At 38.6% G+C, this 69,478-nt stretch overlaps 9 protein-coding genes and 1 non-coding gene across 10 annotated transcripts; 5 read left to right on the forward strand and 5 right to left on the reverse strand.

The window, feature by feature from the left end:
- Window positions 1–567: 567 nt before the first annotated feature.
- On the reverse strand, window positions 568–4,124 carry LOC101308966 (cysteine--tRNA ligase-like). The gene is made up of 9 exons (XM_004299003.1): window positions 3,890–4,124; window positions 3,599–3,662; window positions 3,139–3,300; window positions 2,781–2,951; window positions 2,414–2,695; window positions 2,185–2,310; window positions 1,389–1,622; window positions 1,172–1,282; window positions 568–1,082 (listed from the first exon to the last, which is right to left on the reverse strand). Exons 1-9 carry the CDS (start codon window positions 4,048–4,050, stop codon window positions 873–875), a joined length of 1,521 nt encoding a protein of 506 aa, XP_004299051.1. The 5' UTR covers window positions 4,051–4,124; the 3' UTR covers window positions 568–872.
- Window positions 4,125–14,536: 10,412 nt separating this feature from the next.
- On the forward strand, window positions 14,537–16,330 carry LOC101293981. Its single transcript, XM_004300927.1, has 4 exons — window positions 14,537–14,953; window positions 15,006–15,389; window positions 15,525–15,602; window positions 15,935–16,330. The coding sequence occupies exons 1-4, from the start codon at window positions 14,537–14,539 to the stop codon at window positions 15,938–15,940; spliced, it is 885 nt and encodes a 294-aa protein (XP_004300975.1). The 3' UTR covers window positions 15,941–16,330.
- Window positions 16,331–17,981: 1,651 nt separating this feature from the next.
- Window positions 17,982–19,506, reverse strand: LOC101309253. Its single transcript, XM_004299004.1, has one exon. It carries the CDS (start codon window positions 19,236–19,238, stop codon window positions 18,399–18,401), a length of 840 nt encoding a protein of 279 aa, XP_004299052.1. The 5' UTR covers window positions 19,239–19,506; the 3' UTR covers window positions 17,982–18,398.
- A 2,759-nt stretch (window positions 19,507–22,265) lies between these two features.
- LOC101309543 (glutamine--tRNA ligase-like) lies at window positions 22,266–31,722 on the forward strand. Its single transcript, XM_004299005.1, has 26 exons — window positions 22,266–22,790; window positions 22,900–23,067; window positions 23,577–23,789; window positions 24,167–24,433; window positions 25,775–25,939; window positions 26,063–26,113; window positions 26,274–26,345; window positions 26,439–26,538; window positions 26,683–26,778; window positions 26,968–27,029; window positions 27,105–27,299; window positions 27,512–27,664; window positions 27,741–27,796; window positions 28,004–28,094; window positions 28,173–28,259; window positions 28,518–28,715; window positions 28,822–28,920; window positions 29,208–29,339; window positions 29,437–29,573; window positions 29,689–29,788; window positions 29,866–29,949; window positions 30,290–30,390; window positions 30,479–30,593; window positions 30,695–30,784; window positions 30,866–30,998; window positions 31,448–31,722. The coding sequence occupies exons 1-26, from the start codon at window positions 22,467–22,469 to the stop codon at window positions 31,537–31,539; spliced, it is 3,381 nt and encodes a 1,126-aa protein (XP_004299053.1). The 5' UTR covers window positions 22,266–22,466; the 3' UTR covers window positions 31,540–31,722.
- Window positions 31,723–33,262: 1,540 nt separating this feature from the next.
- LOC101309834 (transcription factor WER-like) lies at window positions 33,263–34,616 on the reverse strand. Its single transcript, XM_004299006.1, has 3 exons — window positions 34,375–34,616; window positions 34,152–34,281; window positions 33,263–34,064 (listed from the first exon to the last, which is right to left on the reverse strand). Exons 1-3 carry the CDS (start codon window positions 34,526–34,528, stop codon window positions 33,497–33,499), a joined length of 852 nt encoding a protein of 283 aa, XP_004299054.1. The 5' UTR covers window positions 34,529–34,616; the 3' UTR covers window positions 33,263–33,496.
- A 4,496-nt stretch (window positions 34,617–39,112) lies between these two features.
- LOC101310123 (transcription factor bHLH75-like) lies at window positions 39,113–40,900 on the forward strand. The gene is made up of 6 exons (XM_004299007.1): window positions 39,113–39,424; window positions 39,558–39,680; window positions 39,871–39,936; window positions 40,007–40,075; window positions 40,184–40,267; window positions 40,417–40,900. The coding sequence occupies exons 1-6, from the start codon at window positions 39,158–39,160 to the stop codon at window positions 40,513–40,515; spliced, it is 708 nt and encodes a 235-aa protein (XP_004299055.1). The 5' UTR covers window positions 39,113–39,157; the 3' UTR covers window positions 40,516–40,900.
- A 987-nt stretch (window positions 40,901–41,887) lies between these two features.
- LOC101310414 (MADS-box protein SVP-like) lies at window positions 41,888–47,523 on the reverse strand. Its single transcript, XM_004299008.1, has 9 exons — window positions 47,326–47,523; window positions 43,789–43,848; window positions 43,336–43,414; window positions 43,077–43,129; window positions 42,866–42,965; window positions 42,729–42,770; window positions 42,592–42,633; window positions 42,318–42,478; window positions 41,888–42,205 (listed from the first exon to the last, which is right to left on the reverse strand). The coding sequence occupies exons 1-9, from the start codon at window positions 47,511–47,513 to the stop codon at window positions 42,196–42,198; spliced, it is 735 nt and encodes a 244-aa protein (XP_004299056.1). The 5' UTR covers window positions 47,514–47,523; the 3' UTR covers window positions 41,888–42,195.
- A 4,630-nt stretch (window positions 47,524–52,153) lies between these two features.
- LOC101310701 lies at window positions 52,154–53,909 on the forward strand. Its single transcript, XM_004299009.1, has 5 exons — window positions 52,154–52,385; window positions 52,677–52,777; window positions 53,150–53,259; window positions 53,457–53,552; window positions 53,661–53,909. Exons 1-5 carry the CDS (start codon window positions 52,192–52,194, stop codon window positions 53,778–53,780), a joined length of 621 nt encoding a protein of 206 aa, XP_004299057.1. The 5' UTR covers window positions 52,154–52,191; the 3' UTR covers window positions 53,781–53,909.
- Window positions 53,910–55,051: 1,142 nt separating this feature from the next.
- LOC101310993 lies at window positions 55,052–56,875 on the forward strand. Its single transcript, XM_004299010.1, has 4 exons — window positions 55,052–55,601; window positions 55,904–56,004; window positions 56,273–56,382; window positions 56,516–56,875. The coding sequence occupies exons 1-4, from the start codon at window positions 55,408–55,410 to the stop codon at window positions 56,849–56,851; spliced, it is 741 nt and encodes a 246-aa protein (XP_004299058.1). The 5' UTR covers window positions 55,052–55,407; the 3' UTR covers window positions 56,852–56,875.
- Window positions 56,876–57,095: 220 nt separating this feature from the next.
- On the reverse strand, window positions 57,096–60,252 carry LOC101311280. The gene is made up of 4 exons (XR_184621.1): window positions 59,487–60,252; window positions 58,627–59,238; window positions 58,508–58,542; window positions 57,096–57,368 (listed from the first exon to the last, which is right to left on the reverse strand). It is a non-coding gene; the product is annotated as an uncharacterized LOC101311280 (transcript).
- Between the last annotated feature and the right edge of the window lie 9,226 nt (window positions 60,253–69,478).

Here is a 69,478-nt window from a genome sequence, read left to right on the forward strand (position 1 = left end):
AAACATAGGGCTTGTAGTCAACTGTGTACCAAGCGGTTTCAACCTGAAAGACTCAGATGGAAGTTGCTCGTGAAGTTCAGGCGAAGGTAGCTCAGTCAAGATGAGTGTCCGACATTCAGTTCTACCTAGCTGTTTCTTGTTGACTCAGAATCAATGAAACATGAACTTGAGAAGACCTCGAGGACTCGAGGTTCTGGTGTGGAGTTCATTTATTCAAGATTAACTGGTTTGTCCTTCATGTCAGAGTTTAACTATACATGGCCCTAGTCTTCAAGACTGGGTCAAAGGTAGTGAATGGATTGGTTGTATAGACCAACAGGCGCAGTGAGTCGTCGCATCAAGGCAAAGCCTGGTGAAGGAGTGTCAAGTTCACGATTGCTTCTTCTAAAGCCCATTTGTTTCGGCGTCCTGCAAAGATCAAGTGTTTATAGCATTGTGCTCCCTCCACTCTTGCACAAACAAATCCTGTTCTGACAATCTAATCTCAGATTCACCAAAGCAATTCTCAGTATACATCACGAGCAGACAATAAACTAGCACGTTCCGAATATGCACGCCAGATTCGACAGAAAGTAATCCAGAACTGGCAGAACTTCACTGCAAAGGATGAGATTCCTAATTCATAATCGATCTCACAGAAAAATGGATATCAAATCAACATTCTTACATCCAAATTGTATAATGCAGAACCTGTTCAGTATGTTGCTTGACAAGTCCTAGGGCAGTATTCCCATTTTGCTAGCAGGGAAAATCTATAAGATAAGAAAAAACAATATCCAAGGGACTTCAGAAACTGACAAGTGACGACTACAACTCAAAAGATTTTACATCAGTTATGTCTGATAAGATCTTAAAAAGAATTTCTAATGTTCTTATTCTTTTAAAGCTTTCGGTCTCCAGATACTCTCATTGCCCACATCCATGATTTGAATACCCTTTTCCTCCATTTCTTCTCTGATCTGATCGCTTTTTGCAAAATCTTTGTTCTTCCTTGCTAATGTCCTCTCTGCAATTGTTTGCAGCACATCATCTTCAGAAAGTCCAGCCCTAATCAATGCCTTGGCCTTCAATTGCTGCACTACCTGTCCATAACAAAACCATCATGTTCATAACTTGAACCAAAGAGCATTCATCTTCATACATATAGAAAACAGGGGACAGATCATATCACCTCAGAGTATGTAACGGAGGACAGCAAACCCAAAGTGTCCAGAACTTTTTCAACAGCTTTCTTTGTTTCAACAAGTGACTTGTATAATTGCTGCTGCTTCGGATTCTTTTTCTGGAAAGAAAATAAAGTACCAACTTACACACATACACACATAGAAGGGGTAAAGAGAGCATATAAAAGATAGCGAGGCATTCTGGAACTAGTACCAAAGTTTTACCTTGAGTGGTTTCATATTTATATTTATATATCTCAACGCATCTTGAAAAGCACCGGTCAATATGCTTGCAGTGTTCAAATCATCAGACATTTTAGTCTCAAATTCATTCTGTAGCTTACTGATCAATCCTTCTGCTTCTTGAGTAATTTTAACTGGTCTACCATTTTGTTCTGCACCTTCCTTCTGGGCCCCATCTTGAAATGGAGATAAAGCATCCTCGCATTCTTGTAAAGTCTAACAATTACAAAGAGGCCATAAGATACCAGACAATGTACACAAGATTCATTTGTAAATGTCAACCGAAATTCATTTTAAAGATTGTCTTTGCTTCTGTATTACCATTTACCAAATATGAAGCACAGTTCAGTAATTTAAGCAACGTGTAAATCTTTTGTTAAAAAAACAATAGACACATGAACAGCAATTGATACAGAATTGCTTACTCTGTCCACATCATTTAAGAAGCTAACTAAACCATAAACTTCATCTCTACTGCCAACAGACAACATAAGACTAATAGCAGTTTTCAGACATCAAAAACAAAACAAGCCTAATGATCTAGGGACTAACATCAACTCAGACAAAAAGGAATATAAACACGGAAAAGCAGTTTCATATTAAGTGTAGAGTAAGTTTTAGGCGTGTCTTTTGCATCATCCACTACAGTTGACATAACAGAGTTGTAACGAAACAATAACGATAAAAAGATTCTAAAAGGTGCATGCCCGCACATTGACTTGCTACAAACTAGAAGATAAAAGTTATTCAAATCTAGAAAAGGGTCATAAAGCCATACATTGTATATGTAATAAACTGCATCTGATGCACTTTCCAGCTGGGATACACTATAATTGAGAGGAGTTCTGTAGTGAGCGCTTAATAGGAAGTGTCTCAAAGACAGTGGATGATACCGTTCAGTAATCTGCAATATAATGGATACTTCATATAATTCTGGTACAAGATGGAAATATGTAGAAGCGCTAAAATACATTTACCAAGATAACGAAAAGAAAATATCAGTTTACCTGACGAATTGTGAAAAAGTTTCCCACTGATTTTGACATCTTCTCATTATTATTAGTGACATGACCATTATGCAGCCAATAACCGACACGACTCTCCTGGCATGCAGCACAACTTTGAGCAATCTCATTTTCATGATGTGGAAAGATCAAGTCAATACCACCACCATGAATATCAAACTTGAATGTAAGATAATGAGCACTCATGGCACTGCATTCAATGTGCCACCCCGGCCTTCCTTTTCCCCAAGGGCTGTCCCAGCTGGGCTCTCCAGGCTTTGCAGACTGGAAATATTTCAATATATCAGGAACTTTGAGAAAAGTATCAACAAGAACACTAAAAAAGAGGTAACTTGTGACGGTTACAGACCTTCCACAATGCAAAGTCTGCAGGATTGCGCTTTCTTGAATCAACAGAAACTCGTTCACCTGCCCTAATATGTTCCAGCTTTTGTCCAGATAACTGCCCATAATTTGGAAATTTCTCAACGGCAAAGAATACATCCCCGTCAACTACGTAGGCGTAGTCATTGTTGATGATCTACATGATAAAAGATACTGTTTAGAATGACGTTTATGTCAGAGAAGAAACAAAGCATAGAAACATCACACATGAAACAAAAACAAAACATTATATAGCATTATCACGGTCACACTCAAAATTGATGATGTATATTAACAGTAAGGAAAGCACAACAAAAATGGTTTGGAGTGATGCATTGGAGAACCTGAGTTATCATATCTATTATCTGTTCCATGTGATCAGAAACACGTGGCTCATGGGTTGGAGTGCGGCACTGGAGATCTCCCATGTCAATGGTATATTCTTGGCAAAAGCGATTACTTAAACTTATTGGATCTTCCCCAAGCTCATTTGCTTGACGAATTATCTGAAATGCCCATACATTAGCAACCACTGCGTCAGCATTTTTAGCATTAATCATATATTATGATTATAAACAATTTAAAGCATCAGCCAGCAAACTGATTTCCGACATACAAATATCATAAAGGAAAAGAACTAATAATGAATTCCAGCACAAGTTTAACTGGGATTCAGAGAGTTTTCGACTTCTTTTATAGTATCTTTCCATAAAAATCAATATAACTTGTTTCCCTTAACTACAACAAGTTTGAGCCCTAAGAATGTAGTACAGATCAGCATTCGACATAGTTGGCGAATCTCACCTTGTCGTCAACATCAGTGAAATTCCTCACATATGTGACCTTATAACCCCGCTGCTCTAAGTATCTGTACAATTTCGACAATTTCGATGACACTGTTAACTAGTGATCCAATTCATCACACATTTCAGTAAAAACAACCATCAAATTGCTCAGATAGATGTCGCATTGTCTGATAAAACCGCTAGACTAGTAACTCACAGTAAAACGTCAATAGATCAAAGCAGAGCCACTGTAAAAAGCTATCAACAATTTCCAATCGCGAATTGATGAGAGTGAGATAGTGAAGTTTACCGGTAGAGGACGTCAAAATTGACGGCGGCGCGGGCGTGGCCGATGTGGCTGAGAGCGTAGGCGGTGACGCCACAGACGTACATGCTGACCTGTTTGGGGACGAGGGGCTTGAAAACCTCCTTCTGCTGGGTCATGGAATTGTAGAGCCTGAACTCGGCCATCTTTGATCGGACAACTCGGCGCTGGCTCTCTGCTCAATTCAGAAGATACGTAACCCTAGAATGAGTCGATGCTTTCCTCTCGGGTATAATTTGGGGGTTTACCAAACCGATTGGAATAAAAGAATACAAGAGAAAAATACGAAACTAGAAAGTTTTACTACGCATTTACTTTACCGTAGTGGAACGAAGAAGACAGAGTAAAAAGAGAGGTAGTGGACTGCTGCTGGCCTGCTGCACAATTACCATTCAAAGGTGGGCCGAGCCCATTCACAAAATATTGAGTGCAAAGAGCCCTTTGCCCACTTCAAATTACATGAATGACTTTGCTCATTTTTTTTTATCATATAACAACTTAAATATTACAACTTGTTTATTGTGAGTCGAATCTATGTCATTAGACCAAATGGTATTAGGCGAATAGTTTTGCTCATTGGCTAACATATTTTAACCAAAAAAAAGGAGAGCAAGTTTAGTTTCTTAAAAGAAAAATGCTACAAGTAGAAGGAGTCCCAATGAAACCAAATTCTCAACTATAGCGCAAAAAAAATAAAAATAAAAGAGGGAGCGAGTGGCGCCACTCGCTTCGAAGGTAATCCACATAAATATATAGATAACATAGTTTCACATGAAGTAGTATTGATTTTTTTTTTTTTGGTTGTGAAGTACATAAATAAATATGACATTATATTAGAGATCTAGGTTCCAACTTCTAATCATAACCCACACGGTGCTACACTATACACACACACACACCATGTCTGAGACAAAACTAAGTAATTGTCCATCCACTTCTGAAGTGTAATTCTAGAACCTCATGATGACATTGTCGGGGGAAAACTATTTGATCTGTATTGAACTTAGGGACCAGTAAACCAGATCCAGCTAATGGTAACATTTAGGCAACTCGAAGGATTTCACCGCTGGTGTTAAACAGACAGATCATGGACACCAACACTATGTTTAGGGATCCATGATGATGAACTCATCAAATACAAGAAACACAGAATTTCAAATATTCACACAACCAATGAAAAAATGTATTATCCCAAAAAATAAAAAAATAAATTGCAAACCAATCATTCTCCACGTACGATGTCAAAAATATCTTGTGGAGAGAAAAAAAATTAAAAAATAAAAAAAAAATAAAAAAAAAACAACAAACGAATACAAATTTGCAACAGCATGCTATATATTGGATCAAACAATCTAACAAGCTTCAATAGACTCCTGCCTCTGCATCCTCATGTCCTCATAGAACCTCTCGATGAACATCTGAGCCCGCATATCAATCGAAGCTTCGTCACTTTCCCAATCCAACGACGGCTCCACCAAAGCTAACGCATTTGCATCTTCGGTGTCAGTAGTACTGGCCGGAAGAGCTTCCACGGCAAAGTCTCCGCGGTCCTCGCCTTCCAGCACTCTAAGGCTGCCCCAGCATTTGCATAGGAAGAACGGAGACTCCAAGTCTCGGGAGCCTCTGTTCTTCTTTGTGAACTGGTTTCTGGGGTAGCGAATGAGGGGAGTGTTGGAAGGCGAGAACTCGTATTCGCCGAGGAAGCCGTAGTTGTAATGCTCCATAAACCTCAGCTTCTTTCGGTTTCGAACTCTCTGCGACTTCCTGATGAGTGACGAGTAGTACTTCTCCAACGAGAGCTTCCTCACTTTGGCAATGAAGATGAAGACTCTGAGGAGCTTCGAGAAAATGGGCATGTGTTTCCTCGACATTTTTTAGGTGAAAAGAGAGATGATTGGGATCAGTTGCGCTCCCTCTCCTTTTGGAAAGGTTGAGGCTTTCACGGGGGTGATCGGGTCAAAGAGAAAGAGAAGCATTTATAGGGATGCAGAAAGGGAATGAAGAGAAGCGAATATTATTAGTGGTTGGGGAGCCTAGCTGTAAAAAGAGTGTGGGTATAATGGTCGGTTGCTTCGTATAAAAGAATAAGAAACTAGCCGTTGGGAAGTTGGACCTCGAGTGGGTTTCCTTCCCTCTCGATCTGTAATTCTATGATCAAAGTTTCGAATACTAAACGAAATTCTGTTCAAACCCTATGAACATGAACATGCATTCTGCGAAGTATTAGGGTCGTCTATAGTGTGTACGAAGTGCATTGAAGCATACACAATGTGTATATATACCGTAATGAGCTGGGTGTAGGTTTTCTTTGTCCTCACATATTCTCATGGATCCAATATCACGTTATATTTGCGATTGTTTGTTTGGTTTTGATTAGTAATGTTTGATGCATCAGTTTTCACTTATGTCTGCAACTCAATATGTTAACTTTGAAATAGGGTGAACATACTTCATTGAAATGAATGGTCTTACATTATTACGCAACATAGGCATAATGACCAATATCGATATTAGAAATGACCCCGGTCCTTCACCAAGTAAAACCAATCAACGACTATTATGATTATGAGCCCGTAGCTCACTCTAAGTTTTTTTTTTTAATTTATTCAAAAGAAAAAGAAAAAACTTGAACGGACGCGTTCTCCCGTATCCAACAATTTATATAAACAATATAAATAAACTAGCTCGTTAGTATAATCTGATGTCATTTACATCCTTGCTAAAGCATATTGTTGTTCTTAAAATTAAAAGGATTGATGGCAAGAAAAATGTTAGCATTGAATTTTTAAAATTCGTGAGTAGAAAATGAAATGTTCAGCAGATAGAAAATGAAATGTGCACCGATATTTTCCCATGTATCCATAAATGTATAGAAGATTAGAAACCATTAGTAACCCCATCGGCCTCCACCACGATCCAAATGACGTCGTAAGACACAAGCATCAACAGGTACATAACTCTAGTCAAATGCAGTGCCAGAAACGTTTGAGCATACGTCGGCGTGACAACAATGACTTTCCTTGGGTTGTTGACGCCGAGCTGCTGCCTTCGCTCCCTTTGAACCGTTGTTGATACCCAAAAATGTAAGCCTGTTTTTTTTATCAAAAGTCTTAGAGACCTAAGGTCAATGATCAGGCTTAGATCTGTATGAGGCATGTATCATCCACGTCCGTGTCATTTGGTCTGCCTCGAGCGAATTGGAGCTTGGTACAAAATCTTATCTAGGACGAGGGAGGCAAGCCACGCCATGACATGCCCAAATTATAGAAGGAGGTCACGAAAGCCATGCCAAGCCCCTCCCTAGATAAAGTTACACAAGGCTCATTTGGGAGTCAAGCCAGACCATGTCATGCTCGTTTATGCCCAAACCTACTCCCTTTATCTAGGACGAGGGAGGCAAGCCACGCCATGACATGCCCAAATTATAGAACGAGGTCACGAAAGCCATGCCAAGCCCTTCCCTGGATAAAGCTACACAAGGCCCATTTGGGAGTCAAGCCAGGCCATGCCATGCTAGTTCATGCTCAAGCCTACTCCCTTTATGACACATGGTTTTCTCACGGATACGCTTCAATGATCACATGCCTGCCCATTTCATACATATGCCAACACACGTCAAGCACAATTGCGCACAAGCATCTTGGATGGTATGCCCAAACCCATCTATCACAACATGCCACGCTGCCAACCAGTAACGTGGACCCAAGACACTAGGCCAAATGGAGCTTATTAATTAGTGGGTTGTGGTGTGGAAGGATACAAGATTTTGCAAGGCCTATGGAGGCCAAATGTCAAATGTCCGAGAAGTCTTAAGAGTCGAGGATCAAACTTGAATTTGAGTTCATCGCGCATAGGCATGTAACAGATACCTTATCTCATCACCCAATGCCTTTAGACATAGGATACTAGCATCACAAGTCACCTCAGACTCACCTGTTTTCACAACTTCCACCTTATAAGCTTAAGGCAAACTCAAGGCCATGTTTCACCCTAAACCCCTTAGCCAAAAGTAGATTGGTAAGAAATCAAGAGGGGGTACTTCTAAACCACTGCGACCTTTATGTTTTTTTAGTTTAAGGCTCGAACGATGACAGTGAAAAGGTGATAGATTTATATTTCATACATTTTTATACCCTTAGATGCATGATTATATGCTTAGTTATTGTCAATTGTGAGTTATTTACTTGGTTTTTAAATTTTGTAGGTCAAGTTGGAGAAAAAGAGAATTTGGAGCTAGGTGATCCAGAAATTGCTCTGCTGTGCGTCAACTTTGAGGATTAAATTGTATCTACTCACAAGGAATCTAGAGGCGAGCTATACACCATTGGAAAGCTACAAATGTTAGCTTTATGAGGAATTTTGCGGAAGTGGATTTGTATTTTTCTAGAGCAAGTTATGAAGGTTTGAGTGAATGCAGCACGTGGATGCAGATTCTGACGAATTTTATGTTTCTTCTCATGATTCCAATTCGTGAAGCCCAAGTCCATCAATCTTAATACTGAAAGGGAAGGGCTGAACGTGGCTAACATATTTGAAAGGCTATTTTTACATTGACAATAATAACCTTGTGTTATTTGGAGAGAAGATAACAATTCCATGTTGGACAAGGAGAGTCCGAAAAGCCTAAATCAATTGGGATTTCAAGAGGAATAAAAGCAAAACCTTTAGGACGTGAAAAACAGAGAGGAGACGCAGCAAAGAGAGGCAGCAAGAACGCAGAGAGAAGAAGAACATAGCCTCACCATCGCTCAACCCGAGTTCCTATCTCTTCCCTTGTTTCTTTCATGCTTTCTTTATTTCTAGTCATGTTTTCTTTATCTATGGATTTCTAAACTTCTAGCTAGAGCTGAGATGAAGCCCCTAGTATGATTACTCTATTTCTTTAGTTGATTGTTTTGGATTCAATGGATTGCTATGTTAAATTCTCAATCACCGTTTCAATTGTACTTTTATTCAAAATCTTTGCTCGGGATCAATAAGACCTAGATTTTGTTTATTGATTATTTGGTTTGAAAACATTAGGCTTGATCGAGAGTAGATGTTTTATAGGGTTCCAAAAGATTGTTTAATCTTGTGATTAGAGAGTTGTAAGTTAAGAATACAAGTGTTTGATCATAGTCGATATTCTTGTTTATATGATTTTTTAGTTCTTTTGTGCTTAATGGAGTTGAACATATTTACTTATAGCTTGAACTTGATCATAACGTGAAGTAGATTATAGTTTGACTACTGAGTTCTATACGGCATCAATAAGTTAGAATTCATTGCTTAGAAGAACTTTGGCATATGTCCGGGATCAATAAGGCTTATGTACGGAAATCTTTAACATGTAATCTAGGGAATTCAATTGCTCAACTAGAGAGGAGGGTAGGAGTATTAGGTGGTGGATTCAAAGCTTTAACATCTTCATAATCTATTTCATAAACTCTTACAAATCTGATTGTTTTCTTTTGTTTTAATTTTATTACTTTATTTTCTGTTTTCATTCATCAACATTACAAAAATCAATGTGTTTATCTCATTAGGTGTAGTATAATTGGCATAGTAAGTTGTTTTAATCAATCCATAGAGGGAACGACCTCGTGCTTACACTTCTATTCTATAAGTGGTTCGTGCACTTGCGAGTACTATATTAAAACATATAACAAAAGGAGGGTTCTAACCTTTGCTAAAATTAGAGAGTCACGAGTCATTTTTTTACCCTTAGTCTTCAACTACAGTTTTATTTAAAAGGGAACTACAATGGGCTTGAAAAACAACACCTACATGGAAAAAAACCACTACCAACCTCCTCATGCTCAACCGACCCTAGATCACCACCACCATACCCATCTTTCCAAACACCCTTAGACACCTCTAAACACCACCACCATACTTTACAATCCCTCACCTACATTAGACCATTTTCATGATGAGCATGCATTCTGTTACACTTGCAAGATCCTAGCTCCCACACCATGCACACTACTAAGTCCTCTCAGTATTGATATTACACGCTCGGAGCCTTTCCATCACAACAAAGTCTATCTTAGGAAGACTTTGGGCCTAGTCTTGCAACCCTAAAAGGGAAGATCAGATCATCAAGCCCAACAACGACAAGCTCCTAGATTCTCATTCAATTTCTACCCCAACAACTGTTTGAGCCCAGTGGATAATTTGGTCCAATACTCGCAATAAGTTTTGGATAACATTTGGGCAAATACCTATGGCCTTTTATAAAGATAAAGCCCGTTTAGAGTTGCGAGCTCCAGAAGCACGCGAGGTAGATTTTGATAAGGACTGTAGCACCTCGCGAGAGAAGAATTCCTAGTATTTGAGTTCGCATATGAGACTACAATGTGATAGCTCGGGGGCGGCATGTGAGGCGTAAGCGGAGTCTGTTCTGAACACGTGTCATTTGGATAACACAGTTTGTGACACGACCCACCCCTAATTTCACCCTGAAACCCAGAGTAAGTCGTGCGGGGACCATCTCCAAGGAAAATTTACTGAAAAGATTAAGAAAATCTCCCTTGCAGATGGACAACCCTAACTCGAAAATTTCAAATTACACTCTTAATTTATCACTTCTGAACATCGCATAAAATACAAAAATTCTAAAGTATTCAGAGCTACTAAACACAAGCGGAAGCAAGAAAACACGAGTAGGTTGAACAGGTAACCTACTGGCGAAAACTGGCAGAAAAGCAGGTGACTATGCCTCGTCTCCTACTAGATCCAACCCGAACTCTGCAGACTGGGCAATTTAAAACGAAGGGCCCAGGGGAAAACATTTAATAACGTTAGAGTGAGTGGACAAAAATAAAATAATAAATAAAATATTTATGTTTCCCCAAATTAATTTCTAAGGAAAAATCGAATGCATGCCGCAAGCGATAAAACTTTTATCCCATAAATATCGAGCCTCTCAGACTCTATAATATATGTATGTATTTACACTCGTCCATACTCCCTATATAAATTCATGGGTCTATATAGGGCTACTACGCTCGCGTCCAACGCTCACGTCACGCCTTAATGCGGTGCTACACTACGCCATCAAGGTGGACGGACGGGTGTATAAATATGTGTCCATACCCCCTATATGAATTAAACACTCAAATAGGGCTACTACGCTTACGTCCAACGCTCACGTCACACCATAATGCGGCTATATGCTACGTCATTAAGGTGGACAGACACATATGGCTAGCTAGCATTTTATATACATACTCTCTCATAAATACATATTTATATCCACCGAAAATCCCATTTTCGGTATCTCTCTCAGAGAAATAAAAGCGTCAAAATTAATTGACGGCAAAATACTCCAACGACAGGAAATGTTCAATCATGAACCATAGCATGCATATTATTTCAAATAAAAGTCCACTCACAAATTAGGCCTAAGCCTGATGTCGATCTGGGGTCTCGTCTGCTCGAGCCTCCTCACGTCCTGTTCTAAATAAAATATTAATTTCCCAACCAATAATCCAATATTTAATCAAAATAGGCAAAATTACCCGAGAGCCATAATTACGCTCATCATTGTCTAACTTCGATGTTCTTAAATCGGAACGATCCGAACTTAAATATCATACTCAACAGTCGTAAATACCACCTCCTCAAAATACGACTTAAATCCTACGGCCGGATTCTACATTAATTAACCGCCAAAAATACCAAACTTCGGAAATTCACAAACCTATCCAAATCTCATCCAAAAATTCCCTAAATCACCTCAATAATATCCTCTTAATATTCTACATCAAAAACCACAAAATTTCCCAAAACAGCGCCGGCGCCGGCGCCAGCTCCGCCGGCAGCGGCGGCCGGCGACCAACTCCGGCGACCTGCAAAAGCTACCAAATTTTAACAGAATCTTCCTCTCAATCTCCTCTACAACTTTCATGATCAACACATCACCCAATTCCAAGCCTAAGTAGGCTAATCGAACGAAAATAACTTAAAAGCCTAGAAATTTCAACTCCACATTTCTCCTTACCTAGCTCAAGAGGGAGGGAGCTGCTTGGAGGGGTTGTTGCACGGGAGGAGGGCTACAAAACCGAACCAAGCTTGCCCGGATTGGTGGCCGGAGGAGGAAGTTCCGGCGAAGGGAAGTTCAGGACAGCCTTTGCTTTCGGGCGGCACCGCTCTCTCACGGCGGCGCTAGGGGGGCTGCTACCGGCCTAGAATGGAAGCTGGGTTGGAGGCCGTTCGATTGGAACCGGTGCGGCGGCGGTTGGTGGCCGGACGGCGACGGGAGGGCGGCCGGAAACTCTTCTGGGTGTAGAGAGGGAAAAACCGGGTGAGAAGAGAGAAAAATCGGGAGGGAGAGAGAAAAAGAAAAGAAGAAGAAATGGGTTGGGCTCGGCCCAGCCGACCCAACACTCCTTTTATCCCAAAATTCCAAAATTCAACACCCCGAAAAATAATACCCGAATAAAAATTACCTTTTACTAGCTAAAATTTACTATTTTTACCGTCGTCGTATTTTCCCCATACGAATTATCCTCCGCACATAATCGTCCCCGAAACCCCTCTAGGGACCAATTAAACTATTTACTCAAAGATCGGGACGGTAAAATTCTTATTATAAACACGCTAGTAAATAAGGTAAAAATATAAGGGTCGGGATGTGACAGTTTGCGAGCAAGGCGTGTCCCTATGGTATTCTGTTTGTTGAGTCCGAATGGGTTTGTGATTGTACCTCTATCAGCTAATCGCAGGATGCTATATAAAAGAGCTCGAGGATTATTCAACACACAATCAAATCATACAAAACTTACAAACTCTCGAGCTTCTCGAAACCCTAGACACTAAAACACCCTTTGCTTTGGTCTACAGAGCCCGTTCGGACTCGTCCTTTCTTCCTGATTATTGTTCTGCTTGCTCTAACAGTGAGTATCGATTTACAGGTGAACAAGAGGTTTGCTCGTAATCCCTCATCCGCGAGGTGGCACCGAAAACCCTTTTCGCTTGATTAGAAGTCCAGCATAGCGCACTCATTCCGCGCCCGCGCTGTGGCACGCTCCGCACCCTTGTTTTTCTTACTTTTGGTACTGCTAGTTACCTCTCTGCCCTCGCTGAGGATCGTGGCCAAAACAACAACCGTTCAATTATCCAGTGCGCCTTCATCGTCTCTGTCAGGTTCGAGTGCAGCCATGTCAGGATTCAAATCTTGTATCGGCCGATGACAATGCGACTATTGGAGCTCTCGGAGGTCATGGTGGAGCTTCGATTGAGCTAGAAGTTAGGAATCACGAGATCGAAGTCGAAATGGGTGGAATAATTAGGGTTCCGATGAGCTCAAGTGGAAAATGGAATATCCAGCAACAAATTAGACCAATAGGTTCCCTCCATATCCAACAAAATATAGAAAACAACATAAATAATTCGCTAATATAGACCGACGTTATTTACATACTGTTAAAGCATATTGCCTAATTGTTCTTCGTAAAAGGATTTACATAATGGAAAATGCTCGCATTGAATTTTAAAATTTGTGAGTGGAAAATGTAATGTCAAGCAAATAAATCCAGCTGGACCTATGCATTCCCTTGTATCCATAAAGTATATATGAAAACAATATAAATAATTCGCTAATATAGAAGAAGTTATTTACATCCCCGTTAAAGCATATTACTTTCTTTTAATGGGTATTCGAAATGAGAAATGTACACGTTGATTTTAACAAATTACACATAAGTGAAATATGTAATATACAAGACAAATTTGGATCATGCGTTGCCCCGTATCCATCATTGTATAGAAATCATATAAATACTTTGCTAATATAAATGATGTTATTTACATCCCCGTTAAAGCATATTATTTTTCTCTAATGAGCTTTCAGAATGAAAAATTATGCACATTGAATTTGACAAATTAGACATGAGTTGGAAATGTAATATCCACAAACAGATTTCAACCGATGTATTCCTCTGTAACCAACAGAGCATAGAAACAATATAAATAATTCGTTAATATAGACCAATGTTATTTACATTCCCGTTAAAGCATATTACTCTCCTTTATTGGATCATCGGAATGTAAAATATTCACCTTGAATTTTTTTGGCCTTGAATGTAAACATTAAAAGTGTGGAAAATGTATTTCTCCACACATTAGGTTTTCAATTTTTATAATTCCAGTCCAGATAAAAGAAAATAAGATTGGAATCTTACCAAAAAAAAAAGAAAAAAAAAAGATTGGAATCAACGGCTATAACACGAGATCAAAGAGACCTTGCTCAAAAACGCGACGCATCACCCGGGAAAACCCCTCGGTGCACCAAAAACACCACAGCGCACTTTAGCAAAGGCCCAAAACCGGGAATTCAAACCCGAAAACAAAATATAAAAAAACAAGACATTGCCTTCTGGCAAGAGGAATAAGAAAATAAAAAAAATGAGGCCAATTTTGGGGCAAACCCGAACGTTAAAAGGCACCCACCCCTGAGTCCCCCCCACTCGTATATAAACTTACGTTTCCCGGCGATTTCACAAAAGAGGGCAAAATAGAGCCAGAGAGAAACAAGAGAGAGAAACTAGAGAGAGAAAGAAATTTTCCATTCGGAGAAAAAAATCAAAGAGAGAGAGGACTCTGTGAAATCAGAGTGGTGGGGAGGCTTGGGTTTGAGTTTTCCGATCAATGGTGTATACGGGAGCGTCGGAGGAGAGAACGAGAGTGACGGCGGCGGCGATGAATTCCGAGAGAGCGGCGAAGCCTCTGCACAATTTCAGTCTGCCGTGGGATTTGAAGTGGGGGAACCAGAGGCACCTGCGCTGTATGAAGGTGGAGGACTCCGATGCCGACGCGCCGCCGGCGGGGTTTGATCGGCGATCGGTGGTGGGGATGACTCGGCGGCGGGGAGGGGAATCGGAGGGGGTTTTCGAGAGGCGGAGCAGGGCGAGGAGGCCGAGGATCGACGACGGCGTAGAGGCGGAGGAGGAGGAGGAGGGGATCGAGGCGGTTAGGGAGAAGCTCATGTTTGAATTCAAGACGGCGGCGGATAAGATGAAAGACGCGATTTTGAGAGGCGAGGAGGACCTCGACGTCGACGTCGACGTCGGCTCCGGAAGCTGCTGTGGTTACTGACGTGGCGGCTCCGGTGGAGGAGGACGCCGAGGCTGCGGCGGTGGAGGATGGGGGATCTTCGCCTGCGGCGGCGGCGGCGGTGAGGCCGTGGAATCTGAGGACGAGGAGGGCGGCGTGCAAGGCTCCTATTGGCGGTGGCGGCGGCAGCAAGGGTTTGAGAATTGAGGAGAGGAAGGTGAATTCCTCGCCGTTGAGGAGTGAGGGCAACAATGGCGGCAAGTCGCCGAGGCTGGTCCGGGGGGCTTCCGGGTCGGGTTTGGAGAAGAAGGAGAGGCCCAAGGAGAGGCCCAAGTTCTCACTCACGCTCTCCAAGAAGGAGATCGATGAAGATTTTACGCAGATTCTCGGCCACCGCGCTCCCCGCCGCCCCAAGAAGCGGCCCAGAGCGGTGCAGAAGCAATTGGATGTAAGTCAATTTAAAATTTTTACTCTTTCTTCATAATTTCACTCACCAAATTAACTGTCTTTGCACTTCTTCTTCCTCCTCCTTTGGTTTCGTTCGAATCAAATAACAATAATGGTGGTGGTTTGGATTTTACAGGCGTTGTTTCCCGGTATGTGGTTGACGGAGGTCTCAGCTGATTCGTACAAGGTTCCCGAGTTCCCTGAAAATGTCAAGGTATTTCCTTTCTTCTGAGTTCTATCTGAAACTTTCAAAAGTTTCATGCTTTCGTCGAAATAGAATGATATGAGATGAGGGACCTGGTAGTTTAGGCCTCTAGCCTCTGAATTATGAAAATTTGGATTCAATGTAGTTGACTACTTGTCTTGTGGGTTCATAAATTAAGAAGACGAGCATGGAATTTAAAGTTCCCGCTCTTCTTCTCTGTTGGTCATCAATTTGTAAAATTTGTTTCAGCTGGTTCTTGGTTTTACTTACTTGTGCTCCTTTTTGATATCTGAGTCTTCAGAAGTATGGTTCCTTAATTTTGAACTTGATTCGTTTTGCAGAGGTAGCGAGTTGGAGCAAATGCTGGCTTGTGTTGATTGTTTCAAGGCTCTGTCTTCTGACTTCTGCTGCTGCTGGTAGCGCTAATTAGTGGTAGGCCACAGTACACATTGTGCAATGGGAATTTGATGAAAGGTCGAATCCCCTGCACTGCTTAATGTTCAGTTGCTTTGGAACAATGATTTTGTTTGTTAATTATAATTTATCTTCTTTCTTCTTTTCTTAATAATTGTAAATAAAGGTAAGCTGGGTGGCTACTATTATATGGAACTAGTTATATGGAATAGAATACTTGTTCTATGGTCTTGATTTTGTGACGGTCTAATGTTGAAGTTGCATTAATATCAGTGTACTCAGTGTTCATCTTTATTTGATGTGTTCTTTGGGTACTATTTGACAATTTGTCTTTTGAGTCTTTTAGTTGTTCTCTTCATTTACATGCATTGTCTTGTGAGAGAAGAGGATTAGCTTTGGGGGAGTGAGTTTTTGTATGAACATGGAACCTGAAGCCTTTCATTTCTGTATCCTGTAGTATTTTGCCGATGTTGGGAATGTACTCAAGTTTGATGCTAACTAGGGTCTTGGGTTCTTGCCTCTATGGACACTTGGCTGCTTTTATTTGTTGCTTGGCTTGGAAATCACACATTAGTGTTGATCAATTTTCACAAACCATAATTTAGTACTTGAAACGTCCTGGCTTAACCTGTAGACTGTAGTATATAATCATCATAATGTGCAATCTTTGATTCCTTCCTTGCTAAACCCTCATTTCCTTCCCTACTAACTGCCAGCAAATGCTTCAGTTAGTTCTACTACTTCCTTGTTCATTGATTACTGGTATTTCGCATGCTGTGAGATTCTGTGTGGTGAATATAGAGTTGGTCTGATAACATGGTAGTTCAGTGGAATCTTTCACCTTATATTGCTTGACTTTTTTCCCTGTCTTACTGGTTTGAGATGGATACTCTTTTATTCTCTTGTGAATCCCTATAGGGGAAGGCATGCCTTCCCAATTTATTTGAATTTTTTATTTTATTTTATTTTTTAAAAACCTAGTCATTTCTGCTTCCAAATTGGTATTTTGTCATTTTCTGTCTTATTCTCGTTTATGCTGAAAATTTCAAACCAGACATGATAATATAGACATGAAAGTTTGTGAGGATCACAGATATGGAGTTCCTCTGAGGTTAATGAGTACTAATCTCCAATGCTTAGTGATTAATGATGAGCCTTATGGATCATTAATCAATCAATTGTCTCCATAAATCATGACGATCTTTTCTTAGGTCAGAAAATCCTGATGATCTTACCAATTGCTTTTAGCTTATGCCGTGCCTGGCTTTGGCTTTGGCTTTGGCTTTCTGGTCTCTCTGCTGGACTCTTCTCCATCCTGGAAAATGGAAATTGGCTCCAAGCAACTCCCTTGTTTGACTTTGTGGGGTTTGGTTGGAACTGGCTGACATGTTATTCTCTTCGGCTCTTGAACTCCAAAACTCAGAGAACCAAGGTCCAAAGGCTGTTGTTTGACTCGGCATCCTTGACCTTTGAATACGCGTCAGAAGCTCTGTTCTGTTCCACCTCAACTATTCAGAGGCCCGTTTTAATCTACAGTCCACTAGTGGAACTTCAACTCCAGTTTGAAGCTTCTTTGTTATTTTGAGGAGTGCAATCTGTCGTTAACTAACACTATTTGGTTCTGTTTGTTATCTTCCTAGTGCAACCAGTCATCCCTCCTCAGATCATATCCATCCCTCCTCATCTCCATCTCTTTTTAAATTTTTTTTTTTATTAGATTCTCATCTCCATCTCAGTTTTCTATTTCCAGGCACTTCAAAACTTCATTCTAGATGAACAGCCTTGTTGTTCTCGTCCTATTTTATTTCCACTAATTCGTTATACTCATTTCCTGCTTTACTATAACCCAAGTCCTCGCAGGGGTTTGGATCTGTCATGACCCATTCTTAAACGAAATGATGATTGAGGACTAAAGAAATGGACTCTTTCCATTGATGATTGATTTGATACTTTTCCTTTCAGCTAACCTGTTTTTATGTCCTAATACTACAAAATTAAAGGATCTTAAGGAAAGCAAAGCAGAAAAGAACAAAAAGAAACCCTTAATCAATGTTTAAACGAAGAAAAAGAGTCGTATTTACTTGGTTTGTGCTATAGATAAAGAATCAAAAGCAGAAAAAAAAGAAAGAAAGGGATGTGAGGAGAGAGGCATGAGAGAAAGATACCTTGTTTATCTTGTCTCCTAAGCCAGTAACACATTGATATGAAATGCAGAGTTTACTGTCCCTACACTTCTATCCCCTGTAGTTCTCACAAGTAGTAAATCCAAACAGTCGATAAACTATTTCTATTTTTCCATACCAGCAAAGATTCCTAAACATTTCTTATTTTACAGAGTATGATCACATGGTTGGACAGCTAACTGCATCTGTAATTGGACATGAAGACATCTCATTTCTTCTTCTTTTTTAACTTACCATTACAGAAGAGAGATCCGAACCCGAAAAAACTCACGGTAACTTTCGAAATGTAAGGCGGTGGGAGATTCAGGACTGGACTGATTCTTACCCCATTGCCGTAAGATCCACTCCTCCTTAATGAAGGCTTGTGTGACCGCGGAGAAGTGTTGTAAGGATAATAAGTAGTGCTACTTGAACATGATGATGATGATGCTGAGGATGATCTTCTCCTTGAATTGGTAGATTGGTTTTTCCTCAAAGGCTGCTGCTTCTGATTTGGGGTAACTGTTTGTTTTGGATTTGGAGCTGATCCGGTTGAGTTGCTTCTCGAAAGAAAATGCAGTGATCGGATTAAGTTCATGCCTCGCGCAGTAGTAGTACTATCCAAATTGAGGCTGCTGCTTCTCCTGAACTGCCAAGAAGGCTTTGCAATCGGAGGCTTCTCTTCGTTTTCAGTAGCTTCATCTTCGGCATTGCTGTCGTCTAAGAACTCCTTCAGTCTCTTTTTCTCTGTGTTCTTTGTTGCGGATTGAGGAGGATGAAGAAGGGTTTCTTTGCTGTTGGTGGTGTTGGTGTTGGGATTTGGCTTGATTTGCACAGGAAGAATCTTGCCATTAGAGAAAAGCTCGTCGGCTGAAGACAGCTCTAGCTTGATATTATTGACTATGCAGAAGTCGAAATCGGAACTTGAATCCACTAGAGAGGAGTCTAACCGTTGTAGTTGCTGCTCTTCTTTTGGCACCGTTGCGTTTGCCTTGTCGAGATCATGAGAAAACGAAATCCTTGGACTAAATCCGGGGCTGGAAATCTCCGAGCACACCTCAATGCCCATAGTTGAAAGCAGTACACTTTCATAAAGAGAGAAAGAGTAATATAACGCTGAAAGAACTTGCTACAAGCCACTGCTTTGAATTCAAAGAAAACAAGGAGGGGTTTTTGAATCACCAGAGAGCCAAAAAATGACAACTGATTTGGAGTCAAAGGAAGAAGGAAAGCTGGCAGGGATTGGAACTATGGGAATGAGAAGGCAACATTTGCAGCTTTAGCTTTTCCATCTTGTCTGAGCTTGAGCATTAGATACAGAGAGTCAAATCAGTTATGCAGAACAAGAAATGAAACTACTGCTTATATTCCCCTCCAAGTGATCAGAAAAAAGAAAAAGAGAAGAGTAAAAAGAATGAAAGTGGTTGAATTTAAGCACCGAAAGGCTATAAAAGAATCCGTCCTCTCTATGAAGCTTTTACTTTTAGGGATGGAAATACCAGAGTGAAAGTGACTGAGGACTTATTAGGATTTTTTTGCCTCATTCTTGGATTTTTTTACCTATTAGGAGGCAAATGACCTTATTCTTGGATTTTTTTTGCCTTCTGGTCCAAAGAAGAAGCTATACAAATTTGGCAGCCATTTGATCAAAATGTGTTTCATGTTAATATGTTATAGCTTGGTGAGCTTCCTCTCTGAAATCAATCGACATAGTACCAATATCCATGTGCATATTTACACATTCAGCAGATTATTAAAACCCAAAATCTGATCTCTGCATGAAAAGGAACAAAAATTGCATGGGGGAACAACTGGTTGAGGGTGGATCTAGTTGCCATTATAATATAAACAGCTAGCTAATTTCCCCTATTTGGTACAAAAATTTGCAAAGTACCAGTCCATTCATTCAGATTTAAAAGGGTGTTCGAGCAAAAGTTATACAGTGCTCTAGAGTATTGAAATTTCAAAGCCTAATGCTATTATTAGTCATTGTTCTCCTCCGAATGTTTTTGGATATATAATTTCATTACTCGGGAGCACTATAATGTCTCGAAGATTTACAACAGGAGGCTTCAACCGGAAGTATGGATTATTATTCACAAGCAAGCAAAGGGTGTGAGTAGATGTAGTCTAACTGACTGACAGAAGGTTTTGATGATTGATGGCGACAAAATGTGGCATGCGATGTGGGGTTGTTCAATAATGTGCTGTTGATGGCATGTATTAAGGTGCATCTAATTTCAAAGTACTGCTTATAAAGCAATCACTTTGTTACCCCATTTAGGGGCAAAGACAGAGACGAGTTCTTATCAAAAAAAGAAGAAGACAGAGATGAGTTTAGTAAAAACTGTCAGGCCTCTGCATTTCTAAGTTATAAGTTCTAACCAACCAAATTGACAACCTTAACAATAGAGTGAAAAGAGGAAGGGTCTACTAGCCCCATATGTTTTGTTGTGATTCTTTCGTTTTATAGTATGGCACACGAATATATCAACTTTTATGGGATGAATGGTAATGAATGATAAAATCTCAAAAAGAAAAGGAACAAGGGATTTGATGGTTATGTCTATTTTATTAGTTTATAATCTTCAATTGTCTATTTTATTAGTTTATAATCTTCAAAGAAAATGATGTAATTACGAAGTGAAGCTTTGAGTTATCTTCATTAATCCAGCATTCAAACGTAAAATTAAAATATATTATTTGATGCATAACCGAGTGACGCATATTAAATCTCTCTCGTAAGTCCCACTTGATTGAGCAATACTCTTGAATACAATTTGAGAAAACCAGCATTGATGTGTACTCAAAATCCGATGGCAAGGACATGACAAGATACGAATAAATATCGTCATATCGCCGGACCGGTACTCGACGAGTGCTACAGTTCTAGGGCATCATCATCATCGTACGGTCCAACTCTAGGCTTGGTTTCATCCTCGTCCCATCCACCCACATTGTATAATGTCCTTGCAATGGCGGGAATCTAGTTACGATGCACTTGGCATATCCTAGACACTGATACTAGAGCAACTGGACTGATATAACTAATTCAACTAGATCTATAAAACGGTGTCGTTGTCACATATCGTCAGCAAAACCCAAACGACCACAGAGAGAGCAGGTAGAATTACCAAAACAGCCCCTAGGTACGACTTTTAAGCAGCAAGGGGAAACCTCAGATCTAAACCGGATCCGACATTCCGACCCAACTCAACCACAGCTTCCACGAGTGATATACGCGCGAACACGCACCTGGTTTATTTGGTAAGGACTTGACTATTTTGTCCCTATGGTGGGGAAGCTAACATGTGGAAGTTACGACTCTATCCTTTCTCCTTGTACAACGTGTGAAAACTGTATATGACCTTTTATTTCTTTCCATTGAAGAGGAAAGGTCCCCTAAATCACTGTTGTACATATGTGAAATTTTGTGATATAATTTTGGTGTCCACATCTTGATATGGAGATTTTCAAAATCTCATGTACTCCATATTCCTTATGATGCAAGTTGTAAGTGTTGTTTTCATGTTGAGATCTTTATGGTAAATTTGATTCTAAATGTGATTTTATGTAAAAAATGTCATTTAATGTCAATATTGAATTTATCCTGTGTTCAGCTGATTTATGTAACTTTCAGTTTGATCATATTTTGCATGTTTAACATACAACTATGTATAGATATATGATAAATTATGATTGTATTCGATCTAATGTAATCTCTAACATGAATATGTAAATCTTTAACTACAATCAGACTCAAACAAAAATTATATAAAAAAGTCAAAATGAATAACATACGAAATGTTTGTGTTCATGTTAGATACGTTGTGTTCTCACTAATTGAGAGGGGATGACCAAAATGTCTAGTATTAGTAGTATAGACAAATTTTTATAAAATATATTGAAATTATATTTTGATGTTACGATGTTGATACATTGTGTTGTGTTCAAATTAATACGGTCTGTCTTTTTCTCAATGCTATAAGATTTCCGCCTACAAGGACAAAGTTGTCACTTTGATTTAAAGAGCCTCGATGTAGGGCCGTGCGTCGCAGAAAATATATATAACCAAAACGAGTTAACGACCAAGCAAACAGCCAGAGACCCCATCGGAGCGACGTTGACAGTTTTGACCATCGGCTCTCGTACGCCTTACCGTCCACATTCCACCACCGACAGAATCCTCTTTCCCCTCCCTCCAATCCCTCTCTCTCCTCCTGCATTTCAGGGCCATCATTATATATACACACCCACCTCCCTTCTTCTTTCTTCGCCAATCGAAATGAGCTAGCTCATGGAGCCCTGGAAGAACGCCGCCATGAAGAAGAAGCGGAGGCCCGTCCGGCTCCGCTGCTCCGTCAAGAACTACGACTGGGGCATTCTCGGCCACCATTCCAAGGTCGCCCGCCTCTTCGCTCTCAATTCCGGCTCCGACATCGACCCCGCCAAGCCCTACGCCGAGTTCTGGATCGGCACTCATGAATCCGGCCCCTCCTTTGCCGAGTCCGGGTCCGAAGAGGACCCGGTCAGCCTCAAGTCGTGGATCGCCCGGGATCCGAGTGTTCTCGGCCAGAAGGTTCTCGACAAGTGGGGCCCCGATCTTCCGTTCTTGTGCAAGGTATATATGCTCCGGAAATTTGGATCGCATTGTTTGGGGAATTAGGATTCGCATTATTTGCGGAATTAGGTTATATTGAGTTTAATTGGATGTGTTGTGTGGTTTTTAGGTACTTTCGGTTCAGAAGGCTTTGTCGATACAGGCTCATCCGGATAAAGAGATGGCTAGAGTGCTGCACAAGTTGCACCCTGGTGTTTATAGAGATGATAATCACAAGCCTGAAGTGGCATTGGCGCTGACGGAGTTTGAGGCTCTTTGTGGCTTTATTAGTCTCAAGGTGAGATTAGTTTTGGAGCTCAATTGTTGTGTTACTTTCGAATTTTCCGTGGAGATGTTGGTTTTTTTTAGGTTGCTCGGAAGTGTAACTTGGTTACTGGTTTATAAGCTGTTAGGCGATATTGGTAATTATGAGTTCAATGGTCTTTCTTTTGGTTGAGGTTTCTTATGATTAGTGTGTTGACTAGTGGAATCTAGCTGCAGTGATTTGAGTTCTTTGGAGATGGAGCATTTGATTCTGCTATTGCTTTGGTTATTACTACCTGTCATGATACAGAGCATGTAGTTGTTAGTTTCATTTTAGCAATCTTTCCATTAAGAAGGAAATAAATGACTGAAGTTAAATCAATGAATGAAGGCGTTTTTGCTGCAGCGTAAAGACTTGGGATAGATGATGAATGAATCATGTTTGAACTTTATCAAGTATTTTCCCGATTATAGTAAAACCAATATGTCATTCTAGTTTGTATATCAATCTTTGTACTTATTCTATGCTTGTCTATATTTCAGGAGCTAAAAGAGATGCTTCGTACTATTCCTGAGATAGCCGAATTGGTTGGGGTGGCAGATGCAGAGAAAATTCTACTTGTTGGTGAGCGACATGAGAGTGGGAAAGTAAACACAGATTTAGAGGCCATGTTCAGTCGACTTATGTTGTCAAGCAAAGAGACAATTTCCAAGATGATATCCAAACTGAAAAGGCGTCTTAATCAAGAGAAAAAGGTAACTTCCACTAATGCAATCTTAGTGAAGTTTTATTGCTGACTATTGTTGTAGCCATTGAGGAATTTGCTTGATGCACCGTTACTTCAATTATGTTTATTGAGGCAACCCAATACTAAGAACAGATTAGATATAGTCTAGTTTTTGTACCAGCAGGAAAAAATAGTTGCTGATCCCATCTACTTTTGCTTAGTGGTTTAGCTTTCGTAGGAATAGTTAAAATGGTGCTTTCTTGAAGTAAGACTTGACAAAAGAAGTGGGAATGTTGTTTCAATGGTCAGTGGGACTGAGATGTTGTTTTGTCCCACTATGGTTATATTGATTGCATGATTGGGGTTTGATTTTTGCAATAACCATATTTTCCTTCATTGGACCAGAAAAGGCAATTGACGGTTAAAGAACAGCTGGTACTCAGATTAGAGAATCAATATCCAGCTGATGTGGGCGCTATAGCTGCATTTTTCCTAAACTATGTGAAGCTGAAACGTGGTGAAGCATTATATTGTGGACCAAATGAACCCCATGCATATATTTCTGGTGAATGTGTCGAATGTATGGCTACCTCTGACAATGTTGTTCGAGCCGGCCTTACCTCAAAACAAATTGATGTTCAGACACTTCTTTCTATGCTCAAATACAGACAGGTAATGGATCAAAATCTTTACTACAGATATGCACAAGTTTGATGGTAGATTTCCGGAGAGGGATATTCCATCATTTAAGTCCAATATTCATGCATTTTGTTTTGGTCATATGATGTATACCAGTATACCACGTCCTGCAGAGGATACAATATGGCAAACCCCTTGTTTGTTTAGTAGGACTTATCTTTTATGTTTCCTCTATTTGCAGGGAGCTCCTGAAATTATGCAAGGAGTTTCTCTGAACGCATACACAACAAGATTTATCCCACCATTTGAAGAATTTGAAGTCGACTCCTGTAATCTTCCTCATTCTGCTTCGGTAGTTTTTCCTTCCTTCATAGGACCATCCCTTTTTCTAGTCACTGCTGGGAAAGGCAGGTTTGATGCGGGCTTGGCTGGGGATGATGTAGTTACAGAAGATGATGATATAGTTGAGGAGGGCGAGGTTCTATTTGTGCCTGCCCACACCAAGATTAGCATTACTGCTAGATCAACAGAACTACATTTGTATAGGGTGGGGGCAAACAGCACATTTTTTAGGGACCTGTAGCCTGCACTTAAGAAATTACTATTACTGTTCACTTGGAATTTAGATAATATGCGGACAAAATGGATATTTTCTTGTCCGTAGGCATGTAGTAATGCTCTTTTATTCTTTGATTTTTTTTATTTATTCTTTATAAATACTTATAATTGAACAACATATGTGTTCTAAATCTATATTTATTCGGAATTACTAGTCGTTTCATCAGCATTTTTTTTTATTCAAACAGTGTCTCAATTTTGAAGTCATTTTCGGCAATTATAAAATTGTCGTATTACAAATGGTGACTTATTGGTTTTTTTTCTTGGTCAACAAAATTAAAATGGAAGGTTCTATGTCACCATGTAACAAAGAAGAAAAATATTTCTCTACACTGATTTCACATTTTTTAATTTTGAATGAAAGATGTGCTAATTTTCTTTCTGACTTGTCGTATGCTCTACCAAATGGATGTTATATAGTCTAATACTATTTGGTCTAGAGTGACATAAAATGTTGTGATTTTAACTGAAACCATTTAAATTGTTTAGCCGATAAAAATAATGTACAAGCTATATAAAATTATAAATAGGAAAGATTCTAAATTACAAGATTCTGAAAATATTGACAGATGAATCAAAAATATATTTTTACCCGATTCCTCTAGCTAAACGCGTGCGTGGTTTCCAAGTAAAGCCCACAGATATAAGAAAAAATCCAACCAAGTAAAGCGCCACGTATCACTCTGATTCCTTCACTGCACGCTTGTTTTAATTAGGGTTTCTTCACAGCAGCTCACCTTAACTGAAGCTTCACAGACCTCTCCTTCGCCGACGTTGGATATGCCGTCCAAGGAAGACGGCGCCTCCGATAAGGAGAAGATTCTCGAGCTTTTCTTGAAGGTCGGACTGGATGAGCGCACGGCCAAGAACACCATCGCTAACAACAAAGTCACGGCCAATCTAACCGCCGTCATTCACGAGGTACTGGATGATTCTTCTTCTGATTCTCCATGACCGATGAGCTCAGTTTCATCAGTTTTGGAGTTTAATTCTTCCATAGAGCTATGAGATTTATCCTCTTGTTTTGATTATGAATAATCTCAGGCTGCAGTTACTGATGGATGCAGTCGGAACGTCGGTAATCTTCTATACACGGTAAGTAGTTTTGACTTTTTAACTCACTTGTGCTTAAGATGTTGATTCGGTAAATGTTACTATAGATTCTAGTCCTGTGGAATTTTACTTTGGCTGCGTTTCGAGATTGTTCAGATTAAGAATTTGTGGATTTTGTTATTAATGTATAGTGGTGTGACAGGTTGCTACGAAATTTCCAGCAAATGCCCTTGTGCATCGGCCGGTATTGACACAGTACATTGTGTCCTCAAAGGTTTGTGAACATACCGTTTACTGTGTTTATGATTCATCGAATTGATTATCGCATTAGTTTTTCTGATTGCTCATGAAAGTTTTTGTTTTCCAGATTAAAATTCCGGCTCAGTTAGACGCGGCTTTGTCTTTTTTCGCAAATACGGGCCCTGAAAACTTCAAAACAAGTGAATTTGAAGAAGCATGTGGTGTTGGTAGGATTATGATCATATTTGGATTTGAATTTGACTATGCTGTTGGATTGTTAGATTGTGTTTTTTATTTATTGCATGTAGTGCACGGTTGTAGTGCTTTCTTGAATTTTAAAGATCTATAACCTTGATAAAATTTGCGAGCAGGGGTTGAAGTTTTAGAAGAAGAAATCAAGCAATCTGTTAATGAGGTTTTTGAAGAGAACAAGTCTGCAATTTTGGAGCAGCGCTATAAAACAAATGGTTAGTCTTTTTTAAGTGATTACTAAATAGGCGTCATGTGATAAAATATTGAGTTATGGTTGCAACATGCATTGAAAAACATATCTATGCATGATATGTTTTTATTTTTAGTAAAATTTCTTTTTTTTTATTATGCTGGATGATCACTCTGTTGGAAACTGAACTTCACGTTCTATTTTCTGACTTCAGTGGGTGACTTATTTGCACATCTTAGGAAGAGACATCCGTGGGCTGACCCAAAAATTGTAAAGGTATGTATTGTTGAATATATACAATATTATTGTTGTAAGTGATTGTTTGACTCAATATGCCTAATCCTGTTACAGGCATCGATTGATACAAAGCTGCGTGAATTACTTGGTGAAAGGACTGCAGAAGATGATGTAAAGGTTCCTAAAAAGAAGAAGGAGAAGCCGGCTAAAGTAGAGGAAAAAGCTATCGCTGTTTCTACCCCTGAACAACCAGCTGAAGAAATTCTCAATCCATATGCGATATTCCCTCAACCAGAGGAGAACTTTAAGGTAATAGCGATCACTATTTCTTGTGTTATAATGCACTCCAATTACTTCACAAAGCTATTATTGATATGGACAGAAAAAAAAAAGATTTGCTTCATGTAATTTCAGAAATAGCATTTTTTGGTTTCTTACCAACCAGCAACTGTTTAATTGATTTTCCAAATCATAATTTGGGGTTGTTTAAAGAGACTTTGCTATTGTACTGTTAATTTCAGGTTCATACTTCAGTTTTCTTTAGTGATGGTTCCATTCTGAGATGTTGCAATTCAAGAGAACTCCTTGAGAAACACTTGAGTGTGACTGGCGGGAAAGTTTTAACTCGCTTTCCTCCTGAACCGAATGGATATCTACATATAGGCCATGCCAAGGCAAGTAAATAAATGGTTTTTAGGCTAAATTCTGTGGTTCTTCAAGTTCCAACTTATAGCCATCTATGTTCATCAGGCAATGTTCATTGATTTTGGCCTGGCAAAAGAGAGAGGTGGTGGCTGCTATCTGAGGTTAGAGTCATTCCTTGATAAGTCATTCTGTGGTTCTTCAAGTTATCTTATTTTATTTAATATAATATAAAAAAGTAAATATAACTGTTTTCATGCATTAACAAATGACCATTGCAGAATATTATTATCGTCTTTCAAATTTTTATATTGGTTAGTTTGAAGAGAGAAAGGAGTCTTAATCTGAATTTTTGTTTCTCCTGCTTGTAGGTATGATGACACAAATCCAGAAGCTGAAAAGAAAGAATATATTGATCATATTCAGGAAATTGTCAGTTGGATGGGTTGGGAGCCCTACAAGGTAAAAGAGCTGGTGGTCAGATGTTTTGCTTCTGTTTATTTGATGTCATTGCAATGGCTGACATCTAACTTTATGCAGATCACTTACACTAGTGATTACTTCCAAGATCTGTATGATTTAGCAGTGGAGCTCATACGAAGGGGTCACGCTTACGTTGATCATCAGGTTTTGTTTTGTAGTATTTTGAATAAATGAATACTATGGAAATTGCTTTCCACTCTTACTGTAGAGTGCTTACATGGACAATATGTAGAATGTAGTTCCATTACCCGACCCCATCTTATCTTATATCTAGGTAGCTAATCTCTCCAACTGGAGGGATAGTATCAATTGATTGTTACTTCTTTGATTTAATGGCATTGGTGGTATTAACTAATTTTCATTGGTTTGAGAAGGATGCTTACTTTTGCTCATTGGTTTTAGACGGGGGATGAGATAAAGGAGTACAGGGAGAAAAAGATGAACAGCCCTTGGAGGGATAGGCCAATTGAAGAGTCGCTGAAACTTTTTGAGGATATGAGGCGAGGCCTGATTGAAGAAGGGAAAGCAACTCTAAGAATGAAACAAGATATGCAGAGTGATAATTTTAACATGTATGACCTAATTGCGTATCGGATCAAAGTAAGTTTCTACCTCAAATGATCTTTTTGATTTCTCAGGCTTATGGCTGCATTAAGATAATAGGCTGATTTTTAATTTTTATTGTCCTTTTCTTTTTCTTTTTCAGTTTACTCCTCATCCGCATGCTGGAGACAAGTGGTGTATTTATCCAAGTTACGATTATGCTCATTGCATTGTGGATTCTCTTGAGAATATCACACATTCAGTAAGTTCTCCACCTTCTATTGGTATTCTTTTGGGATGTACTGAATAATTTGTGATCTTTAGATTTATGAAAGCAACTTGTCTCTCCAGAACAAGCTTGGAATCATTGTGTTTTTTTTTGTCTATAATATTACCCTGAATGCTATACTTACATATCACTACTTGAAATTCTTATACCAACAGTAGTCCTTTGTGAAACTGGGTTTTTTTTTCTTCAACATAGTAGTGTTTCTTATAACTTGTAAAGAGTGATGATTTATTTATTCATCTTGTCTATGAATATGGCAGCTGTGCACTTTAGAATTTGAGACACGCCGTGCTTCATACTACTGGTTATTGCATTCTCTGGGCTTATATCAACCATATGTTTGGGAATATTCAAGACTGAATGTCAGTAACACTGTTATGTCGAAGCGTAAGGTGAGTCAACTATTGGACATACTTATGTCGTTCACAAATTCAATATGTGGTACCATGTATGAAAATTGACACTTAACAACTACTATTTATGTGGCAGTTAAATAGATTAGTGACTGAAAATTGGGTCGATGGTTGGGATGATCCGCGTCTTATGACATTGGCTGGTTTACGACGTAGGGGTGTGACATCAACTGCCATTAATACATTTGTTAGAGGAATCGGAATCACCAGAAGGTTTGAATATGTTTTTGCATGTATACCGTATATCACTATATTGAGCCTCTTCTAAAGACGATTAGATTTACGGTGCTCATAACCATTTATTAACTTCTGATTTCTTGTACTGCAGTGATTGTAGTATGATTCATCTGAGTCGCCTCGAGTACCACATCAGAGAAGAGCTCAATAAAACAGCTCCTCGCACAATGGTTGTGCTGGATCCTGTAAAGGTGTGAATCTTATGGCCTTTATTTTTGCTTTAATATGATTTTCCTTCTCTTTTATTGACCAGTCATTTCTGTTTAAGGTCGTCATTACCAACTGGAAAGATGACCTCATAAAGGAATGTGAAGCAAGAAAGTGGCCTGATTCTGAGGCGGAGTCCTACAAGGTAACCTTGGATTTCACAGATAAATTGTTTGCGCTAAAAGTGCTGAAATATGAAGTTTGGTCATCTTTGGTGAATAATATATATCTTTAATTTCTTTTTGTCCAACAGTATATGGGTCCAAATGATTCAGATATATAATTATAAGAAAAACCTATAGCTGGATTTCACAGTTTTAAAGAGGATTACTTCATTTTCTTTGGGCTAATAACACTTTGCTTCTTGTTTTGTCACCACCTTTATCAATTTTAAGTTTTTTACCAGTTGTATTGATTCTAATATTGCTTCAAGTTTGTGGTACTTATGATTGTCACTAGCTTATGTTTTCTGGTCTATACATCAGGTTCCATTTTCCAATGGGTTGTACATTGAGCGCTCTGATTTTCGCCTTAAAGACTCGAAGGACTACTTCGGACTTGCTCCTGGAAAATCTGCACTGCTCAGGTATATATGGGTTGCAGGTTCTATATTTCCCTCCACCCTTTAGAAGATGTAAGCTCCCCAGTAACAATCTTTATCTTCATGGTTGCAGATATGCATGTCCTATCAAGTGTGTGGATGCGAAGGATGTTGTTTTAGCAGAGGATAATGAGACTGTCCTTGAGATACGGGTCGAGTATGATCCAGAGAAGAAGACAAAGCCAAAGGTTTGTAATCTTTCTCCTTTACTGGAATTGAAAATGTGCTTTGAAATGCACGCTCCTGCTACTTACTCATTTCTGAATTCATCCGTTTATGTATTCCACAGGGGGTGCTGCATTGGGTCGCCGAACCTTCTCCAGGGGTCGATCCACTCAAAGTGGAAGTTCGATTGTTTGACAGACTATTTAACTCAGAGGTTGGCCATCATTTATTTTCTAAGACCCCTACCTCCCTCTATAATATTTAGTTTTCCTAACAAAAATTGTGCTTGTGCCAGAATCCTGCTGAGCTTGAGGACTGGCTTTCTGATCTGAATGGAAAATCGAAAGTGGTAATACCAAATGCATTTGCTGTTCCCACACTTGGGAAAGGTGTTGGTGTTGGCGACAAGTTTCAGTTTGAAAGACTTGGTATGTTCCTGCTTTGACACTTCTGATGAGGCATGAGTACATAGTGAAACTTTGTGTTGCATCCAGTGTATTCTACAAATATATTAATGACCAAACTTTTTTTTTTTCTTAAAAATGCTGATGCCATTGATATTATAAGTTTGGAAAAATGCAAATCACCTATTTTCAGACAACTGTTTGTTCCTCTTCACCATGTTTTTACTTTTTGGTCGGGATGTTTTTGGAAAATTTCTTTTGATAAACCTTTCATTTACTGTAAATCTAACTAATAAATCTATGTTATACCATATACATCAACTAATAGATCCTGAAATTTGTCAAGACTGCTGAGCTATAGAAGTAATGGGTTGATGTAGAGTAGCTTGATTCCATATAACTTTCTCAGATTTCATGAATTTGGAGATATCGCTAGATTTGTAGTCTGACTTTGTACCTATTTGCAATTCCAGGCTATTTTGTGGTCGACAAAGATTCGACTCCTGAGAAGCTTGTGTTCAATCGAACGGTCACGCTACGAGATAGCTACAAGAGTGGCAAGTAGGTCTTATCTTTTGGATCATCAGAATAGAAAGCAATGTGGGCAGTTTATAGCAAACCTTTGACATGTGTTTTGAATATGTTGTTTAGACAGTCTGATGTTATTTTGACCATGTTTGTTGTGTATATTTCAAACCAATTATACGACGAAGTTATATATACAGTTGGCATTGCATTGTTGTCATCCATGCCTGTTTTGCCACACTTACAGCTTTGTGCGTTGTTGCATGTCAACCATAGCGCTCTTCCTGGTTTTTACCGTCACTGAAATTAAGTGCCTTACGCTGGGGTGTTGGTCTCGTGTCCATGAAAAGAGAACTTAGGTTGGGTGGGGAAGTGGCTGCCGAAAATATCTGCTTGAGTTGCAGAGGAGCAATAACAGAGGTCAGGAACCCTCTTGAGTCTGTAGTCTTCTTCAAGTAAGAAAAGTAAAACCCTATCACCATCAGCCTCCCTGTGACTCTGAACAGAGTCCGGTCTCTTCACGCTTGCTTGTGAAAGTGAAAGGACGATTTGATTTGATTGAAAGGATTGATTTGAGGATAAAGTTACCATATTCTGCTTTCTCATCATGCATGCACTCTTAGGTTCCAGCCTCACATGAAAACTTAGCGCCATTTGGATCACATGTTCAGGCACGGCTTTTTCAAAGATATCATCTTTCACTCATTCACCAAAATCTGTACTATGATGATGACCAACATTTAAGAATAAGATACCCAATTTTACTATATATACCCACTGGAGAAACCTGTAGACTAGAATAAAGAATCTTACTGCCTTGGTTCCGAGCCAAATCATTGATCGTTGGACTAGTAAAGTATATGCTTTTCTTCCACCGGGTGACTTGTAATAGAAACCGGGCAACTTCAAATCCTAGTAAGAAAGGGAAAAAAAAAGGTTACGAGTACGAACAAAACGTGGTCTTTGTGTTGTATATATTTCCTTGATTTTGTGACATTGCTGCTTAGTCTATACAATCTTGACGGATTCATAGTGCAGACTCTTTGCCATGTAGTCTGTACAGGGCGGAACTACACTCCGGCATGGGAGGGTTCGGACTCATGTTAGGATTTTTTTAATAGTCTTAATTAGTCTTATTAACATGGCTTAACATTCCTTCAATTTTCATAATGAACCCCTTTAGCTAAACTACCCATAAAAGATTTCATTCAAACTTTGACATTTGTTAATCCTTAATTTTGTGTATTCTAATCATAATATCAAATATGTTTCCTTTACTTCAACGAAAAAAATTGTCTCCTCTTTTATATTCCTTAACGAGATTCATTGCATTTATCTTCTCTTGTATGATAAAATACAATGAGATACTTGTTTTTTTGTTCATATTTTAAAATTTTAGGTTTGTTCTTTACATGGGAGAAAAAAAATTGTTCTTGAGCATCCCCCACCTTAAAATCCGCTCTGCCACTGAGTCTGTAGATAAGTTTTTAGGAGCCTGAATATCCTTCACAAAGACAAAAACAATAAACGAGGTGATTGATTGATTTAGGAGTTATACTGTTGTACATGACAAAGGTGTCCCTGTAGAGTGGAAGTGATTGATCCATTGAGTACAAATTCTTCAACAGCATAAGCTTTAACATCAGAGATCAGGGTTTCAAATTGTTTTGAGTCATCACTCTACCTAGATCTCTATCCATTTCTTGAACTGACTGTGGATTTGAACTGACTCAATAACAAGGTCAGACAACATCAAGTAATTTGGCAATTTGCATATTACTAGTCTAGTAGAAATATAGTTACTGAACATTCCAACTTGAAGCATACAACTTCAGACACAGAATATCATCCACTAAAAACCTATGCTGCATGCAGCTATATAATTTCCTACAGATAAAGGGTCACTTTGTTTACATTAGTACATTACACCCTTTAGATTCCTACTATGAATTGTAGTCCTTGATACCCCGTCTGATCTTGTATCTCTCCCCAATTTGTCACATCCCCTGCATGTTCCATAAAGTGTCAGTCATGTAATTGTTCGACATCCAATCGCTTTCTGTCATTTGGCAATCAAACTGTGAAGCGTCGAAAGAGGCCATTTCTGAAACAGGGTCGAGGACAAGACCCCCCATGTCATAGTCCACATAATAACTGTCATTTAAAGCTTCAAAGGCATAGGATGAACTTGCTGGCTGTTCTGGAATTTGAGGCAGCTGTGAGATAAGAGACTCCGAAGGACTATTATGACTCGGGCATGAATTTCCAATTAGGGAATAATCAGATACGTGTGACACCATCTTGCTTGGTGGAGGAGGAGTAGGAGCTGCAGAGATGTGAGAAGTTAAGTAACTGGAAGGAGAAGGTGAAGGGTCTAAACTAAGTGAAGTTTGCTCCATCTTCTGACGCAAAGTCGGCATCCAGAAACATCGAACTGCATCAAGAAACCTCTGGCTATTAGACTCAATATTAAGTTGGCGTGCCTGTTTTTGCACCCTTGTTCTCCAGTAGTTCTTAATCTCATTGTCTGTTCTTCCTGGCAAATGTTGTGCTATTTTCGACCACCTTAAATTCCCAGAGTGAGTACAAGAGTCAGAAGAGTACAAAATTAACTATGTATGCTATAACTCTGACTAAGATTACGAACTTTACCTGTTACCCCACTTGGAATGGAGCTCAAGGATCAAGAGTTGTTCTTGTGGAGTAAGGTTCCCACGCTTGATGTCAGGTTTCAAGTAATTCAGCCATCTCAATCTGCAGCTTTTTCCTGTCCTCTTCAATCCTGATGAACAAGTTGATTGAGAATTTGAGAAACGAGTTCGTTGATAAAAAAAAGTTGTGCCATGTATGAGGACTCAAAACTGTTGTAGTTTACCTGCACATTTTGCTAAGGCATTCCAATGGCCTTCACCGTGGTTTTCAATGTAATGTATGAGCAGGGTGTCTTCGTCAAGCGTCCATGGCCCTTTTCTCAGCTCATTCTCTTCTTCATTAGGACTTATGCTCGCACTGTTTGCAACACCAGCCATGGCTGCTCCCCTAGAGTGTTAAGTGTTTTTGAGGAAGGGAGAGGAAAGAAAGAAAGAAAGAAAGAGGTGCCACAAAGTTGTTTGTCTTGAGGTAGAGAAGTAAAAGCCAAAGATTTATAGGCAGAATAGCGATCAATTCTAACAAAATAAAAACATAAATAAAAACGCAAAATAAAGGTTCTGCCTTTCTAAACTGACAAAGATGGAATTGTTCTGAGATGAGGTTTGGTTAGGTGGCTAAGCTAGAGAAGTTGAGGCCACTGCAAAAATGACCCTATGACCCTATTCAGTCCAAAAATAGAAAGAAGATGGCAAATTATGTGTTTGAACTTTCTACATTACCCTTAATAGCTTTATATTTGATCATATACTGTTGGATAGAGATTTGAAAAGGTCCTAAAGAAAGAGAAGGGATATTAGATAACTTAGTTCTAAACTGAGAATGAAAATGAAATATTAATTGTAGGTGTTTCTTCAGGGGAATTACTTCCTTTCCTTCCATTGTCAATCTGGATTCTGTGTACAGGAACCGTGATTGACTGGACAAAATATATTTGCTTTATTAGCAAGAAAAATACAAAACTAAGAGTGGAATTATGGGGTTCGTTTCTTGGTTGGAAACTTTATATATGATATTGACAATGTGATTACAATATAATGATGCCTGATGCAAGCACAGTAGTTTCAACGCTCTACTTATTTCAGCAATTTTTTCTTCCAAAGACCCAAACAGTAGTAAGAACATTACCGTATTAAGACGCAAGAACCAAAAGGGTTCTTAAATTTTCAACTTCCACTAAATAATTGAGCGCTGCAAGCTACAAAAGGTTTGGATCAATGCTTTACACAGCTCTAACATTACTAGCATCATCCTTAACATTTAAGATTCCAGGAAAAACAAAAGGGTATTTAGCCTAAGTTTGGACTAAGATGAAGTTTAAGCTTGTGATGATAGGCTTGCTTGCTTGTATATATCAAAAGTAACGCCAGTAGAAACAGTTTTACAGTATTACTTACTATGATTCTAAAGCAGAATATGGCAGACACTCATTTCCTTCACTTCACAAGGGATTATTCTCAAATCATGACCGAAGTTTTTCGAGTCTCCTTACTTCATTTTATCCCTAAGAAATGTTCGATTATGAAGTGATTAGCTAGGGGAGCTTTCAAAGTGGGTGGCATGGAGGACTCCTTTAGAATCAAATGGGATTTTAGGGTGATGATATCACATAAGAATCAATGACCGGAAGATAGAGGTTTCCGTTTTGATCGAGTCGATGGTTCCAACAAATGCTGCTGTCACCTTTCCTAATTTTGATTGCGGAAAAGCTAAAGATTAACACTCATCATGTGATTCGATATTTATCAAACAGGATAATTCAACTCCTGCAATTATTGAGACTAGGATATGAAGAAACTGAAAATCAATCGTTAACCACAGTGGGGATTCACGCGTGTTCTAAGTGGTGACCCAGCTCTCTAATGGAAAGCAGACTGTGGTTGAGAAAGAGAGAGTACGTACTACTTCGGCTATGCCACTATGATGATGATCATGCATACTCAATCATTGACACTATAATTGGACCCCATAGTTTGAACCACCATGGAATGAGTTGGCTTGTTTTTGATAGATTTCAGTAACTGTATAGGGTCATATACATTATCTCAGAGAATGAGTTAGACCGCGGTGGTAACTGGTAAGCATATACTATGGTTATGAAGAAGCAATCGATTCTGATGAGGATTTGGAAAAGGTGAAGTTTCATTTCTGTGGTGATTGAAAGGCAATGTCATTCAGAAACAACAAGTTTCGGGAGGAATGAGAGTTCTTCCAAGATTTGTACATTTCATGTTTCGTTTTGTGGCTAGCTCTAGTCCTCGATCTGGCTTGTAGTGCAATGTTTAACAAAAATGTATTCAATTAACTCCGGTAGCTGCAGAGTTGTCATGTTAAGTTGTCAGTTGTGCACATGCAATGTGCCGCACAGGCTCTTCTGCAGGCATTTGTTTTGTCCAAGTTCATTGAAATATCAAACATCTTGAATACCTAGTTGAATTGCAGCTCGCCAGCTCCTACGTACACGGAACTCTATGACTTGCATATGTTATATACAAACAAATTTATCATATTTGTTTTACATATTTACATATAATTGAACTTAAGTTACTATATCGACAACACTTTGTTCATAAATTTGTAAATCGACATAAATTAGGTAATTACTTCCTAATAAAACAAAAATTACCTAAATAATGACTCAATTTACCTCATTGACAACAAATTTGTTATTATGTCAGTAAATATAGATATCATATACATGTAGGTACCTAAGAAAATTCCTACATTAATATGTGTGTATATATTTTGTAGTTTAAATCAAACGTGGAGCAAGGTATATGATGCTGATATATTTTGGGGTAGGTAGCTTGGAGCTTCTACTAACGGAACAAATCCCCCATCTAAAGCGTACTGCAGCATTCGAATGGAATATCCAGTGATCGAAGTCACCGAACACCTGCAATTCTAGCTCACAGGTGAGTGGATGACTGAGATCTGATCAAAGCCCAACTCTCTACTTTTAACTCGTTTGGGCCCTATGATGGACCGAACCCTAGAAGTTATAATTGTATCACCATAGTACTATAATCTGTAGGGAGTCATTCTAGTGAGGACTTTTATAATGAGGACTGGTTGAGGATTTTTCGGTTTATAGTTTAAAATACCTATTTTTCGATCACATCTTAGAATCTTATCCGTTTAGTTTTTAGGTCTATATGATTAGATCTTGCCTACAAATTTTCAACTGAATCGGTGATCGTTAAGGTAACAAACTAGATCAAATTAATGGACGAACCAAATCTGTCAAACATGAACTGTTCAAGTTCATAATTAGTAAATCACATTTATGAATGCCTTAACGATTTTCATTATGGCTGAAAATTTGCAGAAATGATCCACTCATAAATACCTATAAACTGAACGGTTAAGATGTGGATATAAGATCGAAAAGTGGGATAAGCCGAAAAATCTTCAACTAGTCCTCAACTTAAGGGTCATCATTAGAAGGGCTCCCATAATCTGTAATCAATTTTATAAAAGTTAGGTTGAACTCTGTTGTGACTTGTGAGTCCGATTCACAAGCTTCCACTTACATACGAGAGACTTAATGATACCAGATCAAATGATACAAGACATGAGTTGGGCATTTGTTAAAAAGAAAAAGAGATAATAACATAAGAGAATGTCGTGATGAAAATTTAGGCGAACAACTTAAAACAACATATATATGCTAGAGATTTCAGCAATCAACAACAATGCATTATTGTTTTATAACTTCGTGTACACGTCTAAGAAATGTGAAAAGAAATTAATATGAAAATCGATCAAGGAAGGCCTAAATAAACATCGGTAAGCAGACAAATTTGTGATGTACGTCAAGTTGTACCATCAAAGGAAAAGAAAATCGGATGAGGATGAGGATGGTCAGTCTAGCTCATCTTAAACTTAAATAGTAACATCATCGCTAAATGAGTAAACCCTAACTACCCTATGGTTCCAACTATTAGAGGTATGCTTTTGGTTTGGTATATATAGAATGCATCTAAATTCAAAATCTGGTAGCTTAGCTACACTAGGTTACAAAGTTTGTAAAAGTTGATGTGGATGATATCGATCGAGTACGTTCTGAAGAAGAATCAAAAGCCAACCCTCATTATGGTGAAGATGGACTCATTAGCAGTACGCAAAAATCCAAGCAAAGACATTTTCATTTGGGGCTTTTTTGAGGGGGATGGAGACTAATAGCTAGCAATCTAGGGTTTTTGAAACAGTTGTCAATGGGTCGGTATGGGTTTTCAAGGTTCAATTTTTTCGACCAAAGTTATGTTACAGACAAAACAATAGAGATCACAACTCCAGTTTTGGAAAGTTTATAGTCAACATTGTTTGGAATCCGGAGATTATGAGCACTCCAATTGCAGCCATTCTTTTATATTTGGTTTTACAAGCTTAATTTGATTGAGAGGGGTTGAAGTCTTGAGCCTATGTATGTGATTTGTAGTAAGCCCATCATTATCCATAAAAAGAATTACCCAATGAGCTAGAGGAAAAAAAAAACCAACACATATATATCATCTCAAATTTAAATATTAACATCGAAAATTTACTATGATAAGATTCAGTTTATTTATCAGAAATGTAAAACCTCACATTACAATATATAAATTTCTCATTCATTTTCAACTGATATGCAATGTAACCTCTAGCTTGAGATTAATGAAATCGTTTTGATTATATATGAAATTTTTATCAATGAATGAGTAGACAATTATTGATCGTTATATTCTCTTACAACAGAGATTAACATGTGAATCAGAAATATGATCATTTTTATGCTTAATCTAAAACGCGTTTGGTGCATGGTACCACTCACAGCTGATATATAAAAAATTAGTAATAATTGGGATACGTAGTCAACTTATAACTGAAATTAGAATGTGTACAATATGCTCATGTACTTAAATTTAGCAGGGGCATGCAAAACCTCAGCTCATACATATTTGTTTCTAGACATCCCACGCACATTACTACTCCTTCTCCAAGCGAGCAGCTCAATCAATTTGATTAACATGGAACTGATAGACAGTCTGTGTGAGTTGGAGAGTCTCGGCGCCAATCATCATCATGAAATCATGGCTCTCTCCACTCACAGCTTGACTCGTCATCATCATCATGATCAGCAACAACCTCAAGTCCCTGCAGCTATGAACTTCAGCACTGATCATGGTCCTGATATTCAGAGATTCTCTACTTCTCGTGATCAATACGATCATCATCATGTCCTAATTGATCAATCAACAGCTACAGAGTTTGGAGAACAAGGCGAAAGGGAAAAGGTAAACTTGGAAACTGATTTAATTGGTTGTAGAATATTTCATGGATTTTGAGATTGTTTTTTTCTGATATCTTAATTGGTGTTCTTATGATGTTGGCATCTATGTTCATCGCTTGAAACTGTTTAATTGGCAGCCATTGGGAGGAAGAAAGAGAAAGAGAACCAATACTGACAAAGATATGGGCAAACCAAAGGAGGTCATTCATGTGAGAGCTAAGCGAGGCCAAGCAACTGATAGCCACAGTTTGGCAGAAAGGGTACGTATTTACATAGATTAAATTTCTTGTAGACCTGTTAATTATTCTCTGCTTTACATGCAAGCAGTGGTTCTTCTCATCTTATTTTCAAGGCCAAAGTTTGCAGCAATCCTCTAAATTAAAGAAATCCATATATATAATTCTCCATATTACTACATAAGACTGATGCTCAACTTGATGGTAAATATAGGTAAGAAGAGAAAAAATAAATGATAGACTGAGATGCCTGCAAAATCTTGTTCCAGGGTGCTATAAGGTAAAACATATGACCTTCATTTTAAGAAGTGATTGTCTGTATGGGGTTTATAAATTTTATTTATTTGCAGACAATGGGAATGGCGGTGATGCTTGATGTGGTTATCAGTTACGTTCAGTCACTGCAGAATCAAATTGAGGTACCAATTGCTTTATTATTATTAAACCAAATTATGATTAACTTCTCATATACACAAGTTATTAGTACGTACTAATTAAGCTGCGGATTTTGTTCTGGTGTTTCCAAGTTTCTCTCTATGAAGCTATCTGCAGCAAGCGCGTACTATGATTTCAATTCACCAGGTCATGCAGATCCCGTTGACACAATGCAGGTGCATATATCTAAATTTTTCATGATCTTTATGTTGTTCTTTCGATTAAATTGAATCAAAGGGGGATATATACTATGCGCTGAATCTGATAAAAGGGTAGAGATCGAGCAGTACAAGAAATGTGAATATAACGGGGATTAATATTGCAGGGGACAAATGCATATGAGGTACAAGAGAATATGGTAAGATCAGAGCAAGGATATGGAGGAGGACTTCCTTTCAGCCAATCAACACAATGGCCTCTTTGAGTTCAACTTTCAGTTCATATGCCATAACGTTATTAAAGCTAGCACAACATACAGTGTCGTCTCTCTTCGTACCACAATAAAAATTTCCTCTTTCGTGCTTAGTATATATATTTGTAGGTGCAAGACGAATCTAGCTTGTTCCATACTACGTACCTATACATGCATTATGATCAATATCACAGTACTAATATAAGAGAAGCTTGAAGACTATCAGTGTTTATATCAGTATATATGTATGATTATCAGCCCAATTCTTCATCGCATCGGTATATAATCAATCAAGTTGAATTCAACTATTTAGTGATTTTGGTCTTGTACATATCTTGTGTATAATCGACATCCATACCGAAAGGTTGATAAAGCTAGCTAGGAACAGGTACATTGCATCCTTAATAAGGAAATAAGGGTTAGAGGGACCCTGGTATTATACATATATATGTATCTAGATAGACTATGAAGACAGCTTCATTTGAAATGAAACAGGCCGGGACCTGTTGTGTGATTATGCCCTTATAATTAAGGTCCCTCATTGGTCACAGAAAATTAAAGAAAAACCTTCGTGAACTATCTAAATTAGACTTTTGTGATCATACTGTGGGTACGTGCCTCTTACATCATGAGTTTTGCTTCTTGAACTATACGGGGGAGGGGGACAGTGTCTATCTTCGAACCAACAATAGGTAATGGGCAGGTTCAGCTAACCGTTCAGCCGCTCCATCTAGTCGAGTTTGGGAGAAGGTCATTAGCTAGTATCCAGAATTCCCACCAAATCTCAAAATTCCAAAGCAAGATAACAAGATGGAAAATCCCGATTTCTTCTCCCCCTTAACGTGTCCGGCTTTGTGAATTTCTCATTATGGGAAGTTCTACGGAAATATAACCGTGAAGCAAACAGTAGTAATCATAAATTAGCACACATTGCTAGTCTCTCGTATCTAGATAATTATTGAGTAGATAAGACTCGCACATAAGAGATTCTTGCACTGGTACTCGAGGTAAAGGAAAGGTTCAGATATGGAGAATCTCCGAGTTGGGTCCAATTCTAAAAACCCCCTCAAGAACTTCCGGTAAGCGCTCGCTGATTATAGGTTACCTGAAAAACACTTGTCTATTTCAGTAACCCTCATGCTTAGTTGGCTGCGTAAGCAAATATAGTTTTTGTTAAGATGATGAAAATGTTAAGATGATGAAGGCCCATTTAAACAACAGATAAACCCAATTGTGGTCCAGATTTATAACAGCCAAGTACTGTAAATAGAGAAAAATCTCTTTTTAGAATAGTAAGCTGAAAACCAACTTTTATACAATTATCATGACCTTGTTATCAATCCCAGTAGCTCAGTTTGTTTTCTCTCTACCATTTTCCATGGTTGTTCTTCAAGTTTTTATCATGACCTTGATTTTTAGCAGTTTTTCCTTTTCATACAATAACCTTTGAGAAAAGGTTTACAATCATTTAGTTCTAATGGTTCCATATTGGATGCTACATCTTATCCATCCAATTAAATGCATTGGCAAGATACTCACACTACTAGCCATGTCTTCCCATCTACACACAAAATGATCGAATACATACATATATACAATAACCTGCATGGCATCTCTAAGTACTTTTATTACAAATATCTAAACCATACTATATATACATTCACCTTCTGAATCTCCCCAGTTTTAGCCACTTTACGGAAGCCTGAAATTTAGAAGAGTGCAAAATGATGAACAAGTTTCATTCCGGTATTGAAAAATATACATGCATGACTTCTCTGTGATGAAAGCGACAAGGGCCGGGCAAGCTCCCTCACCCAAGTTTGAGAGATAAAGTGTCAGCGCCAGAGTCATCATCTACAGAAGAACCAGTAGAAAAGCAGCTGTAAGCATCAGTGTCGGACTCTGATACGGAACCTCCTTCAGCAGGCGAGATATCTGACAAGATGACACCATTTCCATCGGACAACATCGCTACCTGTACGTAATTAGTGAAGAACTCCGTATTCACTCAGTTTTTTGATCAAGGAAATGACCCTCGGTAATAATATAAGTAAAAAGAACCATATATATTAAGTAATTATCAGTTACCTCCCGCCTCAATTGGTTATTCTCTTGTTCCAATTCAGTTCCCTGCAATTATATACATCAGGCAAAATAACTGATAAATAAAAATGATATCACACAGATTTAGTTTCGGCCATACTATTCAAACTTCAATTTCTAACCTTTGCCTCAAGTGCTAGAATTTCACTGAAAAACTTTTCATCCTGAAACATGGAAACTTATTATTAAAAACCAAATTACAATGATTAGACCTATGCTATTGGTAAATGAATTCATATGTACTATAATTAACACAAACCTTAGTTTGAAGCACACGGGCAAGACTTCCTTCAATATCTTTCTCCAATCTCTGCAACTCATCTATGTTCAGCCCTTCAAGATCCTCTCCATTCATCTGCCTGTTGTGACAATGCAAAAGGCGTACAGTCCAAATGTTTGATCTATAGCAGCGTATGTAAGTATTGACATCCACATCTTGAAATCATTAAACGTTAACTAATAAATTAAACCTTAGCACGCGGCTCTTGTCCGCAAGTTCCTTATTCAAGTTGATGCAATGAAGCTAACATGAGAAACACAAACGTCATTTTGATCGCTAATATAATCTGCAAAATGAAATATGGCACACACAAAAAAAGAAAAAAAGGAAGCAATATCATTTTTGCTTAAAAAGAACATTTTGCAACTCCAAAGCCCTACTGTATCTGTATGTATCAACCCAGATTTCCGTTTCCCAGAATTCAACTGTATTGATAAACTAATAATCACCTGGAGTTCACGAGTTGACTGGTCAAAGTTTTCCACCTTGTCCGTGTGCGATTGATACCTCGCGATGATATCCTTCGTACTGGACAGAACAAAATTAACCACTCAGTGAGTAAGAATGTCCTCCGACAGCTACAAAATCTTCACAGTTCATTTTATCGTTAACAATCATGATAATCGGCTGATACTGATATTCTGTAATTTTTTACATATCAGTAAATAAAAAAAGAAGTGAAATCCACACTTCCCAAATTGTAATCTACATTTCCACTTTCTATTTTTAGTAACTTAGATTTTGTTTTTAGTGACATAACTTTTGTCTTCTTATAAAAATGATGACTAAAAATAGAAAGTGAGAATTACAATTTGAGGAATGTGGATTTCATATCCCATAAGAAAACTACCAATAATAGCGAACAAGAACCAGCGCGCTTAGATTAAAATTAAGTAAACTACCTGCAATCTTGAGGAGCAAAATCTTCCATTAATATATATGTGGATATATGTATATATAAACTGCAACCAGAAGGTCAAGTATATTTTAATCGACTTCTGATTATAGTAACCAGACAACCAGTCATCCTAAGAAGGTCTCACGTACATTTTAATTGACTTCTGACTATAAACTATTGACATCAATCCAAAAAAGAGTAGCAACTACTAAAAAGTAGGAAAGTTTAATTGGTTAGCTACTTTGGTTAATTATGCATGCAAAGTACACATATATGGGCCAATCCCCGTTCCCTTTATTGTTGGCCACTTGCTAACTTGCTGTTAACCGTATATTTGCCCTCATCTCTTTATGTACTTCAGGCAAGCAAGAGGTTATATTGCCCGCTCAGGTGGTTTCTTGCCCGGTCAATATTTACTGCTCTCGTCCATTCCCAAACTCATGTAAAAATGGCCAGATTGACTTTGGAATCTGCTCATACCTTGCGTAATTGTAAAATGAGATTTTAATCTCCTCAAGGTAACTATTCTTCTCACTAATGTGTTACATCAATAGTGTTCACATGGTCAGTTAATGACCAAGAGATTCATGGTCAATCACCGTTAGATTTACATCCAACGGTTGAAAACAAAACAACTCTATTTAAAAATGATTCTCCTCACCGTTAGATTTACATCAAAGGGTGACTGACAATGAATCTATTGGTCAATTACTGACGATGTAATCATGATTGTGTGTGTCACATAGTCATCCACACTCACTAATATCCAACTTCAAGCGTTAATTGGGCAATTCTCATGACACAGCTTGGTCCGAGGTTTATTTTGATAATTAATGTTACTTCATTAATATCAACCAAACAGGATAAGCCATATGTGATAGCCCAAAAAATGTCCAATTATCAACTCAACCAAATCCACATAGATATGGCAAAAGAGTGCAACCCAAAAAAAATAATAATAACTAGCTAAAACATCATTTTCTACAATTGAAATATTTCTAAAGGATATTTCTAAAGGTGGGCTGGGCTCATTTTTCTGGAGAAAACATTTCAAGTGCAAGTATTCATATAGGATTTAGCTTCTGTAAAGTAAATAAAGCTCCTCCCTTTCTCTAGTATTAGGCTCTATCCCCATTTCCCAGTTGTAGTTTTATCTATCTTGGTCATCAATTAAGAAAGGACTCCACTTCAGCTTAAATTTTAGTAGCAAATCTTCACATTTTATGACTTCAAGTTACAGCCTCGGTGAATTTTCAATTCTAGTTCCGTCTCTGATTTCTAGCATAGTTGGCAGAGAAAGGCGGAACCAAGCCCTCTAATTTTGAACATAAATCAGTAAATCACCAAAAGAAGGGTGTTACGAAGCAAAACCTATTATCTCCATAGAGGGAAATTAGTATTTATACTTGGAACACTACATGTTTTATGTTTCCTTTTAATCTCATTGGTCCAAGTATTTTATCCTTATTTTTTATTGGTGTATTTAATTACTTTTACTTTTTTTTTCCACTCATCCCCACATGAATATGAATTATATGATTGGCCGGGTACACCACATGACAGTACCACGTGGTGTTCCCGGTACATGGAATAATTACTCATCATAGCAACCACGTACATGCAGCAAACAATGACATTTTATATTGCAAGTCCTTGTCAGCAATATATATATTGCTACCTAAAATCCTAAATCTTTCTTTCTTTCTTTCTTTTTTTGAGAGAAAAAAAGAATGACATTTTATATTGCAAGTCCTTGTCAGCAATATATATATTGCTACCTAAAATCCTAAATCTTTTGCTCGAATCCGGAATCAGAAAAAGTGAACAGCACCTTTATATAAAGGGATCAAATCTGAAAGTGATTCATACACTGACACAGTTTCTGGGATGAAGAAAACGACCATAATTTTGTTTTAGACTTTTTACTTTTAGTTGACATAAAGTGATCCCCAATTCCCAATCATCAAACAGATGAATATATTAGCATCTTGCTTATTCCTTTTTATTATAACATTACTCTTTTATGAACTTCCATTACAATATTAAATAATATGTACGTTTAAATGAAAGAAAAGCAGAAGCTTAATTAAATCTTATTCCATATTTACATTACTACAACACATTCTCATCCTCCCTCTTTTTTAGATCTTCCCCTCATCCATGCTTGTAGATGTTATGAACTTTTTTCTTTTAATTTCATGACACATTTTCCGAAAGTTTGTTTTATTAGTGCAAGTTAACTCAATCAATGCATGGAAAAAATTAGTGTACAAGTACAAGTATGTTTATATGCATGCGTGCATAGTCAGGCTAGCTAGCTCCACCACTGATCATTGCATGACAGCTGAAAGGCTTCAAGCTTCTATGATGTGATCCAACTGATCATCAAATCATGTACTTGCCTAGTAAGAAAACCTCAAATCATATAACATAATGTCTACTATGGTAATTGCTATTTATGTCCCTGTACATTTAGGGACAATGTGCTTTAGGTGTGGTCTCGTTCGAGATCAGGGAGACAATGTTCAAAATGTGCTCTCACTGAGTACAAAGAGAACGACTTTAATACATACTATTGTATTATTAATTATTTATGTGACCGTCGGCATTTACTGTTAGATACCAATTGATCAATTTCGAAAATATATACCGAGTAAACTTAAGGGAAGTGAAATCCACACTCCTAAAATTGTAATCCACACTCCCACTTTCCATTTGTGGCAACTAAAACTTAAGTTTTGTCTTCTTATGTAAATGATGACTAAAAATAGAAAGTGAGATTGTAATCCACACTCTCACTTTCCATTTGTGGTAACTAAAATTTTGTCCTTAGTGACTTAATTTTTGTCTTCTTATGTAAATGATGACTAAAAATAGAAAGTGAGATTGTAATCCACACTCCCACTTTCCATTTGTGGTAACTAAAATTTTGTCCATAGTGACTTAATTTTTGTCTTCTTATGTAAATGATTACTAAAAATAGAAAGTAAGAGTGTGGATTACAATTTTGAGAGTGTGAATTTCATATCCCAAACTTAATTATGTCTAAATGTATATATGATTTTAATTAACAGTCTCACATAAAGCATAGGATTATCTAATGAGGGACGTCTTGACCCTATGATTCTTAAAAATATAATCATATATATGATCTGTGTCGAAAGGTTGGAGCAATAAATTTGAACTACATACAATGATCAACCGGGTTATTTAACCAGGTTATTTATCGATCAATCATATATACTACTGATTCATATATATCATCAATCCTCTCCACACTCTAGGGAATACCACGAGTTTAATTGTGGACATACAAAAACACTATCAATTACATATAATATGCTCGTGGCACCAATCGATCTATTCGTACTCTACTACTACCTCAAACGGTGAAACCATGAAATTTGCCACAGGTATATATTTTCCTCCTTATATATTTACACCTCACTCATGTGTGTATATACATGACTACATGTAGTGTATTTATATGTATACACATGTGTATAAATGTGTGTGTGTATGGAAGGTGGTGGAGAAGTACCTGGAGCTGGAGGACTCACAGAGCTTGCCAGTAGCAGAAAAGATGATGACAGAAAACTCACAATCACAGAGAATTGAAAGCTCGCTAGCTTTCTTCAGAAGCCCTCTTCTCCTCTTCGAATACGTCACTTGCCTCGCCGGCAAGTTGTCAATCTTTTCGATCTTTATCTTCTTGCTCGCCGGCTTCATCGTATCTATCTGCTCCGATCCTTATTGTTCCGTCAAAAATCAAACCAACCACTGATCAACAAAGCGGAATATATACATAGATTTTAAAAACTGGGGTCATTTTAATTTCAGCCAAAGACCCTAGCAACCAGATCTAACTTAAGTGAAGAAAACCCAGAAAAATTCACAGGACCTATATATATATATATATATATATATGTATATGACAGCTTGAAAAATAAAGATACAAAAATGGATCAGAGAACTTGATCCAACAATTTTGAACTAAAATTGATGGGTTTTGTTTCCTCTTTTGCTTACCTAACGTGAGGAACCCCAAGCTGGAGGCCTGGAGCTTGGTGGCTGTTCTAAGAATGGAAACGACTGTGGAAACGACTGTCTCCCATTTATGGTAAGAAAGAAAGAAAGAAAGACGTCAAATATTTCTACATTATCCTTCACCCAACTGTATTTTGCATTTTGATTCCTTTTGGGAAACAACGACAAGGCGTTTTAGGCTGCCCGAACAAATCGTCGTGTAAAAGAGTTTAGTAATCTAGGGGCGCGTTTATTTTGGTGAACAGGAATCATCCGATTGGGAGAATGGGTTGAAATGGTGTTTACTTTTGCTTACATAGAGAGGAATCAAACATGTGTGGGTCCCATAGCTGAACCTCCTCTTCCATTCCAGAGGTGGAGGATTCATTCTGATTCACTCATGAATGAACTGTTTTTCTAAAATTAATCTTATAACTTAATGAAAATCCAAAATTACCGGTAGCAAAACCCTACAACTTATAAACCAACTTTGTAAACGGTGTGGAGGATATTTTTGTACTTGACTTAGTTATGTTTCCCATTCCATCCTACTTCCATTTCTCATTCCAGATATAAGGAAACAAATGAATGAGAATCACTCGTCCTCTCTCTCATTCCAGATACATAAGTTTGTGAATGGAGTTCATATTATTGTGGAATAATTGTTGGTATACATGTTAAGGGGTCCAAATAAAAAAGAAGGGGTTCGTCTATTACCACACTACAAACTATTTTACTCACCCCACACGTTGTTGATTTATTGAATGACTAATATATCTTAATGTAAAATTACAGCAAGGGACAATAAGTTGTTATAAATTACAAATTCTTTTTTTTAGATAAACAAGTACTTCATGAACCTTAACCCAGAATTTATCATATTTGATCTTTCTATGAAGTTTGAAGAAGATACTAGCATTCAACTGAAGATGAGGTGAACAGTTTTTTTTTTTCCTTTTTTTTTTCTTTGTTGATATTTCTTCTATCTTTTTACTCATTATTTCTTATATCGATTTCATATGTAAATTTTCATATCTAGTTGCTCACTTATATATATTCGATTTGTTTTTTTTTTCATCAGCGTCAGAGCTTTTTCCAAGTAGAGTTTACAGACATTGTGCATCTTCATATCAATGAATACCAACGAGTTGTTAAGTTTGAGAGTTTTTTCTTGTTCTTTAGTTGAGATTTTAATTGAGATTTATATTTTAATGTGATTTTTATTGTTCAGTTTGTGATTCCACTTACCCAAATGATATTAATCTTATGATTTTCTTCAATTTCATTTCGTTTTTGAAGTTCAATGACTATTAGAAGAGGCTGATATTGTGTGTATTGCAAATCGGTGAATAAAGTAAATTAAAAATTATGTAGGCGGGGTGAGAAGAGATCGACTGTAAGGTGAACAAAGCAAAAATGGGAAAATGGTATTTTAGGTATTGTAAATAGGTGAACAAAGTAGATTTATAATTAAAAATATATAAGTGGGGTGTGAAAAGAACGTGAGGTGAACAAAGCGGTTTGTGGAGTGGTAATAGACGCACCCTCAAAAGAATTGTTCGACAATAAGCTACCTTTATCTAATGAGGAATAGATCAACAATGAAAAATAAACAAATAATCATTTGAAGTTTGATATATTAAATACAATATAACACGAAATGAAAGAACGTGTTGATAATTTTCTAGTAAATATTAAAACACCTTAAAACAAATATGCATTTTGTTAATTGGGTCAATTAACAACAATTTTTTTTTGAAACAAAGGCGGGCTTGAAACCCATTGTATTAATAGTCGCAAGCTAGAATGACACCGATACAGACCCCGAAGGTGATTCACGTACCATTACATTGTACATTGTCGCTCATCGTTGATAGCCTAGCAAGCTATAATCTAACTCTACATAAAGATAATTTTACATGAAAACTTTCGTCGTCAATGTGCTCAATTGCGGTACGACAAGAAGTGTTCGTTATCTAGATATAAAAAAAACATCATAATCTGCAGGCATCAAAACCTACTTAGGATTTCTAGAAACCTACATAGGAAAATTATTGAAAATAAACTAGCAAAAAACTAATTTAAAACCCTAAAGGCCCAAACAAATGGACTTAAAAAACTAGAAAGAAAAGATGAAATGGACCTAAAGATAGACATCAGGCCCAATCCATAATAGCACCAGAACAAGCCCAAAAAAATAGGGCTAAGGCCAAACCAGTTCAGCCAACAGCTTCTGGCCCACACCAAACTTTAGCTCAAGCAGCCAAACACCACCACCAGACCAGCCACCGAGTGCACGCCGTCGCCACCGCGTTCGGATCCCAACCAACGCCAAGATACCGTCTTCGACCGAGCTCCTGCACAACAAACCCTCCACCGCAACCCCTGCCCATGAGAAAACCATAAGAAATCCCTTCAACCACCCTCTACTGCAAGCATTGAGACTCGACGCCCATCCTTTGCATCTGAGTTTGTAGCGGAACCAAGAGAATTCAACCACAAAACCACGCCCAAGATCGGGCGTTCAAGCCAAAACTTGCATCAAGATTCAGTCAGATCGGATTCAAACCCCATCATCCTCCTCGAAACCTCTGCTTGCGCCGCCGTCGCCATAGCTTGAAACATAGAAAGCCAAATCCACTCAGCCCCAACCCATCATCTGAGTTTGCTCTATGATTCACAGCCCATCCGGCCGCAGTCGACAAATGTCATCGAGGCCGAAGGCCTACACTAATGCAGCCGCGCAGCCGGACAAGCACTGGTAATCGAAAGGTTATGGTTTTTTTCTATTAACTTTTGTCAATTAACAACAATTAAGCTAAAATGAAGGTGACTAATGATGTTTGCTTGGATTGTTTAGAAATGCAAAAAGGGACCCTCCCAAGCCTTAATTGGCTCTGCCCTTGCATACAACTATAAAAAGCTGAGAGCCTGAACACAGAGGTGGAGGAGTCAGGATTATATATAAAGGAGGCTGAGTTATAAAGTAATACGAAATTTAAAAATTAACTAAAATTAAACAAGAAACATGAAGTTTGGTATTCATTAAATATACAGAGAAATAAGTTTATCCATTACAAAGTATTTGCACATACCAGAATGAGAAAAAAGATGTTTTCCTTATGGAATTGATTATGGACAGAGTATATGGCAAGAGGTGATTAAGGTAGGAGCGAGAATGTACAAATTAACAGTAAATGGTGTGTTTATGGTTTAATTGGGAAAGAAATGGGGGCCAAACTTTGTAAGTTACAAAACTTTTCACTATGATTATATCAGAACTCTTATTGCACATGTTCAATACACAATGGGGTGCCATGGTACCCTTGACCTGTACGTAGCTTGGCCAATAGCCCTGAAGCTCCATTACTTAGCTATCCTATATATATTGCCTACTGTTGTGGTGGCAACTAATCAAACCATATCTTGCCCCCTGCCTATGTTCTCTCGTCTTGTTCTAGTTTTACTCCCTATAATTACATTTCTTTTAGTTGCGGAGCATGTGTAACTTTGTTTATTAAGATAGAGTTGGTGTGGTTATATGAATTCTCGATTGATGAAATTGTTAGATATAAAAACAATGAATATTGAGCCTAGAGCGTTAATTACAATAAGCAGCTGAAGTAATCATGAATGAGATAATTTCTAACTCTTTACACGATACACGTACTCTAACAAGCATTACTAAAAAACAGTGCTCTATTGGCTACTTAATTTTCTTTTACAACGTGGTGACACAATAGAGATATTAGTTGACATGTAACACGATTGCACATCCTAATGTTTAATTATTTAGTTTTTCAACTATGTTGCTGTTAGTAAATATATATGATGACACTTAGCTTCACCATATGATCACTAGCTAGGCGGCAATGGCCACTTGATGAAGCAAGAAATGACATACATACATAGGCACTGCCGCACTGAGGATCATGTGTAGTTAGATGTTATATAATGTTAAATAGAATCATGCTAAGTAATTGAATTGTTGAGCGTCATGTAAGAGATTCCTAATCTAAATTCGATTCATGAAGTTGCCAAAATGTTTAGACACTGTGCCGCAAGAGTTTTCATGCCGGAATACATAATTGGAGCATTCCACGTTGATGAAAACTAATTCCTAAACCCACTACCCTAATAAGAATGACAAAAGAAAATGAATATGTAACATTAAGCAAAACAAACCGGTATTGGGCCTAATTCTCTTGAAAGAATCAGACCGGATCGAGACAGTATAGGCCCAACAGATTGACACTGATTCGGATCTAACCCAAAGTTGAACACTTGGGTTGTATCGCCGGTCCGTCTCTGATATTCTCCATGCTCTCTCTCTCTCTCTCTCTCTCTCTCTCTCTCTCTGTAGAGCTCAGCATCGGCAGAGATGTTGAGGTCGCAGGCATTTTCAATTGCCGACGCCTCTCACGTGATTGTTTCTCCCTCACGTGCCATCCCAACATCACTCCGTCTCCCCCGCCGGTCAGTCTCTTTCCAAACAACACGGCCACGTCTCCGATCACTCCCCACCGTCCGGAAATGCACAACTTGTCTCGCATTCGATTTCCAAAGTGGAAAAGGGTACTACTTTGTCAATTTTTCTTATACTTCAATCATTAAACTCTGTTCAGTTCTGTTCTTTTTGGGTTTAAGACTTCAAACTCAAAGTCAATAGTTTTTCTTGGTGGGTTTTTAAGAATTGGCTTCTACATTGAAACTCAGATATTGTTACAAGTCGTAATTTTGTTGATTGTCCGATCAGTATTGTCTAGAGTACCTAGGCATGTCATTTGTTTAACCTTCCAATGTAGTGGATGTCAGTGAAGAAACTTCAATGTGTAAACAATGCTTTCTCCTTTATGAACCTTGCAGAATGAGTGGGTTTCATGATGTTGAGCTGAAAGTCCGCGATTACGAGCTTGATCAGTATGGTGTTGTCAACAATGCTGTCTTTGCAAGTTACTGCCAGCACGGTGAGACTGCTACATTCATTTATATCGAAACTATGTAGTTACATTTCTGCAGTTTGCAAAGTTGTTCATTTCGACACAGTTTGTGGAACATACTTGCTTATAGGCTTTTTGCCTTTGATTGGTGGCTGAATGTAAGTTCGTCAAAGTAATGACTTTATGAATTTCATAGAATAGCTAAGGACTATGTCATATATGAGCATGACTGCACAAAGGTATAAGGGGTGATGAATTTGTCATGGTAACTGAAAAAATGGTGTTATACATGGCTGTCAAAATGAGGTGGAAGTTTTAAAGATCACATATTTTTGTAATCTCTAGTTCTTTTCAACTCCATTTGAAGAGACTGAGCGTTTGTGCTTACATTTTGATCAGGTCGTCATGAACTTCTTGAAAGGGTTGGCGTGAGCGCTGATGCAGTTTCCCGTACTGGTGATGCATTAGCATTGTCAGAATTGTCCCTCAAATTCATTGCGCCTCTAAAAGTATGGCTTGATATTTCACTTTGATGTCTTAATTTCATTTTCTTTTAATACTGCAAGTTTGCAAACGTGTATATGACACTATTAATGCTCACCTGGCCTTCTCCTTATTCGACATTAGTAAGCATGGTTGTATATGTCAATATGTGCACTCTGATTATGAAAACTCAATCTTGTTCTTTTACATGATGTCTATATAGAGTGGAGACAAGTTTGTTGTTAAGGTGAGGGTGGCCAACTCCTCAGCTGCTCGCCTGTATTTTGATCACTTCATTTTCAAGCTGCCAAATCTAGAGGTTTGTCATTTATCACACCCCTGAAGTTATTTTCAATCATATGAGGTACTTGTCTTGACCTCTGATGGTGACTAACCTTGGGAGTTGTGATATTGTTTTTCTGTGCAGCCTATCTTGGAGGCAAAGGCCACAGGAGTGTGGCTTGATAAAAACTATCGCCCTGTTCGTATTCCCCCGGAGGTGAGATCGAAATTTGTTCAATTTCTTCGCCATGAGGAGTCTAACTGATTATCCTGAATACGGAGTCGGTGGGAAAGTCATTGTTACCAAAGCTCCAGTTGGAGAACGGAGAGGATACAGGTATCTTAAATTCCACTGGCACCAGAAAAATTGGAGGAAGAATATACTGTTAATGTCAAGGATTAAAAGTTAAAATATACAAGTAATTAGTCATGTATGTGAGACTGATAATCATTGTAGTAAAAGAATTCATGATATCATAAACTAGAGGAAAGAGACGCATTGTTTCTCGAATTTTGTTTTTTGTTTTTCAATTTTCTGGGACTGTTACTATCCAGTGTGCACTTGTTGTTTGATGGTAAGTCAGGAACCTGTGTTAGGCTGAACAGAAGAGTGAGAAGACAGATAATCATCTACTTTATCTGAGATGTGATAGATGTAAACATAGATGTGCTTTGACAGAAACTGAGAGAGAGACCAAGAGATAGAAGTAGCATAAAATGGGGAGAAGAAGGTGATGTTGTCATGGATGAGAGCGAGCTTACCCTCTACATGCTTAAGTTCGCTCTTGGAAACTTCAACAACACCCTTGCCAATTCAGAGTACTTGCCTTCCCTGCACAACCCACCACCATTGATTTAAGTTACAGAAACAATATTTTTGATGAATGTTGTTTCTGTTGCAAGTTCATATCTCACTCGAAATACACCAGTTTTTACAAAGTTGAAATTAGGATCGCGATAGTAACGGCTGCAATTCTTCTCCACTAGAAAGTGGGATTGGTTTTGCTGGACATAGCCAACTATAAGGTAAGTTACAGTATCTATATCACTCCTACTTCTGTGGGTCTAGTACAATTCAAGTTTTTCTTGGCACATGTTATTACAGAAGTAACAGATTGGTGAACCTAGAAAGCCATATATATGTGAAGCGGTAGAAAATCTCAACATCCAGTTATGGTGACTAGACTGACCAGTCTGGCCAGTCATAGTCTGGGAAGGTATAAGGCCTTAGGTGTTAGGTGTTAGGCAGACGGCAGACCTATGTTAGATCTGTGATAAATGGAAATGGTACGTAATTGACAAAACGTTTTTAATTGTAAGGTTGGCGTAGCTAGAAAACTAAACTAGGAGGGTTAGAATTTAATAGTAATTAATCTTCTTTTATTTTTCTCCCTTGTACTTGGGGGCACATAATTGTTCATTCTTTTTGCATTAGAGAAGCTAGTATTGCCTAAACCCTTACTGGTTTGAGTAAAAATATATTATATCCACGACAATTGCTTATATTGTAAGGCATTTTCTTGGATCGTCTGGAAGTAGTATGTAACATAATTAGTGTGAGGGTCAAATTTTAAACTAATTTTGTAATATAAGCATGAAAGTAGTGATTCTATCAACCAATGATGGATAGAATTGAAAAGTGGGTAGGGTCATTTGAACCCTCTCACTCTCATGTGGCGTACCTAGTTCCCAGAGTTCGGCTACACAAATCATTAATGTTGCATCTGGAATTATAATTCATATGTAGCTAGCCTAGCTAGGTTGGGTAGCGTTAGCAGTTGGCGTGTTCATAGTTCCTGCTGTCCTGTGTACTCCTGTTCTTGATAAAAAGACGTCCTTCTCTGATATTCTCCATACTCTCTACCTTTGCCCGGCAGCAGTCAGCAGCACAGATGTTGAGGTTGCAGGCATTTTCAATTCCCGACTACAATCCAGTTACCTTTCCCTCTTCATGCGTCATTCCTAGCTCGCTTCATCTTCACCGTCAGTCAGTATCTTTTCCAACCACACGGACGCGTCTCCGGTCACTCCGCATCGTCAGGATATGCAGCACTTCCCTTGCAGGCGATTTCGGAGGTGGCATAGGGTACTATTACTTAAAATCCTCTAGAAATGTATATGTAATGGATAAAGTTCGTAGTTAAATATTCAGTTATATTCAGTTCTGTTATTTGGGTTTATGTTCTTGCTACCCATGTTAATTAAAGTCATAATATTTGTGGTTGGTGGGTTTTGTTGTACCTTTCTTTTCATCTCATTTCCTGCATTTTGGTGAGTGCAACATTAAGAAGTGATGATGATAGCATCGGATACTTGTTGATCTAGCATTCTGCAAGTGAATGAAGTTAAATATGTGATGAAAGCTTTTTATCCTTTCTTAACTTGCAGAATGAGTGGTTTTTATGATGTTGAGCTTAAAGTCCGGGACTATGAGCTTGATCAGTATGGCGTCGTAAACAATGCTGTCTATGCAAGTTATTGCCAGCACGGTGAGACCTCTATATTCGTTCGTACAGTTAACATTTCTGTATTTTGAAAGGCTTTTCATATATATCAACACAGCTTTTGGAACATGCTTCTTAATTTGGTGGCTAAATCTAAACCATGGTATCAGGGTTGATCATGTTCTCATGGGAAATGTATAGTGTTACACATTGCCTGTAAAATGATCAGCAGCAATAGATCACATCTTTTTATGTCTTTACCCCAGATGTGAGTACATATCAACATTCTTGCTTCAACATTTTGATTATGCAGGTCTTTATGAACTTCTTGAAAGGGTTGGCATGAGTGCTGATGCAGTTGCCAGAACCGGTGAAGCATTCGCGCTGTCAGAATTGTCTCTGAAATTCATTGCGCCTCTAAAAGTATGTATTTCATTTGAATCTCTCGAGTTTTTTTCTGTCAATTTTGCAAACAGTACATTTCTGCTACCACAGAATGTAAAATGTGGTGATTGTGACAACTGAGTCTTGCTTCTTCTACATGATTTGTAAATAGAGTGGAGATAAGTTTGTCATAAAGGTCCGGATGACCAACTCCTCAGCCGCTCGCGTCTACTTTGATCACTTCATTTTCAAGCTGCCAAATCTAGAGGTTTGTCATTATCACTCTCTAATTATGCTGGCCCTTGACGCCGAGTTACCTACTGATCATGGCATGGTTTCTAAACAGCCTATCTTGGAAGCCAAGGCCACAGCAGTGTGGCTTGATAAAGACTATCGCCCTGTACGTATTCCATCTGAGGTGACATCTAAATTTGTGCAGTTTCGTCGCCATAAGGAGTCCAAACACGTCGTGCACAACGGTGTTGGTGCTAGAAGTCTTCGTTTCTAAACCTTTTAATCTGGTACCAGGAGAACGGAGGCAGAATAAAAACAGATTCATTTCTCATAATAAAGTAAATTAAGATTGTTGTTAGTATTAAGATTAAAGTAGTATTCCTCATCATATATACTAGACATCGCACCCGCTCTTTGCTGCGGGTTTTGGCAAGAGTGTTTTAACATGAAAGTTTTATTTTGGGTTTCTTCAGAGAACCAAACTTCAAATGACAAAAAAAAAAAAAAAAAAAAAAAAAAAATTACAAATGAATCATAAGATAACTGCTAAAATTTAGACAACCAAGATATCCACAAATACAGATGATGCTGCAAGAGTGCTTAAGAAATAGGCTATTCAAGGCTGACTGGTTACAATTGCTAGTGGACAGCTTGCAAAAAAGTAGTTGATTTTGTCCATTAACACATGCTATAAAAGCTGTATAAGCTTGTACATAGTTATGAGGTTGTTCAAAAAGTTTCTTTGCTGATGATTTCCATTGATGACTTGCTGGTCCAGTTTTGGTGCTTTCCTATCATTTTGGAAGAAAGATATAGTTAAATATTCCAATATGCAAAATCTCTAAACTTTTATGTAAGCAAATGTATTGTATATGTGCAGATCATCAATCTATAATGCAAAGCGTGCAATGACATTTAATATGCAGTATATGAATATATAGTTTAGCTTATGCTACAAACATCAAATAGCCAAAAAAAAAAAAAACAATGATGTGTATACATCAGTATGAATAAGATCAGAACTCAAAACAAAACAACATAAAATGCAGAATTTTTGAACTCATTACTGCTAATGGTGGTTAACTGAAATCAATATGGCAACACTGAATACATAAAACACAAGATTTCAATTTAGCAAGTCAGTATGGCTATATGGTACACATAAAAAGCTGGATTTCAAATGAGCAGAATTTACAGATATGATCCCTAAGAAACATGAGGGAAGTCCAGTAGCACTGTGTAACAACAACTCAAAACAGATTTTGAGTTGCCAGCAATATGCCTATTCTTTTTTCTTTTTTTTCTTTTTGAAGGAAAATAATATACCTATTACACTTGCACTTCTTAATGGACCATTAAAAGTTCAACTTTCAGTTTCTGGCAGCTTACTCAAGGTACACGATGTAATAATAAATAGTAATAAATAGTAAAATGGAAGTATTCTGGTATAATTTCTACTTGTCATCCATATCTATCATAAAAACAAAGATCATACGATGATGATGTATAGAGTTTCTATCTTGTAAGAATTGGTACCGCACTCTGGTTTATTTTGTAGTAAATCAAAATGAAAATATAAACTTTATGTTGTTCAGGTTTATTCTTTTGCATTTGTATTACCATCTTTTCTAGTACTTAAATCCTCTTAATCTAATGGATTTACCCTATAAAACCCCTTATGATCCACTGCTCTGCCCCCCAGCCCCCGCCCCCCCCCCCCTCCTTATATAATCAATAATATTTTAATGTCCAGAACTATTTCATCTGCTCACACCACATGGATTCTAAACTATATCAACCCCAAGTAATCCTCTCACTGAATTATAGCTCTCTACAAAATAATAATAAAACATGAAAAGGAAATTCAATATACATAATAAGGAAAACATGATACTTCGAACTGCATAAAAAAAAAAAAGAAGATAAGTACCCATATTAAATGACTCTGAAGGGGTGGATCAGCAGCTGTAGAAATCCCCAAAATCAGCTTATTGCCAAAAACGTAAACTGAGAGAAGGAATCAAAGACAAAGACGAAGAGAGAAGAAACCTGAGAGAGAAAGAGAGAACGTCTCTTTTTGGAGGGTCGTCTCTCGTCGTGGAGAGAGAACACAGAGCCACGTAGCAGAAGACTTACAGCTGTCGGCGTTATCAGCTCACGGCAGCACTGGTAGATTCTGTAATTGAGTTAGGGGCAAAACCAGCGTTCGCTAGAGTTTGACTTCAGGAGGTTGCGAGAGGGAAGGCAAGCGGTTGCGAGAGAGAGGAGCTGGTCTCGAAGCTTCTAAGAGGTGGCCGAAGAGAAAAATTGGGCTACTTTCAACAAACAACAGACTGGATGGGAATCTTGAGATCACAGCGAAATCTTCAGATCGGTTTTGAAGCTTCTAAGAGATGGCTGAAGAGAAAAAATGAGGCGCAAGATGAAGAACGAAGCAGGTCCATTGAGGCCCAAAACTGTTCCGTATTAACAGTTGCTTGAACAGTATTTTAAACAATAAAACAGTGCAACGAAAAATAGTATAATGTTAATGTTAAATGCCTCCATGTGAGACATATAATCTATGTAACATTGTTTCAATAAAGAGCCCAGCATCTTGTTCAGCGATCACTAGGCCTCACTGTGAGTCTTACAATCAAAACCGAGACAAAAGATACCGATCTGAAACAAAACAAAACAAAAAACCCACAATCATAATCAAAAGAACGAAATCATTGTGGCAACTCATGAAATTCATCAGAAAAATTTTGGGTTGCTGGAAAAATATGTCTGGCTATGAGCATGATAATACAATTCGACATAAGAATGCAACACCAATCAGATACACAGTTTCAAAGCATCATCGGAACACTTCACATGACTATACACCGCATCCCATAAATACACAGTTTTAGGGCTGTAAATCTCACCTCTAACTTCCTCCTAAGTAACTCCACTTCCTCAATCTTCTCATGTATCTTACTTTCATAGTTCGATATAGCCTTTTCATAGGCAGCATTTTCCTCCTGCAATGTCACCTCTCTCAACTGGGCCTGTCCACAATTCCAAACAGGATCAATGAAACTCAATCAGTACCAAAAAACAGGTGAGTTCTGGAATACTCCGGAGCATCCATGCTCCGCGTTTGTCTTGGTTACGTGTCGATCCTCCATTAGGTTGTGTATTTCGTCCGTGTTAGTCTCCTTGAGCACGTGAGTTGCATAACTCAGTAAGTATTTCATCCGCAATCAAGAGAGGGCAGACAAGTTGGATGTGGAAGATCGATCTATCTCCCTCTCCTTGATCTGATCGGCTTGCTTAAGAGCGGCCGTTTTGATATCGTTGGCTATCTTGGAGGGCATCGGCGGCGAACTCGCGGGATCGCTTGAGATTTTGGCGGCGAACTGGTGATGGTCTGATTTCTTGGCTGCTTCTTTGGCGAAGCTATTGGGTCGTTTCCACAGATCTTCCATTGTTTGTCTCTTCAATTGCAGGACTGAGGGAGAGAAAGATAACGTGTTGGTGGGTTTGGTAGTGGTGGGTGTGTGCTTTGTGTTGGTGGTGGTTGTTATTTCCTTCTCTCTCTTTTTTCTTTTTTGTCTGCTTGGAATCAAAATCTAGAGATGGGAATGACTCCATGTTGTGACAAGAATGGGCTGAAGAGAGGTACGTCCATGGACTCCTGATGAGGATGAGATTCTTGTCAATTACATCAACACAAATAAGGGACATGGCAGCTGGATAATCTCTTCCACAGCATGCAGGTTTTGTGTGTAATGCTAGCTACATGTTCTATCTGGGTTTTGGTCCATTGTTAAGGAATAAGACTTATCAAAACCGGATCCAACCCAGAAAACGAAGAAAGATGACAAATGGAGGAGAGATACCCAGACCGAAACTGTGTTTCGCACTACCCAAGTCCTTAGATCTGAGGAATAAAACTTATCAAAAGAAAAAACAATTAAAACTAATACCCACGCACCACGCGCCTAGCAATGGCGTGCTTGCAATCGACTGGTTAACCGGTTTATTCACTTTTTACTTCTGTCAGAAAACAAACGCGAAACACGGACGCTCCGGAGCATTCCAGACGTCTCCCCAAAAACAACCCAAAATCCCAAACCTTTAACTACAACCACATCCCCAAACTAACAAAAATCCAATCTTTCAATAACACACGCAACAATTCCAATCAGAACCAAAGACCTAGATAAGAAAGATCCAAACTTCAACCAAATAAAGCAACAATTGTTACAATTTACAACCAATTTCAAGAACCCAGATAGAAAATTAAGGGCAATAAATTTAGTGGAGGGGTGGATCAGCAGCTGTAGAAATCCCCAAAATCAGCTTATTGCCAAAAACATAAACTGAGAGAAGGAATCAAAGACAAAGACGAAGAGAGAAGAAACCTGAGAGAGAAAGAGATGAAAGAGAGAACATCTCTTTTTGGAGGATCGTCTCTCGTCGTGGAGAGAGAACACGGAGCCACGCAACAGAAGACTTACAGCTGTCGACGTTATCAGCTCATGGCAGCACTGGTAGATTCTGTAATTGAGTCAAGGGCAAAACCTGCGTTTGCTAGAGTTTGAGGTTACGAGAGAGAAGGCAAGAGGTTGCGATAGAGAGGAGCTGGTCTCGAAGCTTCTAAGAGGTGGCCGAAGAGAAAAATTGGGCTACTTTCAACAAACAACAGACTGGATGGGAATCTTGAGATCACAGCGAAATCTTCAGATCGGTCTTGAAGCTTTTAAGAGATGGCTGAAGAGAAAAAATTAATGAGGCGCAAGATGAAGAACGAAGCAGTTCCATTGAGTTCCAAAACTGTTCTGTATGAACAGTTGCTTGAACAGTATTTTAAACAGTAAAACAGTGCGACGAAAAATAGTATAATGAGGAAAATTTTCAAATGGTGCCTCAAGTTAAGTCCATTCATCATTTTGACACCCCAATATTGAAAACTATGATACTGGTACCTCAACACTTAAACTCAACTCAACATTAGTTCCCTCCGTGATTGACACCGTTAAGTTGGATTTTGTCCATGGGCAAAATTGTCTCTTCATGTTTTCCTTCCACAAACCTTATAAGTTGAATTAGAGTTTCTCGACCTGAAGATATCAACTATGAATGTGAGTCCTATTACCTAGTTATCTATATATGTTTCATGAACTTCTGTACTTGATACAAAATGCATTTTAATCAATATTGATTCTTTCTCTCACCGGTGGTTTGCAAAAGCTACTTTTAATGATGGATATTAATGACCAATGGTGTATTATAATTTCTAGATGTCTCTAATTTTTGTATGCAGCCAACATATGGCTCACCATAAATTTTGATACAGATGGAAAAATGAACATTATTTTGGAGGAAAATGTTTGTGGAGGGAAAAAAATTTGGTAAGGGAAAACATGAAAAAACAATTTTGCCAATGGATAAAGTCCAACTTAATGGTGTCAATCACGGAAAGAACTAATGTTAGATTAGGTTTAAATGTTGAGGTACCATTATCATAGTTTTCAAAATTAAGATGTCAAAATGATAAATAGGCTTAACTTGGGGCACTATTTGAAAATTTTTTTCTAATGTTATTGTTCAATGCCTCTATGTGAGACAGATAATCTCTGTAACACTGTTTCAATAAAGTTCATGATTATCTGGTTAGTGCTCAGAAGTTATTGGCATGTGATCCTTACACGTAGTCTCTGATCTTTTGGACTATTACGATACGTGTGAACTTGGAGGAGTTTGAAGGTCAGTGAGGGAACTTACGTGTTAGGGCGAACATAAGACAAATCAATCTTCATCGCAACTTTAATGTTCTAAAAATGTCACATCTCGGTTCTTCAGTTAATTTACGGTTATTGACTTTTAGGTTACTTTGACCTCACTACCAGGACAAGCACTTTCTGCCCGTTAGCTTAATTCGTCGGTTAAGATTTCGTCGGGAAAAGGTTGTCGGCGATGACTTTAGCCGATGAAACTAGAAGACGTTGTCGGCTATAGTCCTAAAGTTTAGCCGATGAAAAACATATCGTCGGTTTTTTCTCAGACTTTAGCCGACGAAACATTTAAGATACTCGTCGGCTAAAGTGTTTAATTAAAAATTAAAAATAACTAAAGCCGACGAAATATAGTCTGTTTCGTCGGCTTTAGAAGGGTTTAGCCGATGAAACATGCCATAATTCGTCGGCTAAACCTTATTTAAAAAAATTTAAATACTATAGCCGATGAATTATTGCGTATTTCGTCGGCTATAAGTCCATTCCAGTAAAAAAAAAACCCGAAATTTCTAAATTACCATTCCAAGCAAGCTGCAAAATACACCAAAACAATTCCATATAACCAACAACAACAATAAGCACATAAAACAATATATAATTCATCAACTACACAAAATCTAGATCGTCTAAATTAATATCCGCTTCTGGAGGCTGCTGCGGAGGTTGCGGCGGCTGAGGTAGCGGTATAGCCGGAAGTCCCTGAAGCTGGGCAGCTGTAAAGTCCTGCATGTACTGAAACATCTGCTGCTGCTGGGCCTGCTGGATGGCATGTATCTCGGCAACATAGGCTGCCTGCGCGGCATTATAGGCTACCTGCGAGGCATTATAGGCTACATGCGAGGCATTATAGGCTACTTACGAGGCATTATAGGCAGCCTGAGCAGCTTGTTGTTCCCGTAGTCTCTGAAGTTCTTACTCTAGCTGAGTCGTCCTGGTGGTCGTGGTCGTGGTCCTGCTGCTGGTCGACGCTGCCTTTCATTGAAATCCTGGAGTGGTCTTCAGGACCCCCTCGCCCTTCTTTCCTAGACCCCGGCAGTAGAAGTTGTTTGCTCGCGGTGGGAAGGCTGTGCTCATGATCCTCGCCCCAACCGTCGGATCCGAAGTGTCGATCCAGGACATGGCTTCGGACATCTCTTCCTCCTGCGTGTCCGGCCATGTCTCTCTCACTATAGCACTCATCACCTCGTCACTAGCCTCCCTCACCTTCGCCTAATTGGATAGGAAAAAAATTACTAATTAACATTTTGACATATATATAAGTAAAAAAACGTAAGATAACTTACAATATCCTCCTGAACGTTAGGATATGCCTTCTCGTACGTATAGACGTATTGGTTGACTTCTGGATGTTCCCTGGCCGCCTCGTCCATGAAGACAGCGAACGGTCTAGAACCGGCACGATGGTTCCTTGTGTTGCGTTGCCGGTTCTGAGCGTTCGCCCGGGAAACGGCCTTCAAAGAAAAAATAAACTATTAGTAAAATATTTAAAAACGCACGTACTTAATGACAAAATAACTAATTAATTTTTTTAAATACCTGTTTACGAGAGTTGTTGAATTCTGATGTCAGAAGCCAACGCCACTCGTACTCTCTGTACTGGAACTCAACAGGGGTACTAGAACGTGCGTTCCCGTGCGTAGTCTAGTGGGTCCGTAACTCGTTCTTCCACTCCTTGTACATACAGATACAACAAACATATTAGAAATATTATTAATATCACATACAATTTTGTTTTTTCATTAACTTCCCAACGTACCTTCCCCCATGCACAACGTCCGCCCAGCTGCTCTTCAGGTGCTCGGGAACCTCAAACCACACCTGCATTTAACCGTTTATTAGTTTAGTTTTTCGAGAAATCAACAATGTAATACATAATATTATTGAGGCATTTTGTAAACTCACCGACATTGCGTTGTGGACCATGTCCTTAACCTCCTGCGGGACCTCGCCCCGGTCTGACCACAACATAGGGATTTTATCCCTAATGAGCGCTCCCACGCTGCCGGGGTACGTCCTCGACTTCCCGCCCGATACTATGTCGCCATCCCCGTCAGTACGGATGACGATCCTCCCTGAGGTACCGACGATCTTCTCGAGAGCCTTCCCTATGACGGGGCCTCTCTTCTTCTTTGCCGGCTTCGCTCCGACGGTGCCTATCACATGATAAACCTAATTGATTATTAAAATTGGAGAATTATAAGAAAACAAATCATTCATCTTTCATTACCTGAGGGCGATGCGGCGGACGCGACGGATTCCGTCTCTGTCGCCGATGATGATACCCTCGCGGAAATAAGAGGCATATCAAAAGGCACGAACCGGTACGCCGCTGATGGAGCCATTGGCGGGGGCAGTGGATAAATCGGCGTCTCTGAGCCATTGACTGCAGGTAAGGCCGGTATCATCCGCGGAAGGAACAGATGAGGCGGCGGCGTTTGTACCTTAGATGACCCACTATCCGAAGAAGTAGGACCTGGAGTGGGCGCCCGGTGTATCTCAGGCATACGGGGTGCAGACACCTCCGTCTGGGTCTGAGGCCACAACTGCCTCGAGGAATGAGGAATGCCCCGCTGTCTCGATGAAGGGTGCACCTCCGGCTGCCTCTGCACCGTCTGCAGAAGGCTCGCACGTCTGGCTGTCATGGGGCCTTGAAACGACGTTTGAGGGTTGCTAGAGGTTCCTTCAGACGATTCGGACCTTTGGCCCTTCAAACCCTTAATATTACCGCTCATCCTGTTTAAAATATTAATTTCATTCTTATTTTCATATTCGTAACAACACCACAAAATCAAACAATGTAAACCCATTCAATTAGTCAAAAAAAAAAAAAAATACACTTCCTAAATACAAATTTACACTTCCTAAATACAAATATACACTTCCTAAATACAAATATACACTTCCTAAATACTAAATACAAATATACACTTCCTAATAAATAAAAATATACACTTTCTAAATACAAATATACACTTCCTAACAACACCACAACATTGCAATTGACCGGAAAATCAAAGCAAACATAAAATACTAAATACAAATATACACTTCCTAACAATATCACAACATTGCAATTGATCGGAAAATCAAAGCAAACACAAAATGAAATGTGAAACAGAAATGTACTCGAGGAGGAGGGAGGGCTAGAGGCTGGAGCAGCAGGAGGAGGAGGGAGGATCGGAGCAGCAAGAGGAGGAGGGAGGGCTGGAGCAGCAGGAGGAGGAGGTAGGACCGGAGCAGCAGGAGGGGGAGGGAGGGCCGGAGCAGCAGAGGGCGACCGGGAGAGGGAGAGGAGGCGGAGGAGGCAGACCGGGAGAGGGAGAGGGAGAGCAGGCGGAGGAGGCGGAAGAGGAGGTTTTTCTGCTGTCGAGCGCTGGGTGTTCGCCTCTATACCCGACAACTTTAGCCGACGAAATTATTATTTCATCGGCTAAAGATAATAATTTCATCAGCTAAGATAATAATATTGTCGGTTAAGATCAAATTCGTCGGCTAAACCTTTGAAATTCGTCGGCTAAATTTTTGAAATTCGTCGGCTAAACCTTTGAACTTCGTCGGCTATAGTATTTTTTATACATTTGGCAAATTGTGATTGTGATGATCAAACTTGAGAAACGAAAATCCGACCGTCAGATCTGACCATCATGATAAAATACATGTATGGGAAAAAATTCAACTTGATCCGACAAGGTTAAGGGCTCAATCCGGACGGTCAATCCGTTAAGTCAAACCCCTAAACGCATGGAAAAGGTCGTTGGACCGTCTAAATTTTGTATTTTGGCCGGACCTTCAACTGAAAATAGTTTCAAATCAATGAGGCGCAACAAGTCGTATAAAAATTTTACGCAAAATAACTACCAAAGATAGGGCTATAGTATGTAATAGAAAAATTTTAGGGTTTAGCCGACGAATACCCTAATATATTCGTCGGCTATAGTATGTAATAAAAAATAAAAAAATAAATAAAGCCGACGAAATATTAGGGTATTCGTCGGCTAAAGTGATCTTAACTAATGACTTATAATATAATTCGTCGGCTAAGATAGTTTTAGCTGACGAAATATACCATAATTCGTCGGCTAAGATGGTTTAGGCCGACGAATTATGGTGTATTTCGTCGGCTAAAGTATAAAAATTACATTAAAAACTGAAGTTTTAATGTAAACCATACTCACTTCCTGTTCATATATCACCAAAATTCATATAAAATAACAGAAATATGAATTCAACATATGTAAACTATAAAGGTAATACATTCTTTTTTATTACAAATTAATGTATTACGTCCTCTAAATTAAAACTAAGGCTGGTAATCGGAATCATCCAATGAGTCTTCTTCGGTGTCAGAATTAATTTCTGGTAATCTATGCATTTCCTCATCGCCAGAGTCTTCGTCTGTTTCTTGATTTGGATCAACATCAATAAGCCTTGGCTCTTCATCACGAATTCGCACCGAACGACCCGCTTTAAAATTATTAAGGCGAACGGTAGAGGAGTTAGGAATACCTATTGCGTTAGGCTCTTGATACGCAACATCTTATTTCTCGTCTTCGGCCTCTCCAAGTGTAGCTGTCCGGTAAATGTTTCGAGGGTGCACAAGGTTGACTACTTTCCACGTGTCACCCTTAGCAAGGTCATCAAGATAAAACACTTGTTTTACCAATGTGGCAAAAACGAACGAGTCATTTTCGTAACAACTTGTAGCAGTGTTCACCGATAATATTCCGTACTGATCGGTCTTCATGCTCTGCGGCCTAGTATCAAACCATCTACACTTGAAGAGGTGCACTGTCATGCCTTGCCCATAAACGAGTTCCACCACTGAATGGAGAACACAGTAATAGTCAACTCCATTCTGCCCACCATGCGCCATCACCCCAGAATTCTGTGTTCTCCATCTGTTGTCTCTCTGTTCACATATAAATTACACGCCATTCACCTTGCACATCGGATAAACTCTTGACATTATCGGCTTCATCGCTAGAAGTCTTAGTTCGTGCGACCAATTTGGGTGACCATCAAATTGAATATGGTTAATCTACAACCAATCATTCAACTATAAATATGGATAATTATGCAATAAATAGAAATACGGAGAGAAATATTGAATTACGTACCCAGCCGCTAAAATAGTTTGCGAACTCCCTGTTATGGTACTCGACATCACCTTGAATGCTTGGATAATATAGATGGATGTCTTTCCAGTATTCAACTTCTGGACAGTTAATCAATACCCACCAGTGGGCAATGACTAGCACTTGTGGTTGCAACTTGTAGGAGTCTAGCAAAATTCCATAAACTTTAACATCACTGGAGAGTATGGAAAGATTGAACGTCGGTACATCTACCGGTATGGTTTGCGGAGTTTTCTTCAACGCTCCTAAATACAACTTCATGTAGGTGACGCACTCGTGCGTAATATATGCTTCAGCTATACATCTTTCAGGCGCGGATTTATTAGCCACATAATATTTGTAGTCTCCAAGTTGCCTATAAATCAAGTTGCAAAGTGTTATGATTATTGAACATGTATATATATTGAGGAATTCAGGTGTAAAAAATGTACATTTTCATGGGATACATCCAAGTGTAGTGTACTGGACCGGACCGGTAAGCAACAATTGCTTGGGAAGATGGATCATCAGGTGAGGCATGATGTCAAAAAAATTTGAAGGAAATATCCTCTCAAATTTACACATGATATAAATGATGTCTTCTTGCATTTCCCGGAGGTTAGATTTTTTCACTTCCCGTGTGCATAACTTCTGGAAGAATCTTGCCAACGCTACTAACTGCTCCACCACCAGATGGGGAAGGAACAGTCGAATGAAAACAGGGAAGAGACGTTGTAGCAGGATATGACAGTCATGACTCTTCAACCCGTACATCTTATTGTCCCGGAAGTTCACACACCGGGCTATATTTCCTGCATAGCCTGAAGGATACTTCACACAACTCACCAACTTGAAAATTACGTTCTTCTGGTCAGGCTTCAAGGTGTAAGGAGCTTGAGGCATTTTTTTCTTCCCTTCTTTCAACCACAAATGTCTTCTTAATTGCATTTTTTTTAGATCAATATGTGCTTTAGGACCGTCTTTCGCCTTCCCCTCCAAGTTCAGCACTGTGCCCACCACACTGTCGCAAACATTTTTTTTTATGTGCATCACATCTAGGTAGTGCCTGATCAACAACTTACTCTAGTATGAGAGTTCCCAGAATATGCTCTTATGTGTCCAGAATTTGTATATGTCGGGTCTTTCAGGTATTGCCGCCACAATATTGGGATGATTGCTGAGTTGCCCAAAATCGTACTCATTACGCACTGCTAAAATTTCTTCCTCTGTCCATCTTCTGGGAGGCACACCGTTTTCTACGGTCCCATCAAATGCCTGTGCATTGAGCTGCCATCGTGATCATATGGAAGGAGAGTACGGTGACCCAATTTGCATATCTTGTTACAATGACTGCTGCTCCCCTCATCGCTAAGGCACTCTGGACAAGTCTTGTATCCCCTAACAACGTTGCCCGAAAACATCCCACGGGTAGGAAAATCACTGATGGTACCAGCAACCATGACATGCATCTAGAACATCTGGTGCATGTACTTGTCATAAATGGGATGACCAACGTCCCACAAAAACTTAAGCTCTTCAATCAAAGGTCTCAAATACACATCGAGACACTTCTCCCAAAACCCGTTACTCTTCAGATGCTGCCATACTTTGTCAATCGCAAATCGATGCATATCGCTGCGACACTGACATTTCGTGCACGGGCAATAGAAATTTGTATTCCCGTTAGCATTAGCCAGCACATATTCCAGAAAACTTATAACTCCTTTACCATATCTTTTGTCCCATTTTGGAAGCGAAATCCAACTCTTATCCATATCCTGAAAATATAACAAAATATATATGTATAACGCTAGCTAATTATTAATTAAATTCTATGCCATATATAAAATTTCAATTCATTTAGTATATATTCTACGTACTACAACTAATTGATAACAAATTAATTAACACATATATATATATATATACTTAATAATTACATAACAATATTATATATATCAACATCATCACAAAATACATCATCAACAACTTACATACCATACAACGACATATTATAATTAA

This window comes from Fragaria vesca, linkage group LG5, assembly GCF_000184155.1.
Source record: "Fragaria vesca subsp. vesca linkage group LG5, FraVesHawaii_1.0, whole genome shotgun sequence".
NCBI lineage: Eukaryota > Viridiplantae > Streptophyta > Magnoliopsida > Rosales > Rosaceae > Fragaria > Fragaria vesca.

Coding starts and splice junctions, on each gene's coding strand:
- LOC101308966 (XM_004299003.1), bottom strand. CDS start 4,050: ATGGCCGAGTTCAGGCTCTACAATTCCATGACCCAGCAGAAGGAGGTT. Junction 2,952..3,138: donor TAATAGATATGATAACTCAG/GTTCTCCAATGC, acceptor TTTATCATGTAG/ATCATCAACAATGACTACGC. Junction 1,623..2,184: donor CAGTTTATTACATATACAAT/GTATGGCTTTAT, acceptor TGTAATTGTTAG/ACTTTACAAGAATGCGAGGA.
- LOC101293981 (XM_004300927.1), top strand. CDS start 14,537: ATGGTGTATACGGGAGCGTCGGAGGAGAGAACGAGAGTGACGGCGGCG. Junction 14,954..15,005: donor ACCTCGACGTCGACGTCGAC/GTCGGCTCCGGA, acceptor CCGGTGGAGGAG/GACGCCGAGGCTGCGGCGGT. Junction 15,390..15,524: donor CGGTGCAGAAGCAATTGGAT/GTAAGTCAATTT, acceptor TGGATTTTACAG/GCGTTGTTTCCCGGTATGTG.
- LOC101309253 (XM_004299004.1), bottom strand. CDS start 19,238: ATGGGCATTGAGGTGTGCTCGGAGATTTCCAGCCCCGGATTTAGTCCA.
- LOC101309543 (XM_004299005.1), top strand. CDS start 22,467: ATGGAGCCCTGGAAGAACGCCGCCATGAAGAAGAAGCGGAGGCCCGTC. Junction 25,940..26,062: donor TAACCGCCGTCATTCACGAG/GTACTGGATGAT, acceptor GAATAATCTCAG/GCTGCAGTTACTGATGGATG. Junction 30,999..31,447: donor GTTTCAGTTTGAAAGACTTG/GTATGTTCCTGC, acceptor TTGCAATTCCAG/GCTATTTTGTGGTCGACAAA.
- LOC101309834 (XM_004299006.1), bottom strand. CDS start 34,528: ATGGCTGGTGTTGCAAACAGTGCGAGCATAAGTCCTAATGAAGAAGAG. Junction 34,282..34,374: donor TGCCTTAGCAAAATGTGCAG/GTAAACTACAAC, acceptor CTTGTTCATCAG/GATTGAAGAGGACAGGAAAA. Junction 34,065..34,151: donor CATTCCAAGTGGGGTAACAG/GTAAAGTTCGTA, acceptor TGGGAATTTAAG/GTGGTCGAAAATAGCACAAC.
- LOC101310123 (XM_004299007.1), top strand. CDS start 39,158: ATGGAACTGATAGACAGTCTGTGTGAGTTGGAGAGTCTCGGCGCCAAT. Junction 39,937..40,006: donor TTGTTCCAGGGTGCTATAAG/GTAAAACATATG, acceptor ATTTATTTGCAG/ACAATGGGAATGGCGGTGAT. Junction 40,076..40,183: donor CACTGCAGAATCAAATTGAG/GTACCAATTGCT, acceptor GGTGTTTCCAAG/TTTCTCTCTATGAAGCTATC.
- LOC101310414 (XM_004299008.1), bottom strand. CDS start 47,513: ATGAAGCCGGCGAGCAAGAAGATAAAGATCGAAAAGATTGACAACTTG. Junction 43,130..43,335: donor AGTCAACTCGTGAACTCCAG/GTGATTATTAGT, acceptor TTCTCATGTTAG/CTTCATTGCATCAACTTGAA. Junction 42,771..42,865: donor CCCGTGTGCTTCAAACTAAG/GTTTGTGTTAAT, acceptor TCCATGTTTCAG/GATGAAAAGTTTTTCAGTGA.
- LOC101310701 (XM_004299009.1), top strand. CDS start 52,192: ATGTTGAGGTCGCAGGCATTTTCAATTGCCGACGCCTCTCACGTGATT. Junction 52,778..53,149: donor TGCAAGTTACTGCCAGCACG/GTGAGACTGCTA, acceptor CATTTTGATCAG/GTCGTCATGAACTTCTTGAA. Junction 53,553..53,660: donor TCAAGCTGCCAAATCTAGAG/GTTTGTCATTTA, acceptor TTTTCTGTGCAG/CCTATCTTGGAGGCAAAGGC.
- LOC101310993 (XM_004299010.1), top strand. CDS start 55,408: ATGTTGAGGTTGCAGGCATTTTCAATTCCCGACTACAATCCAGTTACC. Junction 55,602..55,903: donor GATTTCGGAGGTGGCATAGG/GTACTATTACTT, acceptor CTTAACTTGCAG/AATGAGTGGTTTTTATGATG. Junction 56,005..56,272: donor TGCAAGTTATTGCCAGCACG/GTGAGACCTCTA, acceptor TTGATTATGCAG/GTCTTTATGAACTTCTTGAA.